At 44.7% G+C, this 60,948-nt stretch overlaps 1 protein-coding gene across 1 annotated transcript; it reads right to left on the bottom strand.

The window, feature by feature from the left end:
• Positions 1-22,582: 22,582 nt before the first annotated feature.
• LOC311141086 (NLR family CARD domain-containing protein 3-like) lies at positions 22,583-34,431 on the bottom strand (the record flags this gene model as incomplete). The annotated part of the gene is made up of 7 exons (XM_084176360.1): positions 22,583-23,391; positions 23,837-23,873; positions 25,783-25,951; positions 28,918-29,091; positions 30,667-30,680; positions 31,587-31,746; positions 32,618-34,431. Coding segments are annotated over 7 exons (2,895 nt in total), but the record flags the coding sequence as incomplete, so codon positions are not given.
• Positions 34,432-60,948: the final 26,517 nt, after the last annotated feature.

Below are 60,948 nucleotides of genomic sequence, written 5' to 3'. Positions count from 1 at the left end.
TACCATTTGTTTTACAGGACACTGACCCAACACATCCCCCGGCTGTGTAGGGCTATTTGACCAAGAAGGAGAGTGATGGAGTGCTGCATCAGATGACCTGGCCTCCACAATCACCCGACCTCAACCCGTTTGAGATTGTTTGGGATGAGTTGGACCGCAGAGCGAAGGAAAAGCAGCCAACAAGTGCTCAGCATATGTGAGAACTGCTTCAAGACTGTTGGAAAAGCATTCCAGGTGAAGCTGGTTGAGAGAATGCCAAGAGTGTGTAAAGCTGTTATGAAGGCAAAGGGTTGCTAAAAACACTTTTTTCATTACTACATGATTCCATATGTGTTATTTCATAGTTTTGATGTCTTCACTATTATTCTACATTATGTCCATCAACTGTAAACATGGAATGCAACAGAACCAGTTACAACTGAAGTATCTGATCATCAATGAATTAGAGAAAAAGTTATTCATTTTTCAACACAGCAGCCGCAAATCATCAGGTGGGCAAATGTGCACTTGTAAATTATTTTTTGGGAAACTATCATTTTCTAATTTATTCTATTTCATTCCATGATATTGTTGTTACAAAATATATTTGTGTTGACTGTGATTAGGGCATGGGAATACACTAGCCTCTGCTAGGCTAAATTAACAAACTAGGCATTTATAACTCACCACATGATCCTCAAACCAAAGACTGGCCAAACTCGTGTTTCTAAAAAGTAAATTCAAAGGCACTGTATAGCTTAATAAGGCATGCATTTTATACAGCCTAAATGCTCAATGTATAGGCATGTTGTTGAAGTGCTGTTGTTCATGTGTTGTTGAAATGCTGAATGCTCCTGCCAGCATGCAGCCTGTGACCAATGCTACATGCCATGACTAGGAGGCTACCAGCCGGTTCCTCAACCCTGCACCTTAGAGGCTGCCGCCCGATATACACAGACATGGAATCACTGGCCACATTAATAATGGAACACTACCAGCCGGTTCCTCAACCCTGCACCTTAGAGGCTGCCGCCCGATATACACAGACATGGAATCACTGGCCACATTAATAATGGAACACTACCACCCGGTTCCTCAACCCTGCACCTTAGAGGCTGCCGCCCGATATACACAGACATGGAATCACTGGCCACATTAATAATGGAACACTACCACCCGGTTCCTCAACCCTGCACCTTAGAGGCTGCCGCCCGATATACACAGACATGGAATCACTGGCCACATTAATAATGGAACACTACCAGCCGGTTCCTCAACCCTGCACCTTAGAGGCTGCCGCCCGATATACACAGACATGGAATCACTGGCCACATTAATAATGGAACACTACCAGCCGGTTCCTCAACCCTGCACCTTAGAGGCTGCCGCCCGATATACACAGACATGGAATCACTGGCCACATTAATAATGGAACACTACCACCCGGTTCCTCAACCCTGCACCTTAGAGGCTGCCGCCCGATATACACAGACATGGAATCACTGGCCACATTAATAATGGAACACTACCAGCCGGTTCCTCAACCCTGCACCTTAGAGGCTGCCGCCCGATATACACAGACATGGAATCACTGGCCACATTAATAATGGAACACTACCACCCGGTTCCTCAACCCTGCACCTTAGAGGCTGCCGCCCGATATACACAGACATGGAATCACTGGCCACATTAATAATGGAACACTACCAGCCGGTTCCTCAACCCTGCACCTTAGAGGCTGCCGCCCGATATACACAGACATGGAATCACTGGCCACATTAATAATGGAACACTACCACCCGGTTCCTCAACCCTGCACCTTAGAGGCTGCCGCCCGATATACACAGACATGGAATCACTGGCCACATTAATAATGGAACACTACCACCCGGTTCCTCAACCCTGCACCTTAGAGGCTGCCGCCCGATATACACAGACATGGAATCACTGGCCACATTAATAATGGAACACTAACCGGTTCCTCAACCCTGCACCTTAGAGGCTGCCGCCCGATATACACAGACATGGAATCACTGGCCACATTAATAATGGAACACTACCACCCGGTTCCTCAACCCTGCACCTTAGAGGCTGCCGCCCGATATACACAGACATGGAATCACTGGCCACATTAATAATGGAACACTACCAGCCGGTTCCTCAACCCTGCACCTTAGAGGCTGCTGCCCGATATACACAGACATGGAATCACTGGCCACATTAATAATGGAACACTAACCGGTTCCTCAACCCTGCACCTTAGAGGCTGCCGCCCGATATACACAGACATGGAATCACTGGCCACATTAATAATGGAACACTACCACCCGGTTCCTCAACCCTGCACCTTAGAGGCTGCCGCCCGATATACACAGACATGGAATCACTGGCCACATTAATAATGGAACACTACCACCCGGTTCCTCAACCCTGCACCTTAGAGGCTGCCGCCCGATATACACAGACATGGAATCACTGGCCACATTAATAATGGAACACTAACCGGTTCCTCAACCCTGCACCTTAGAGGCTGCCGCCCGATATACACAGACATGGAATCACTGGCGACATTAATAATGGAACACTAACCACTTTAATAATGTTTACAATCTGCTTTACTCATCTCATATGTATATACTGTATTCTATTCTATTCTACTGTATCTTAGTCTATGCCACTCCGACATTGCTCGTCCTAATATTTATGTATTTCTTAATTCCATTCTTCTACTTTTAGATTTGTGTGTATTGTTGTGAATTGTTAAATACTACTGCACTGTTGGAGCAGTGAAGTGGTTTAGCTCGTCTGGAAGTCTTGTGTCACTGGGCAGCTCGCGGCTGTGCTTCCCTTTGTAGTCACCAATTACTCAGCTGTCAGAAACTCCAACCAGACCCAGAGAGTAGAGTCTCCAGTACCCAGCTGTCAGAGACTCCAACCAGACCCAGAGAGTAGAGTCTCCAGTACCCAGCTGTCAGAGACTCCAACCAGACCCAGAGAGTAGAGTCTCCAGTACCCAGCTGTCAGAGACTCCAACCAGACCCAGAGAGTAGAGTCTCCAGTACCCAGCTGTCAGAGACTCCAACCAGACCCAGAGAGTAGAGTCTCCAGTACCCAGCTGTCAGAGACTCCAACCAGACCCAGAGAGTAGAGTCTCCAGTACCCAGCTGTCAGAGACTCCAACCAGACCCAGAGAGTAGAGTCTCCAGTACCCAGCTGTCAGAGACTCCAACCAGACCCAGAGAGTAGAGTCTCCAGTACCCAGCTGTCAGAGACTCCAACCAGACCCATAGAGTAGAGTCTCCAGTACCCAGCTGTCAGAGACTCCAACCAGACCCAGAGAGTAGAGTCTCCAGTACCCAGCTGTCAGAGACTCCAACCAGACCCAGAGAGTAGAGTCTACAGTACCCAGCTGTCAGAGACTCCAACCAGACCCAGAGAGTAGAGTCTCCAGTACCCAGCTGTCAGAGACTCCAACCAGACCCAGAGAGTAGAGTCTCCAGTACCCAGCTGTCAGAGACTCCAACCAGACCCAGAGAGTAGAGTCTCCAGTACCCAGCTGTCAGAGACTCCAACCAGACCCAGAGAGTAGAGTCTCCAGTACCCAGCTGTCAGAGACTCCAACCAGACCCAGAGAGTAGAGTCTCCAGTACCCAGCTGTCAGAGACTCCAACCAGACCCAGAGAGTAGAGTCTCCAGTACCCAGCTGTCAGAGACTCCAACCAGACCCAGAGAGTAGAGTCTCCAGTACCCAGCTGTCAGAGACTCCAACCAGACCCAGAGAGTAGAGTCTCCAGTACCCAGCTGTCAGAGACTCCAACCAGACCCAGAGAGTAGAGTCTCCAGTACCCAGCTGTCAGAGACTCCAACCAGACCCAGAGAGTAGAGTCTCCAGTACCCAGCTGTCAGAGACTCCAACCAGACCCAGAGAGTAGAGTCTCCAGTACCCAGCTGTCAGAGACTCCAACCAGACCCAGAGAGTAGAGTCTCCAGTACCCAGCTGTCAGAGACTCCAACCAGACCCAGAGAGTAGAGTCTCCAGTACCCAGCTGTCAGAGACTCCAACCAGACCCAGAGAGTAGAGTCTCCAGTACCCAGCTGTCAGAGACACCAACCAGACCCAGAGAGTAGAGTCTCCAGTACCCAGCTGTCAGAGACTCCAACCAGACCCAGAGAGTAGAGTCTCCAGTATCCAGCTGTCAGAGACTCCAACCAGACCCAGAGAGTAGAGTCTCCAGTACCCAGCTGTCAGAGACTCCAACCAGACCCAGAGAGTAGAGTCTCCAGTACCCAGCTGTCAGAGACTCCAACCAGACCCAGAGAGTAGAGTCTCCAGTACCCAGCTGTCAGAGACTCCAACCAGACCCAGAGAGTAGAGTCTCCAGTACCCAGCTGTCAGAGACTCCAACCAGACCCAGAGAGTAGAGTCTCCAGTACCCAGCTGTCAGAGACTCCAACCAGACCCAGAGAGTAGAGTCTCCAGTACCCAGCTGTCAGAGACTCCAAACAGACCCAGAGAGTAGAGTATCCAGTACCCAGCTGTCAGAGACTCCAACCAGACCCAGAGAGTAGAGTCTCCAGTACCCAGCTGTCAGAGACTCCAACCAGACCCAGAGAGTAGAGTCTCCAGTACCCAGCTGTCAGAGACTCCAACCAGACCCAGAGAGTAGAGTCTCCAGTACCCAGCTGTCAGAGACTCCAACCAGACCCAGAGAGTAGAGTCTCCAGTACCCAGCTGTCAGAGACTCCAACCAGACCCAGAGAGTAGAGTCTCCAGTACCCAGCTGTCAGAGACTCCAACCAGACCCAGAGAGTAGAGTCTCCAGTACCCAGCTGTCAGAGACTCCAACCAGACCCAGAGAGTGGAGTCTCCAGTACCCAGCTGTCAGAGACTCCAACCAGACCCAGAGAGTAGAGTCTCCAGTACCCAGCTGTCAGAGACTCCAACCAGACCCAGAGAGTAGAGTCTCCATTACCCAGCTGTCAGAGACTCCAACCAGACCCAGAGAGTAGAGTCTCCAGTACCCAGCTGTCAGAGACTCCAACCAGACCCAGAGAGTAGAGTCTCCAGTACCCAGCTGTCAGAGACTCCAACCAGACCCAGAGAGTAGAGTCTCCAGTACCCAGCTGTCAGAGACTCCAACCAGACCCAGAGAGTAGAGTCTCCAGTACCCAGCTGTCAGAGACTCCAACCAGACCCAGAGAGTAGAGTCTCCAGTACCCAGCTGTCAGAGACTCCAACCAGACCCAGAGAGTAGAGTCTCCAGTACCCAGCTGTCAGAGACTCCAACCAGACCCAGAGAGTGGAGTCTCCAGTACCCAGCTGTCAGAGACTCCAACCAGACCCAGAGAGTAGAGTCTCCATTACCCAGCTGTCAGAGACTCCAACCAGACCCAGAGAGTAGAGTCTCCAGTACCCAGCTGTCAGAGACTCCAACCAGACCCAGAGAGTAGAGTCTCCAGTACCCAGCTGTCAGAGACTCCAACCAGACCCATAGAGTAGAGTCTCTAGTACCCAGCTGTCAGAGACTCCAACCAGACCCAGAAAGTAGAGTCTCCAGTACCCAGCTGTCAGAGACTCCAACCAGACCCAGAGAGTAGAGTCTCCAGTACCCAGCTGTCAGAGACTCCAACCAGACCCAGAGAGTAGAGTCTCCAGTACCCAGCTGTCAGAGACTCCAACCAGACCCAGAGAGTAGAGTCTCCAGTACCCAGCTGTCAGAGACTCCAACCAGACCCAGAGAGTAGAGTCTCCAGTACCCAGCTGTCAGAGACTCCAACCAGACCCAGAGAGTAGAGTCTCCAGTACCCAGCTGTCAGAGACTCCAACCAGACCCAGAGAGTAGAGTCTCCAGTACCCAGCTGTCAGAGACTCCAACCAGACCCAGAGAGTAGAGTCTCCAGTACCCAGCTGTCAGAGACTCCAACCAGACCCAGAGAGTAGAGTCTCCAGTACCCAGCTGTCAGAGACTCCAACCAGACCCAGAGAGTGGGGTCTCCAGTACCCAGCTGTCAGAGACTCCAACCAGACCCAGAGAGTAGAGTCTCCAGTACCCAGCTGTCAGAGACTCCAACCAGACCCAGAGAGTAGAGTCTCCAGTACCCAGCTGTCAGAGACTCCAACCAGACCCAGAGAGTAGAGTCTCCAGTACCCAGCTGTCAGAGACTCCAACCAGACCCAGAGAGTAGAGTCTCCAGTACCCAGCTGTCAGAGACTCCAACCAGACCCAGAGAGTAGAGTCTCCAGTACCCAGCTGTCAGAGACTCCAACCAGACCCAGAGAGTAGAGTCTCCAGTACCCAGCTTTCAGAGACTCCAACCAGACCCAGAGAGTAGAGTCTCCAGTACCCAGCTGTCAGAGACTCCAACCAGACCCAGAGAGTAGAGTCTCCAGTACCCAGCTGTCAGAGACTCCAACCAGACCCAGAGAGTAGAGTCTCCAGTACCCAGCTGTCAGAGTCTCCAACCAGACCCAGAGAGTAGAGTCTCCAGTACCCAGCTGTCAGAGACTCCAACCAGACCCAGAGAGTAGAGTCTCCAGTACCCAGCTGTCAAAGACTCCGACCATACCCAGAGAGTAGAGTCTCCAGTACCCAGCTGTCAGAGACTCCAACCAGACCCAGAGAGTAGAGTCTCCAGTACCCAGCTGTCAGAGACTCCAACCAGACCCAGAGAGTAGAGTCTCCAGTACCCAGCTGTCAGAGACTCCAACCAGACCCAGAGAGTAGAGTCTCCAGTACCCAGCTGTCAGAGACTCCAACCAGACCCAGAGAGTAGAGTCTCCAGTACCCAGCTGTCAGAGACTCCAACCAGACCCAGAGAGTAGAGTCTCCAGTACCCAGCTGTCAGAGACTCCAACCAGACCCAGAGAGTAGAGTCTCCAGTACCCAGCTGTCAGAGACTCCAACCAGACCCAGAGAGTAGAGTCTCCAGTACCCAGCTGTCAGAGACTCCAACCAGACCCAGAGAGTAGAGTCTCCAGTACCCAGCTGTCAGAGACTCCAACCAGACCCAGAGAGTAGAGTCTCCAGTACCCAGCTTTCAGAGACTCCAACCAGACCCAGAGAGTAGAGTCTCCAGTACCCAGCTGTCAGAGACTCCAACCAGACCCAGAGAGTAGAGTCTCCAGTACCCAGCTGTCAGAGACTCCAACCAGACCCAGAGAGTAGAGTCTCCAGTACCCAGCTGTCAGAGTCTCCAACCAGACCCAGAGAGTAGAGTCTCCAGTACCCAGCTGTCAGAGACTCCAACCAGACCCAGAGAGTAGAGTCTCCAGTACCCAGCTGTCAAAGACTCCGACCATACCCAGAGAGTAGAGTCTCCAGTACCCAGCTGTCAGAGACTCCAACCAGACCCAGAGAGTAGAGTCTCCAGTACCCAGCTGTCAGAGACTCCAACCAGACCCAGAGAGTAGAGTCTCCAGTACCCAGCTGTCAGAGACTCCAACCAGACCCAGAGAGTAGAGTCTCCAGTACCCAGCTGTCAGAGACTCCAACCAGACCCAGAGAGTAGAGTCTCCAGTACCCAGCTGTCAGAGACTCCAACCAGACCCAGAGAGTAGAGTCTCCAGTACCCAGCTGTCAGAGACTCCAACCAGACCCAGAGAGTAGAGTCTCCAGTACCCAGCTGTCAGAGACTCCAACCAGACCCAGAGAGTAGAGTCTCCAGTACCCAGCTGTCAGAGACTCCAACCAGACCCAGAGAGTGGAGTCTCCAGTACCCAGCTGTCAGAGACTCCAACCAGACCCAGAGAGTAGAGTCTCCAGTACCCAGCTGTCTCTATGAAGAGTAACTGGTCCATTGTCAGTCTCCACATTTTATCAGCAGAACGACGCCCTTTGATTAAAGGTTAGTATGAGTGAGACGGTACTTTCAACAGTACTTTTATTGTTCAGAGGGTTTGAGTTCACTTCCTGGGTCGGGGAGAAAGGGACAGAACTCACTCTGTTATATCAGTACCTGTTGCTTACTCTGCTCTGTTAAAAAGTTCATCATGACATCACATTCATTGAGAAATAGCAGTGAACAATCTCAATGTCCTTATGTTTTTATAATGTTCCTTCAGCTCTCTGCCAGAGGATCAGTCCGGTTGTGCAGTGTGTCAGCAGGTGCTGGGGGATCCAGTCTCTATCACCTGTGGACACGGGTTCTGCAGACAGTGCATCACCAGATACTGGGAGAAACCTGCTCCTTCAGGAGACTATGACTGTCCTCAGTGTAGAAAGAGATCCAGAACACGTCCTGTACTACAGCACCTGAGGGAACCCAGTGATGCAAACCCTCAACCATATTTGTTGATATGATACGGCAGGTGGAGAGGGATCCCCATATATAACTCTGTGGGGACACCACTAGGTGGAGACAGAGTGCCACTGTCACACCACAATTTATTCTTACCACAACTACGAGTTATTGTTTAAATGGAATGGAATAGTCCCAAAGGTGCAAAGATCAGTGGAAATCAAGTTCATCTAAAATACAGTACCTAACATTATGAATCCCTTTACCCAAGTCTAGTATGAAGCTATGATTTCAGGATGTTCAGAACATTCCATTTCCAGACAGAAAGGTAGAACTGACCTGAAACAGGATACTGGGCCTCATAGTAGGAGTGCTGATCTAGGATCTGTCCATATAATCTTATTCATTATGATCTAAAAGGCTAAACTGATCCCAGATCAGTACTCCTACTCTGAGATTATTTGAGGATACGGCCCCTGACCTGAAACAGGAAACTTTTCTCTTCATTTAAGCTTTTGTGTTAAAATTCTAAATCCCTGTAGCTCGTCAACATGGGCTCCTACTGTAACTATGGCAACCAGGACCAGATATACTGAATTACTGTGTTGATGTGTCTCTACAGCTGAACAACTCTTTCCATAATGGAGGACCAGATATACTGAATTACTGTGTTGATGTGTCTCTACAGCTGAACAACTCTTTCCATAATGGAGGACCAGATATACTGAATTACTGTGTTGTTGTGTCTCTACAGCTGAACAACTCTTTCCATAATGGGGGACCAGATATACTGAATTACTGTGTTGTTGTGTCTATATAGCTGAACAACTCTTTCCATAATGGAGGACCAGATATACTGAATTACTGTGTTGATGTGTCTCTACAGCTGAACAACTCTTTCCATAATGGAGGACCAGATATACTGAATTACTGTGTTGATGTGTCTCTACAGCTGAACAACTCTTTCCATAATGGAGGACCAGATATACTGAATTACTGTGTTGATGTGTCTATACAGCTGAACAACTCTTTCCATAATGGAGGACCAGATATACTGAATTACTGTGTTGATGTGTCTCTACAGCTGAACAACTCTTTCCATAATGGAGGACCAGATATACTGAATTACTGTGTTGATGTGTCTCTACAGCTGAACAACTCTTTCCATAATGGAGGACCAGATATACTGAATTACTGTGTTGTTGTGTCTCTACAGCTGAACAACTCTTTCCATAATGGAGGACCAGATATACTGAATTACTGTGTTGTTGAAGTGAGTCAGGTGTTCTCTGAACCTGGTCCTGGAGAGCCACTGGGTGTGAGCTCTGTGGGCTACGGACTGAAGGTACACAAAAGAGACTGTTGACTGAAAGTCATCTGACCTTGGCAAAGGACATTGGAATCAGTGTGTCCATGGAACTAGCTGCTAAAGAGGCTCACCAGTTGAGTTCATCAGGAACTTAGTGGGTTCATCTAACAATCCTAATTATCAGCTGATACATTTTAATCTCATACACAGGGTAAACCTTCCACCTAGAAAACATCATTTAATAGAATCACAACCGCTCCTCTGTGTGATCTATGTAATCAAGGTGCCTTGGGCTCCTTTAATCATATGTAGTGGGAGTGACCAGGGGACATGTTTTGGAAAGAGGTATCCTCATACCTTGTTCCCCCAGACTGTTATCACTTAATGATAATTCACCACTGTCATTACAGCAAAGCAATGATCTCCTCCCTAAACTCCCATACTCTCTAGAGAGAATTAGGCCTACCCTTACTTAGCTACCCAACCTCATTATGTAAAAGTATATCATGATGCTCAGCAGACCACGAAACATCAATGTTGAAGGATAAATGTTGATCGGATAAAGTTTATGATAGCCATAACTGAGTCCATTGTTTTTTAAGTCAATGCTGAGTTTAGCCAAAGCACGCTCTGGCAGTGTAGTCTTATCAGTGACGAAAGAGCCAGTAGGCGGGCAGACAGTCCCTGTACCCCTGTTAGCAGCTCTGATTGGCTGTAACTGGTATGTTACTTATATTGATTGACAGCACTTAATGGGCAAGACTATAGGAAAACAGATTCTCCCATTGGAGAATATTGAACGAGGGCTCATTTTGGCCCTAGACATTCCATTTTTACTGGGATTGTTTTGCAGATTCTTTTTAATTAATGTTCAGCATTTATCAAAGGGCCATTCTAAATTGATAAATGGTATGGATCTTGGCTGTGGGCTGCCAGTTGAATAGCCCTGACCTAGATGTTTAGACATGTGTTTGCTAGAACTTTGCTTCCTTCTGTTTTTATTTTGGAAGCCAGTCAATTCAACCTCTCATAAGATCCAAGTCACTGACATGAGGATTGTCATTTCATTACTTGAAATGGTTCTTATTTGATTTATTTTTCAGTCGAGCCCAAAAATTGACAATACATCTGTTTCAACCAGAGAAGTGGTTCCGCAACTGGAAAGAACAGAGAGTGTATTTGTAAATATCAATGCACAGTATATCACACAGGGTTGGGGTCAATTCCATTTCAATTCCAGTCGATTCAAGAAGTACACTGAAATTCCAATTCTCTTCAATAGTTTTCAATTAGGAAAATGTGGAATTGGAATTTGGTTAACTTTTTTAATTGAATGGAATTTAAATGGAATTGACCCCAACCCCTTATATCTCAACACAAAATGGCTGTGATTATTTCATTCTTGCACAGGTACTAACCACTTGTGTTAGGGAAATGTGTTTGGGATACTTGTGCAGTAGCCATTTTGGGGCTTGTTTTCACTTGTTTCACTTCCAAAGTGTAGTATGTATCCCATGTTCCTAGCACGCAATGGATACATCAAGCTTGGGACTCTTCAAACTCGATGGATGCATTTGCAGTTTGTAAAATGGTTCTTTGGCTGTCCCTGTCACGTTGCTGTGTATAGGTGTGGTGTAGAATCAGGCGCAGGCAGCAGAGGATAAGTCCAACAAGACTTTACTTGAGCACACAAAATAAATCCAAAACAGCCCGGAGGCAAAAGGACGCACACAGGCGTAATTAGCGAGCGCACACACAGGTGCGTAAAACTCTCCTAACACACAAGGAGGAAGCTATGGAAAATAGCGTACCGACACGGGTAGCGCAACCACGACATGAACAATTACACACAACACTAACCTAACAACAAGGAAACTAAATAGGGTGCTAAATGAGACATAACACAAAACAGGTGTGACTAACAGACAAAACCAAACAAACAAGAAACATAGAGCGGTGGCAGCTAGAACTCCAGAGACGACGACCGGCGAAACCTGCCCGAACAAGGAGGAGGAGCCACCTCGGCCGAAACCGTGACAGTACCCCCCCCCCTGACGCGCGGGGACGACCAGGAGGACGCGGAGCAGGGCGCGTAGGATGACCACGATGGAATTCGGTCATCAGGGACGGATCCAGAATGTCCCTCCTCGGCACCCAGCACCGCTCCTCCGGACCGTACCCCTCCCACTCCACGAGATATTGGAGACCCCCCATCCGGCGTCTCGAATCCAGGATGGTCCGAACAGTGTACGCCGGTGCCCCCTCGATGTCCAACGGGGGCGGAGGAGTCTCCTCAATCTCAAAGTCCTGGAGTGGACCAGCTACCACTGGCCTGAGGAGAGACACATGGAACGAGGGGTTAATATTCTTGTAATCAATAGGTAGTTCTAACCTGTAACTCACCTCGTTCAATCTCCTCAGGACTTTAAAAGGCCCCACAAACCGCCGACCCAGCTTCCGGCAGGGCAGGCGGAGGGGCAGGTTTCTGGTTGAGAGCCAGACTCGATCTCCAGGTGCGTACACTGGCCCCTCACTGCGGTGTAGGTCGGCGCTCGTCTTCTGTCGACGTATGGCACGCTGCAGATGGACGTGTGCAGCGTCCCACGTCTCCTCCGAGCGCCGCACCCACTCATCCACAGCGGGGGCCTCGATCTGGCTCTCATGCCACGGTGCCAGAACCGGCTGGTACCCTAATACACACTGAAAAGGGGTTAGTTGGGTGGAGGAGTGGCGGAGAGAGTTCTGTGCCATCTCGGCCCAGGGCACATATCTCGCCCACTCCTCCGGCCGGCCCTGACAATATGACCTCAGAAACCTACCCACATCCTGGTTGACTCGTTCAACCTGCCCATTACTCTCCGGGTGGTAACCCGAGGTAAGGCTCACCGAGACCCCCAAACGTTCCATAAATGCTCTCCAGACTCTGGAGGTAAACTGGGGGCCTCGGTCGGACACTATATCCTCGGGCACCCCGTAATGCCGGAAGACGTGAGTAAATAGAGCCTCAGCGGTCTGTAGGGCCGTAGGAAGACCCGGCATGGGAAGGAGACGACAGGCCTTCGAGAACCGATCCACAACGACCAGGATGGTGGTATTCCCCTGTGAGGAGGGAAGATCGGTAACAAAATCCACCGAGAGGTGAGACCAGGGTCGTTGTGGAACGGGCAGGGGCTGTAATTTACCCCTGGGCAAGTGTCTGGGCGCCTTACACTGGGCACACACTGAGCAGGAGGAGACATAAACCCTCACATCCCTGGCTAACGTTGGCCACCAGTACTTCGTACTAAGGCAGTGCACTGTCCGGCCAATACCCGGATGTCCAGAGGAGGGGGACGTGTGAGCCCAATAAATCAGCCGATCCCGGACCTCGAGCGGGACGTACACCCGGCCCACCGGACACTGTGGAGGACTAGGCTCGGTGCGTAACGCCCGCTCGATCTCCGCATCGACCTCCCACACCACCGGTGCCACCAGACAAGACTCCGGTAGTATGGGAATGGACTCCACGCACCTCTCCTCCGTGTCATACCGACGGGACAGAGCATCTGCCTTCCCGTTCTGGGACCCAGGGATGTAAGTGATCTTGAACACAAACCGGGCGAGAAACATAGTCCATCGAGCCTGGCGAGGATTCAGTCTCCTAGCTGCCCGAATGTATTCCAGGTTACAATGGTCGGTCAGAATGAGGAAAGGGTGCTGAGCCCCCTCAAGCCAATGCCTCCACACCTTTAGGGCCTGTACTACGGCTAACAGCTCCCTGTCCCCTACGTCATAATTCCGCTCCGCCGGACTGAGCTTCTTAGAATAAAAAGCACAGGGGCGGAGCTTAGGTGGTGTACCGGATCGTTGAGAAAGAACTGCCCCGATACCGGCCTCAGACGCGTCCACCTCAACTTGGAAGGGTAAAGTGGGATCCGGGTGCGCCAACACCGGAGCCGAGGTAAACAGGTCCTTCAGTCTCCCAAAGGCCCTGTCCGCCTCAGCTGACCACTGCAAGCGCACCGGACCCCCCTTCAGAAGAGACGTTATGGGAGCTGCCACCTGTCCAAAACCCCGGATAAACCTCCGGTAGTATTTCGCAAAACCCAAGAACCGCTGCACCTCTTTAACCGTAGTTGGGGTTTGCCAATTACGCACGGCGGACACTCGGTCCACCTCCATTCTCACCCCTGACGCAGACAACTGGTAACCCAAAAAGGAAACTGACTCCTGGAAGAACAGACATTTCTCAGCTTTGACATACAGGTCATGCTCCAACAGTCTCCTCAATACCCTGCGCACCAGGGCTACATGCTCGGCCCGAGTAGCACTGTACACAAGAATATCATCTATGTACACCACTACTCCCTGCGCCTGCATGTCCCGGAAAAGTTCGTCTACAAACGATTGGAAGACTGATGGAGCATTCATTAACCCATATGGCATGACGAGATACTCGTAATGGCCGGATGTAGTACTAAATGCTGTCTTCCACTCATCGCCCTCCCTAATGCGCACCAAGTTATATGCGCTCCTGAGATCCAATTTTGTGAAGAACCTTGCCCCGCGTAAGGACTCCGTCATGGTCCCAATCAGAGGAAGTGGATAGCTGTACTTCACCGTCACCTGATTGAGACCGCGGTAATCAATACACGGACGCAAACCTCCATCCTTTTTCTTCACAAAAAAGAAGCTCGAGGACGCGGGAGAAGTGGAGGCCCGTATGTATCCCTGTCTCAGAGACTCGGCAATGTAAGTCTCCATTGCCCTTTTCTCCTCCTGTGACAAAGGATACACATGGCTCCGCGGAAGCGCTGCTCCTGTCTGGAGGTCTATCGTACAATCCCCTTGTCTATGAGGTGGCAACTGTGCCGCTCTGGTCTTACTGAACACGAGCGCCAAATCCTCATACTCAGGAGGAATGTGCAGTGCTGGCATCTGGTTCGGACTCTCCACCGAGGTCGCCCCTACGGAAACACCCAGACATAACCCCTCACATTGAGCAGACCACCCTTTAAGAGCTTTCTCTCGCCACGAAATAGTAGGATCATGGGTCATCAACCAGGGAAGCCCCAGTACCACCGGATACGCAGGAGAGTCGATAAGATAGAGTTGAATCGTCTCCTCATGACCCCCCTGCGTCATCATCCTAAGTGGCGCTGTGACCTCCCCAATCAACCCAGATCCTAACGGACGACTATCTAGGGCATGTACAGGAAAGGGTTTTTCGACTGGAAGGAGGGGAATCCCTAACTTAACACAGAATCTCCGGTCTACAAAATTCCCAGCTGCGCCTGAATCGACTAGCGCCTTATGCTGGGACCGAGGTGCAACCTGTGGGAAACAAACAGGTAAGGTAATGTGAACGACAGAAAGCTCTGGGTAAGTAGGGCGCCTACTCACCTGGGTGGACTCCCCACTGTATGACCTGCTCTCTCCCTCACCAGGGGACCCTCCCCAGCACCTAGCCGCGGTGTGCCCTCCGCGCCCACACTTGGTGCAGGAGACTGCCCCCCTCGGGCTCCTACCTCTTCTCCCTCTAGCGCCAGCACCTCCAAGCTCCATCGGACACTGCTCGGAGGCGCTGGAGGGTGGAATGGGGGGCCCCCACCTGGGACGTCCGCGGGTCGCCAGCAGGTTGTCCAGTCGAATGGCCATGTCCACCAGCTGGTCAAATGTTAGAGTAGTGTCCCTGCAGGCTAACTCCCTGCGGACGTCCTCCCGAAGGCTACATCTGAAGTGGTCTATGAGGGCCCTCTCATTCCACCCCGCATCAGCCGCTAGAGTCCGGAACTCCAGCGCAAACGCCTGAGCGCTCCTCATCCCCTGTCGGAGGTGGAATAGACGTTCCCCCGCCGCTCTCCCCTCTGGTGGATGGTCGAAGACCGCACGGAAGCGACGGGAGAACTCCACATAGGTGACTGTGGCGGCGTCTATTCCCCTCCACTCGGAGTTGGCCCACTCCAACGCCTTGCCGGTGAGACAGGAGATGAGGGCGGAAACGCTCTCGTATCCCGAGGGCGCCGGGTGTATGGTGGCAATGTAGAGCTCCACTTGTAGAAGGAACCCCTGACACCCGGCAGCGGTGCCGTCGTACGCCCTCGGGAGCGAGAGCCGAATCCCACTGGGTTCCGGTCGATGGACGGGCTGGTTGTCCGGTGGTGAAGGTGATGGTGTGATAGGTGGGGCTATGGGAACCCCGCTGGTCTCCCATCGACGAAGGGTGTCCATGACGCCCTCCAAGGCGTGCCCGATACGGTTGATCCGGTGCTCGTGTCCAAGGAAACACTCCTCCATGGGGTCGACGGGTGCTCCTGCTGATTCCATATTATGGTGTGGTGTAGAATCAGGCGCAGGCAGCAAAGGGTAAGTCCAACAAGACTTTACTTAGCACGAAAAGTAATCCAAAACAGCCCGGAGGCAAAAGACGCACACAGGCGTAAATACAAGCGCACACACAGGTGCGTAAATCTCTCCTCACACAACAAGAGGAAGCTCAGGAAAAATAGCGTACCGACACGGGTAGCGCAACCACGACACGAACAATCACACACAAACCTAACAACAAGGAAACTAAATAGGGTGCTAAATGAGACCTAACACAAAACAGGTGTGACTAACAGACAAAACCAAACAAACAAGAAACATCGAGCGGTGGCAGCTAGAACTCCGGAGACGACGACCGGCGAAACCTGCCCGAACAAGGAGGAGGAGCCGCCTCGGCCGAAACCGTGACGAGCAGGAATGGTTATACAGCTAGAGACACAATACTGTTAAAATATATATCAGTATATTATGGAAACGAGTTATTGCAGATAAATACAATTATAATAAACCACATATACAATCACCCACCTCAGCTGCATCAACCCAACCTCCAACCCCTCCTGGGACCACCCCAACCCACCCTCCAACCCCTCCTGGGACCACCCCAACCCACCCTCCAACCCCTCCTGGGACCACCACAACCCACCCTCCAACCCCTCCTGGGACCACCCCAACACACCCAACCTGATCTCCATTAAATGAAATACTAAATCAAGGTACACATTTGCACAAATATGATAATTACCGGTCAATCTGTTGGGTAAAACCCACTACAGGAGTTATTTTATGGTTTCAGCTGCAATTGTTGTTTGGCTAGACCCATGGATCCTAGCAGTGGATAGTTCTAAATAAATTATATCTATAAAAGTGCTGATCCAATGAGGTGTGGTGGTTGCCATCTTAGTTCCAACATCTTTTTAGCTGCTGTCCAACCTGACAACATTATACGTCTTTGCTGTAATGACAGTGGTGAATTATCATTCAGTAATAACAGTTTGGGGGAACAAGGTATGAGGATACCTATTTCCAAAACATGCCCCTGATCACTCCCAGTAAATATGATTAAAGGAGCCCAAGGCACCTTGATTACATAGATCACACAGAGGAGCAGTTGTGATTTCTATTAAATGATATTTTCTAGGTGCAAGGTATACCCTGTGTATGAGATTAAAATGTATCAGCTAATGATTAGGATTGTTAGATGAACCCACTAAGTTCCTGATGAACTCAACTGGTGAGCCTCTTTAGCAGCTAGTTCCATGGACACACTGATTTCAATGTCCTTTGCCAAATTCAGATGACTTTCAGTCAACAGTCTCTTTTGTGTAGCTTCACTCCGTAGCCCACATACTACTCTGTCTCTAATGATGTCATTTAGAACAGCATTAAACTCAGTGTTCTGGTAGTTTCTTTAATGCAGCAGCAAACATTGTTACTGATTCTCCCTCTTCCTGATGTCTCCTGTGGAACCTGAACCTTTCAGCATTAACTAGTGGTTCTGGTGAAAAATGTCCTTTAAGTATCTCCACAATATCCCTATACGTCTTATTACCTGTTCTGTCTGGCTGTAGCAGGCTGCCTAGTAAATTAAATGTCTTTGGCCCCATTACACTAAAACATGGAGGCACAATGTTGTCCTCATCCACGTCATTTACAAGAACAAAATATTCAAACCGTTCTGTATATGAGCTCCACTGCTCAATACTTTCATCAAACTGATTGTCACTCACTTCAATATTGTCCTTAACCACAGCAATATTTTCCTCAGTCACGTGATCTTCATTCACTTCACTCACTGACGTTTCCTCCTAAGTTCGCTCATTTAGCAGATTTAATTAAAAGGTTTGTCTTCACAGTTGAATAAATCTCCTTTCCTGTAATCACTGTATGCTCCTCCCCTTTAATCACGTTGTTTTCCCGCTCCGATGTCCGTCTCCAGTCCTTTTCTGCCGTCCATGACGATGTTAACTCCAGTGGTGGAAAAAGTACCCAATTGTCATACTTGAGTAAAAGTAAAGATACCTTAATAGAAAATGAATCAACTAAAAGTGAAAGTCACCCAGTAAAATACTACTTTAGTAAAAGTCTAAAAGTATTTGGATTTAAATATACTTAAGTATCAAAAGTAAATGTAATTGCTAAAATATACTTAAGTATCAAAAGTAAAAGTACAAGTTTAAATAATTTCAAATTCCTTACATAAAGCAAACCAGACGATTTTCTTGTTTTTAAAATGTACGTTCAGCCAGAGGCACACTCCAACACTCAGACAATTTACAAACAAAGCATTTGTGTTTAGTGAGTCTGCCAGATCAGAGGCAGTAGGGATGTTCTCTTGATAAGTGCGTGAATTGGACCATTTTCTGTCCTGCTAAGCATTCACAATGTAACGAGTACTTTTGGGTGTCAGGGAAAATGCATGGAGTAAAAAGTACATTATTGTCTTTAGGAATGTAGTGAAGTAAAAGTAAAAGTTGTCAAAAATATAAATAGTAAAGTCAAGTACAGATACCCCCAAAAAACTACTTAAGTAGTACTTTAAAGTATTTTTACTTAAGTACTTTACACCACTGGTTAACTCTCTTTCTTAGCTAGCTAGACTATGCACGTGCCTCTGCTATCAATACACTGTGCTAACATTAGCCTATTCTGTACTACAGAAAATAACAGTTTTAAACAGTTGTAAAAACCCACTTCTTCCAGACAGAATAGTTCCTGTAGATTCAGACTTACTCATCGCCAATCTGTTGTTATGTCTCGTTGATTTCATAGCCACATCTGTATAACAATTCAATAATGATGAGACAGGAGACAGGAATCAGTTCAACCATTTATCTGGAACGTGATCATCTCAATACATACAAACCCCCATGATGCTCTGCAGCACAACCCCAATATACAACAAATATATAGATAAGTAAATGGACACTAAACAAAACTCATAGAGGAATTTAAATGTTCAGTTGTAGAAAGTAGGGCCATGGGATAGGGTCAGAAAGGTCAGTATGTTTGATAACTGGTTACAGAGGTGACATAACAAGCATAAGGTCCATTATAACACAGTGAAGTAGAGGTGAGAGCTAAAAGCAGACATGGACAGTGAGACGGTGTGAGGAGGTCAGGGGTGAAACACTAGATCAGGACAGGTAGAAATGGCAGGGCTGGAAATAGACACAGAGACACATTCTGATCATGGCTCAGACCTGAACTGAGACACACAAACAGAAGATGCCATAGCAAAGTCCTGTCCAGCACATGGAAATGTGTCCAGTGTATGTGTGTCCAGTGTGTGTTTGTCAAGTGTGTGTGTGTGTGTGTCCTGTGTATGTGTGTGTTCAATGTGTGTGTGTCCAGTATGTGTGTGTGTACAGTGTCAGTGTATGTGTGTGTTCAGTGTGTGAGTGTGTGTGTGTCCAGTGTGTGTCTGTCCAGTGTGTGTGTGTGTCCAGTGTGTGTGTGTGTTCAGTGTGTGTTCTGTGTGTGTGGATGCGTGTTCAGTGTGTGTGTGTGTCCAGTGTGTGATGTGTGTGTCCAGTGTGTGTGTGTGTGTGTGTTCAGTGTGTGTGTGTGTGTGTGTGTGTTCAGCGTGTGTGTGTTCAGTGTGTGTGTGTATCCAGCGTGTATGTCTAGTGAGTGTGTGTCCAGTGTGTGTGTGTCCATTGTGTTTGTGTATCCAGTGTGTGTGTCCAGTGTGTGTGTGTGTGTGTGTGTGTGTGTGTGTGTGTGTTTGTTCAGTGTGTGTGTGTGTCCAGTGTGTGTGTGTGTGTCCAGTGTGTGTGTGTGTGTGTGTTCAGTGTGTGTGTGTGTGTGTGTTCAGCGCGTGTGTTTGTTCAGTGTGTGTGTGTGTATCCAGCTTGTATGTTTAGGGAGTGTGTGTCCAGTGTGTGTGTGTCCATTGTGTTTGTGTATCCAGTGTGTGTGTCCAGTGTGTGTGTGTGTGTGTGTGTGTGTGTGTGTGTGTGTGTGTGTGTGTTCAGTGTGTGTGTGTGTGTTCAGTGTGTGTGTGTCCCCAGTGTGTGTGTGTCCAGTGTGTGTGTGTGTGTGTGTGTGTGTGTGTCCAGTGTGTGTATGTGTGTGTGTGTGTGTCCAGTGTGTGTGTGTCCAGTGTGTGTGTGTGTGTTCAGTGTGTGTGTGTGTGTTCAGCGTGTGTGTGTTCAGTGTGTGTGTGTATCTAGCGTGTATGTTTAGTGTGTGTGTGTCCAGTGTGTGTGTGTTCAGTGTGTGTGTGTGTCCAGTGTGTGTGTGTCCAGTGTGTGTGTGTCCAGTGTGTGTGTGTGTCCAATGTGTGTGTGTGTGTGTGTCCAGTGTGTGTGTGTGTCAGGTGTGTATGTGTGTGTGTGTCCAGTGTGTGTGTGTGTGTGTGTCCAGTATGTGTGTGTGTGTTCAGTGTCAGTATATGTGTGTGTTCAGTGTGTGAGTGTGTGTGTGTCCAGTGTGTGTCTGTCCAGTGTGTGTGTGTGTCCAGTGTGTGTGTGTGTTCAGTGTGTGTTCTGTGTGTGTGGATGCGTGTCCAGTGTGTGTGTGTGTCCAGTGTGTGTGTGTGTGTCCAGTGTGTGTGTGTGTGTTCAGTGTGTGTGTGTGTGTGTTCAGCGTGTGTGTGTTCAGTGTGTGTGTGTGTATCCAGCGTGTATGTTTAGTGAGTGTGTGTCCAGTGTGTGTGTGTCCATTGTGTTTGTGTATCCGGTGTGTGTGTCCAGTGTGTGTGTGTGTGTGTGTGTTCAGTGTGTGTGTGTGTCCAGTGTGTGTGTGTGTGTCCAGTGTGTGTGTGTGTGTGTGATCAGTGTGTGTGTGTGTGTGTGTTCAGCGTGTGTGTGTGTTCAGTGTGTGTTTGTGTATCCAGCTTGTATGTTTAGTGAGTGTGTGTCCAGTGTGTGTGTGTCCATTGTGTTTGTGTATCCAGTGTGTGTGTCCAGTGTGTGTGTGTGTGTTCAGTGTGTGTGTGTGTGTTCAGTGTGTGTGTGTCCCCAGTATGTGTGTGTCCAGTGTGTGTGTGTGTGTGTGTGTGTGTGTCCAGTGTGTGTATGTGTGTGTGTGTGTGTCCAGTGTGTGTGTGTCCAGTGTGTGTGTGTGTGTTCAGTGTGTGTGTTCAGCGTGTGTGTGTTCAGTGTGTGTGTGTATCTAGCGTGTATGTTTAGTGTGTGTGTGTCCAGTGTGTGTGTGTTAAGTGTGTGTGTGTGTCCAGTGTGTGTGTCCAGTGTGTGTGTGTCCAGTGTGTGTGTGTGTGTGTCCAGTGTTTGTGTGTGTCCAGTGTGTGTGTGTGTGTGTGTCCAGTGTGTGTGTGTGTGTGTCAGGTGTGTATGTGTGTGTGTGTCCAGTGTGTGTGTGTGTCCAGTGTGTGTGTCCTGTGTGTGTGTGTCAGGTGTGTGTGTCCTGTGTGTATGTGTGTGTGTGTGTCCAGTGTGAGTGTGTGTGTGTGTGTGTGTCCAGTGTGTGTGTGTCCAGCGTATGTGTGTGTGTCCAGTGTGTGTGAGTGTGTGTGTAAGTGTGTGTGTGTCCAGTGTCTGTGTGTGTGTCCAGTGTGTGTGAGTGCGTGTGTCCAGTGTGTATGTGTAAGCGTGTATGTGTGTGTGTCCAGTGTCTGTGTGTGTGTGTCCAATGTGTGTGAGTGTGTGTGTAAGTGTGTATGTGTGTGTGTCCAGTGTCTGTGTGTGTGTCCAGTGTGTGTGAGTGTGTGTGTCCAGTGTGTGTGTGTGTGTGTGTCCAGTGTCTGTGTGTGTGTGTCCAGTGTGTGTGAGTGTGTGTGTCCAGTGTGTGTGAGTCCTGTGTGTGTGTGTGTCCAGTGTGTGTGTGTGTCAGGTGTGTGTGTGTCCAGTGTGTGTGTCCAGCGTATGTGTGTGTGTCCAGTATGTGTGTGTCCAGTGTGTGTCTGTGTTTGTGTGTGTCCAGTGTGTGTGTGTCCAGTGTGTATGTGTGTGGGTCCAGTGTGGGTGTGTGTGTGTGTCCAGCGTATGTGTGTGTGTCCAGTGTGTGTGTGTGTTTGTGTGTGTCCAGTGTGTGTGTGTGTGTGTGTGTCCAGTGTGTGTGTGTGTGTGTGTGTCCAGTGTGTGTGTGTGTCCTGTGTGTGTCCAGTGTGTGTGAGTGTGTGTGTGTGTCCAGTGTGTGTGTGTGTCCTGTGTGTGTGTGTGTGTCAGGTGTGTGTGTGTGTGTCCAGTGTGTGTGTGTCCTGTGTGTGTTTCCTGTGTGTGTGTGTGTGTGTGTGTCCAGTGTGTGTGAGTGTGTGTGTCCAGTGTGTGTGTGTGTGTGTGTGTGATCAGTGTGTGTGTGTCCATTGTGTTTGTGTATCCAGTGTGTGTGTCCAGTGTGTGTGTGTGTGTGTGTGTGTGTGTGTCCAGTGTGTGTGTGTGTCCTGTGTGTATGTGTGTGTGTGTTTGTCCAGTGTGTGTGTGTGTGTGTGTGACCAGTGTGTGTGTCCAGTGTGTGTGTGTCCTCTGTGTGTGTGTGTGTGTCCAGTGTGTGTGTTCAGTGTGTGTGTGTACAGTGTGTGTGTGTGTCCAGAGTGTGTGTGTCCAGTGTCCAGTGTGTGGGTGTGTTTGTCCAGTGTGTTTCCAGTGTGTGTGTGATCAATGTATGTGTGTCCTGTGTGTGTGTGTGTGTGTGTGTGGGTGTGTGTGTACAGTGTGTGTGTATCAAGTGTGTTTGTGTGTCCAGTGTGTGTCAGTGTGTGTGTCCAGTATGTGTGTGTGTGTGTCCAGTGTGTGTGTGTGTCCAGTGTGTGTGTGTGTCCAGTTTGTGTATCCAGTGTGTGTGTGTGTGCCCAGTGTGTGTGTGTGTGTGTGTGTGTGTGTGTGTGTGTGTGTGTGTCCAGTGTGTGTGTATCCAGTGTGCGTGTGTATGTCCAGTGTGTGTGTGTGTGTGTGTGTGTTTGTGTGTGTCCAGTGTGTGTGTTCAGTGTGTGTTTGTGTGTACAGTGTGTGTGTGTGTACAGTGTGTGTGTGTGTGTGTGTTTAATGTGTTTGTGTGTGTGTGTTCCCAGTGTGTCCAGTGTGTGTGTGTGTGTGTGTGTGTGTGTGTCAGTGTTACCATGGTTATTATTTACAGGGACACTGAGGAGTCAACATCATCAACCCTAAACCCTGGATAGAGGGGCTCAGTGAATGTGGAGTGGAATGTGTTCAGGTGGGTCAGTGTGTCAGAGGAGACTCTGTAGAAGGACAGAGTGCCGGCTGGCCAGTCCAGATACACTCCTACTCTGTGGGGGCTGGAGGAGGGGACGTCTATGGCAGTGGGGTTATCATTGTGCCAGGCATAGTAATGGTTGTCAGAGCAGACCAGACTCCAGGACTTGTCATTGTGTCCAATCATACAGTCATCACCCCTTCCTCTCCTGCTGATTCCTTTATATGCCACTCCTATGACAGCCTCTCTCCCACTCCACTCTACCTCCCAGTAACAGCGCCCAGTCAGACCCTCTCTACACAGCACCTGAGGCCAGATCTCAAATATCTCTGGGTGATCAGGATACGGCTGCTCCTCTCCCCTCCATGTCACCTTTCTGTTCTCCTCAGACAGAGAGAGGAGTCTGTTTACTGTGTTTGGGTCCAGTGTGAGATCACAGACATCTGATGGATGAAACCAGACACAATATTAGAAATCATCATCATTCACATTAGAATGTTAACTCACTTTTCACTAATTCATTTAATGTAGATGTTTCTAGGTATCAAAAGGAGAAGTTAAGGTAACTTGAGATTTGTTCAATGATCATATGTTATACTGTATGGTAATATAAAAAACACTTATTCCCATTAATTACACACACACACACACACACACACACACACACACACACACACATCCTGAACAAACACAAACACACACACACACACACACACACATTGTCAAAGCAACTCTTAGTAAACTTTGGTGTCCCTGATTTGTGCTTCTGTAGAACTACAGCTGATATTTAATATGACCAAGTAAGTAATGATGGTGGTCTTTGACTTTGACTTCACTTGAATTAAAGACTTATTCATAGTCATATTCTTCACAGCAGTCAACACTCACATTTTCTAAGTCCAGGTTTCATTGTGTTCTCTCCACCATGTTCCACACTGTAGCGGCAAGCAGAAGAACAGACAGTCATTGAGGGATACACCTGAACTCACACACACACACATTGGACACACACACACACACACACAGTCATTATATAACTTTGTCCAAGCTGTGGTAAGAATGCTTGTCCAGTGTGTGTGTCCAGTGTGTGTAACTTGTGTGTGTGTGTGTCCAGTGTGTGTGTGTGTGTGTCCAGTGTGTGTGTCTGTCCAGTGTGTGTGTGTATCCAGTGTGTGTGTGTGTCCAGTGTGTGTGTCTAGTGTGTGTGTGTTTCTAGTGTGTGCGTGAGTGTGTGTGTGTGTGTGTGTGTGTGTGTCTAGTGTGTGTGTGTGTCTAGTGTGTGTGTCCAATGTGTTTGTGTATATCTAGTGTGTCTATTGTGTGTGTTTGTGTCCTGTGTGTGTGTTTGTGTCCAGTGTGTGTGTGTGTGTGTGTGTATGTGTCCAGTGTTTGAGTGTATGTGTGTGTGTGTGTGTTCAGTGTGTCTGTGTGTGTTTCCAGTGTGTGTGTGTGTGTTTGTGTGTGTGTGTGTCCAGTGTGTGTGTGTGTGTGTGTGTGTCCAGTGTGTGTGTGTGTGTGTCCAGTGTACGTGTCTATGTGTGTGTGTGCGTGTGTGTATGTGTGTGTGTCTGGTGTGTGTGTGTGTGTGTGTGTGTGTGTGTGTGTGTGTATGTGTGTGTGTAGCGTGTGTGTCCAGTGTGTGTGTGTGTGTGTCCAGTGTGTGTGTGTGTGTGTGTGTGTGTGTGTGTGTGTGTGTGTGTGTGTTTGTGTCCAGGGTAAGTTTCTCTGTGTGTGTGTCTAGTGTGTGTGTCCAGTGTGTGTGTGTGTTCAGTGTGTGTGTGTGTGTCCAGTGAGTGTGTGTATGTGTGTGTGTGTCTAGTGTGTATGTGTCCAGTGTGTGAGTATATGTGTGTGTGTGTGTGTGTTCAGTGTGTCTCTGTGTTTCCAGTGTGTGTGTGTGTGTGCGTGTGTGTGTCCAGTGTGTGTGTGTGTCCAGTGTGTGTGTGTCCAGTGTGTGTGTGTCCAGTGTGTGTGTGTGTGTGTGTGTGTGTGTGTCCAGTGTACGTTTCTATGTGTGTGTGTGTGTGTGTGTGTGTGTGTGTGTGTGTGTGTCTGGTGTGTGTGTGTGTGTGTGTATGTGTGTGTGTAGCGTGTGTGTCCAGTGTGTGTGTGTGTGTGTCCAGTGTGTGTTTGTGTGTGTGTGTGTGTGTGTGTGTGTGTGTGTGTGTTTGTGTCCAGGGTAAGTTTCTCTGTGTGTGTGTCTAGTGTGTGTGTCCAGTGTGTGTGTGTTTTCAGTGTGTGTGTGTGTGTGTCCAGTGAGTGTGTGTATGTGTGTGTGTGTCTAGTGTGTATGTGTCCAGTGTGTGAGTATATGTGTGTGTGTGTGTGTGTTCAGTGTGTCTGTGTGTTTCCAGTGTGTGTGTGTGTGTGCGTGTGTGTGTCCAGTGTGTGTGTTTGTGTGTGTGTGTGTCCAGTGTGTGTGTGTGTGTGTGTGTGTGTGTGTGTGTCCAGTGTACGTTTCTATGTGTGTGTGTGTGTGTGTGTGTGTGTGTGTTTGTGTGTGTGTGTGTTTGTGTGTACAGCGTGTGTTTGTGTGTGAGTGTGTCCAGTGTACGTGTCTGTTTGTGCGTCTAGTATGTGTGTTTGTGTGCGTCCAGTGTTTGTGTGTGTCCAGTGTGTGTGTGTGTGTGTGTTTGTGTGTGTGGGTCCAGTGTGTGTGTCCAGTGTGTGTGCGTGTATCCACACTAGACACACACACACACACACACACACACACACACACACAGTCTTTATATAACTTAGTCCAAGTGGTGGTCAGAATGTTTGTCTTAACTAGCCTGATAACTCCAACATGTCTGATATGAACATTGACATAAACCCTCTACATACTTGAGTTTCTCCAGTCTGCAGTGTGGATCCTCCAGTCCAGCAGAGAGCAGTCTGACTCCTGAGTCTCCTGGGTGATTGTAGCTCAGGTCCAGCTCTCTCAGGTGTGAGGGGTTTGACCTCAGAGCTGAGACCAGAGAAGCACAGCCTTCCTCTGTGACTAGACAGCCTGACAGCCTGCAAAGAGTCAAATCATATTAAAACCACACTGCTATTCTTTGGTGGTGAAAATAGTGGCAATATATTTTTTCAACATATTCAGATATATCAGTGTCCTGAAACCTGACATATCTATTCATAAATTAATGTATCATTATTTGAAATTATCAAATTATTGCTTGTAGATAGAAACATGTATTGTACAAATATTTGAGTAGACTGACCAGACCATTTTAAAAAGCAGTATCAGTCAAAAGACAGACAGTGAGGTATCAGATTTAGATTTAATTTATGTATTTACTCCAGAATTTTGGATTTTAGATCAAATGTTTCATATGAAGTGACAGTATATAATGTCACCTTTTATTTGAGGGTATTTTAATACATATCTGTTTCACCGTTTAGAAATGAAAGCACTTTATGTATCTAGTCCCCCTATTTGAAGAAGTCATAAGTATTCTGACCAATTCACTTATAATGCATTAAAGTAGTCAAAAGTTTAGTATTTGGTCCCAAACTCGTTGGTTGCATTTGCAGTTTGTTTTGGTTGTGTTTTGGGTTATGTTTTGCCCGATAGTAACTGAATGGTGGATGATGACTGGAGTAATTTTCTGTCTAAGTGAGTAGATAACATGTTTCTAAACACTACTAAATTAATCCTGATGATGCCATGATTAAGAAAAATCATGAATGAATCATGAATAATAATGAGTGAGAGAGTTACAGAGGCTACAACAAAACATGCTAACCTCTCACCATTACCAATAACAGAGGGGGTATGATCCTTGTTCCTCTGTAACTTTCTCATTCATCATCATTCACGATTCATTCATGATTATTCATAATCATGGTAGCATCCACATGAATGTAGAAGTGTTCAGAAACATCTTCTATTCTTACTGACAATAGAAGTGAAGTGACTCCAAAATGACAGGACATTATTCACCATTCAGTTTCTATTGGGAAAAACATCATCCAAAACACAACCAAGACAAACTGCAAATGTATTCAACAAGTTTGCAGAATCACAAGCTTGATGTAATCACTGCAGGTAAGGAATATGGGACCAAATACTAAACTTATGACTACTTTAAAACAATATAAGTGAATATGTCCAAATTATTACAACTTTTTCAAATGGGAGAAATAGATACATAAAGTGATTTCATTTCTAAACAGTAACACAGATATGTATGAAAATACCCTCAAATAAAAGGTGACATTATATACTGTCACCTCATATGAAACATTCTATCTCAAATCCAAATTGCTGGAGCATAGCACCACATTTAAAACTGTAAGCTTCACTGTCCAAACACATATGGTGTGGACTATGTGTGCCTGGTAAACACATGTGGATCTGGTGAACAGTTATCACTTGTTGACCAACTACAGGAATACTGACCTCAGAGTCTCCAGTTTACAGTGGGGTTTCCCCAGTCCAGCAGAGAGCAACTTCACTCCTGAATCGTTCAGGTCATTGTTACTCAGATCCAGCTCTCTCAGGTGTGAGGGGTTTGACTTCAGAGCTGAGACCAGAGAAGCACAGCCTTCCTCTGTGACTAGACAGCCTGACAGCCTGCAAAGAATCATATTAAAACCACACTGCAATTCTTTGGTGGTGAAAATAGTGGCAGTATATTTTTTCAACATTTTCATTTATACCAGTGTCCTGAAACCTGCCATATATATATCATTATTAGAAAAAATCATAATATTGTGTGTAGAGAGAAAAATGTATAGTATGAATATTTGAGTAGACTGACCAGACCAGTTTAAAAAGCAGTATCAGTCAAAAGACAGACAGTGAGGTATCAGATTTAGATTGTATTGAGTAAACAGTCCACACCATATCTATTTTGACAGTGAAGATAACATTTTAAATGTGGCTCTATACATTTAGGATTTGAGATCAAATGTTTCATATGAGGTGACAGTATATAATGTCACCTTTAATTTGAGGGTATTTTCATACATATCTGTTTCACCGTTTAGAAATGAAAGCACTTTATGTATCTAGTCCCCCTATTTGAAGAAGTCATAAGTATGTTGACAAATTCACTTATAGTTTATTAAAGTTTAGTATGTGGTCCCAAACTCGTTGGTTGCATTTGCAGTTTGTTTTGGTAGTGTTTTTGGTTATGTTTTGCCCGATAGTAACTGAATGGTGGATGATGACTGGATTAATCGTCTGTCTAAGTGAGTAGATAACATGTTTCTAAACATTACTAAATGAATCCTGATGATGCCATGATTAAGAAAATCATGAATGAATCATGAACAATAATGAGTGCGAAAGTTACAGAGGCTACAACAAAACATGCTAACCTCTCACCATTACCAATAACAGTGGGGGTATGATCTTTGTGCCTCTGTAACTTTCTCATTCATCATCATTCATGATTCATTCATGACTATTCATAATCATGGTAGCATCCACATGAATGTAGAAGTGTTCAGAAACATCTTCTATTCTTACTGACAATACAAGTGAAGTGACTCCAAAATGACAGGACATTATTCACCATTCAGTTTCTATTGGGAAAAACATCATCCAAAACACAACCAAAACAAACTGCAAATGCATTCAACAAGTTTGTAGAATCACAAGCTTGATGTAATCACTGCAGGTAAGGAATATGGGACCAAATACTAAACTTATGACTACTTTAATACAATATAAGTTAAAATGTCCAAATTATTACGACTTTTTCAAATGGGAGAACTAGACACATAAAGTGCTTTCATTTCTAAACAGTAACACAGATATGTATGAAAATATCCTCAAATAAAAGGTGACATTATATACTGTTGCCTAATATGAAACATTCTATCTCAAATCCAAATTGCTGGAGCATAGCACCAAATTTTAAACTGTAAGCTTCACTGTCCAAACACATATGGTGTGGACTATGTGTGCCTGGTAAACACATGTGGATCTGGTGAGCAGTTATCACTTGTTGACCAACTACAGGAATACTGACCTCAGAGTCTCCAGTTTACAGTGGGGATTCCCCAGTCCAGCAGAGAGCAGCTTCACTCCTGAATCCTTCAGGTCATTGTTACTCAGATCCAGCTCTCTCAGGTGTGAGGGGTTTGACTCCAGAGCTGAGACCAGAGAAGCACAGCCTTCCTCTGTGACTAGACAGCATGACAGCCTGCAAAAGTAAAATCATATTAAAATCACACTGCTATTCTTTGGTGGTGAAAATATATTCTTTCAACAATTTCAGATACATCAGTGTCCTGAAACCTGCCATATCTATTCATATATGTATATATACAGTACCAGTCAAAAGTTTGGACACACCTACACATTCAAGGGTTTTTCTTTATTTTTACTATTTTTTACATTGTAGAATAATAGTGAAGACATCAAAACTATGAAATAACACATATGGAATCATGTAGTAACCAAAAAAGTGTTAAATTAATCCAACTATATTTTATATTTGAGATTCTTCAAATAGCCACCCTTTGCCTTAATGACAGCTTTGCACACTCTTGGCATTCTCTCAACCAGCTTCATGAGGTAGTCACCTGGAATGCATTTCAATTAACAGGTGTGCCTTCTTAAAAGTTAATTTGTGGAATTTCTTTCCTTCTTAATGTGTTTGAGCCAATCAGTTGTGTTGTGACAAGGTAGGGGGTTATACAGAAGATAGCCCTATTTGGTAAAAGACCAAGTCCATATTATGGCAAGAACAGCTCAAATAAGCAAAGAGAAATGACAGTCCATCATTACTTTAAGACATGACGGCCAGTCAATACGGAACATTTCAACAACTTTGAAAGTTTCTTCAAGTGCAGTCGCAAAAAACATCAAGCGCTATGATGAAACTGGCTCTCATGAGGACCGCCAAAGGAAATGTCACGATTCCCGCCGAAGTTGGTGCCTCTTCTTTTTTTTTCTTTTTTTTTTGTCATTTAGCAGACGCTCTTATACAGAGCGACTTACAGGAGCAATTAGGATTAAGTGCCTTGCTCAAGTGCACATCAACAGATTTTGACCTAGTTGGCTTGGGGATTAGAACCAGCAACCTTTCGGTTACTGGAGCAACGCTCTTAACCACTAAGCTACCTACCGCATATGCGGGCGGCTATCGGCGGTCGTCGTCACCGGCTTTCTAGCTGCCACCGATCTACGTTTATTTTTCTATTGGTTTTGTCTTGATTGTACACACCTGGTTTCCATCGAATTATGACTATTTCCCTATTTAACCCTCTGCTTCCCTCATGGTTTTGTGCGTGATTGTTCTTTGTTTGGTTTTGTATACTGCTGTGAGCTGTTATGTTTCCCTGCGTGGAAATTAGATTTGTTGTTTTTCAGAGTAAAGTTCGTTATTTACTCAGTTCTGTGTCCTGCGCCTGACTCCGTCCTACCGCTGCACACTGACACCTGACATCAAATAAGCAAAGAGAAACGACAGTCCATCATTACTTTAAGACATGAAGGTCAGTCAATACGGAACATTTCAAGAACTTTGAAAGTTTCTTCTGCTGCAGAGGATAAGTTCATTAGAGTTACCAGCCTCAGAAATTGCAGCCCAAATAAATGCTTCACAGAGTTCAAGTCACAGACACATCTCAACATCAACTGTTCAGAGGGGACTGTGTGAATCAGGCCTTCATGGTCGAATTGCTGTAAAGAAATCACTACAAAAGGACACCAATAAGAAGAAGAGACCTGCTTGAGCCAAGAAACATGAGCAATGGACAATACACCAGTGAACATTTGTCCTTTGGTCTAAAGTCCAAATTTGAGATTGTTGGTTCCAACCGCTGTGTCTTTGTGAGAAGCGGTGTGGGTGAACGGATGATCTCCTCATGTGTATTTCCCACCGTAAAGCATGGAGGAGGAGGTGTTATGGTGTGGGGGTGCTTTGCTGGTGACACTGTCTGTGATTTATTTAGAATTTAACCACACTTAACCAGCATGGCTACCACAGCATTCTGCAGCTGTACGCCATCCCATCTGGTTTAAGCTTAGTGGGACTATCATTTGTTTTTTAACAGGACAATGTTAACTCAACACACCTCTATTTGACCAAGAAGGAGAGTGATTGAGTGCTGCATCAGATGACCTGGCCTCCACAATCCCCCGACCTCAACCCTATTGATATGGTTTGGGATGAGTCGGACGGCAGAGTGAAGGAAAAGCAGCCAACAAGTGCTCAGCATATGTGGGAACTCCTTCAAGACTGTTGGAAAAGCATTCCAGGTGAAGCTGGTTGAGAGAATGACAAGAGTGTGCAAAGCTGTCATCAAGACAAAGGGTGGCTATTTGAAGTATTTCAAATATCAAATATATTTTCATTTGTTTAACACTTTTTTGGTTACTACATAATTCCATATGTGTTATTTCATAGTTTTGATGTCTTCACTATTATTTTACAATGTAAAAAATTTTAAAAATAAAGAAAAAACATTGAATGAGTAGGTGTGTCCAAACTTTTGACTGGTACTGTATATAAATGAATGAATGTATCATTATTAACAGTAGATAACATATTTCTAAACACTACTAAATGAATCTTTGTGTGTGTGTGTGTGTGTCCAGTGTGTGTGTATGTCCAGTGTGTGTGTGTGTGTGTGTGTGTCCAGGGTGTGTGTTCATTGAGTGATACAGGAATACTGACCTCAGAGTCTCCAGTTTACAGTGGGGATTCCCCAGTCCAGCAGAGACCAGCTTCACTCCTGAATCCTTCAGGTCATTGTTACTCAGATCCAGCTCTCTCAGGTGTGAGGGGTTTGACTTCAGAGCTGAGACCAGAGAAGCACAGCCTTCCTCTGTGACTAGACAGCCTGACAGCCTGCAAAGAGTCAAATCATATTAAAACCACACTGCTATTCTTTGGTGTTGAGTCATTTTCTGTCTAAGTGAATAGATAACATGTTTCTAAACACTACTAAAGTAATCCTGATGATGCCAAGATTGAGCAATATCATGAATGAGTCATGAATAATAATGAGTGAGAATGTTACAGAGGCTACAACAAAACATGCTAACCTCTCACCATTAACATCAAATAAACAGTGACATTCTGTATTGTTGCCTAATATGAAACATTTCATCTCAAATCCAAAATGCTGGAGCATAGCGCAAATGTAAAACTGTAAGCTTCACTGTCCAAACACATATGGTGTGGACTATGTGTGCCTGGTAAACACATGTGGATCTGGTGAACAGTTATCACTTGTTGACCAACTACAGGAATACTGACCTCAGAGTCTCCAGTTTACAGTGGGGATTCCCCAGTCCAGCAGAGAGCAGCTTCACTCCTGAATCCTTCAGGACATTGTTACTCAGATCCAGCTCTCTCAGGTGTGAGGGGTTTGACATCAGAGCTGAGACCAGAGAAGCACAGCCTTCCTCTGTGAGTCCACAGCCTGACAGCCTGACAAAGAGATCATCATGATTTCACAAACACACTGTTAATTTAACACCAGTAGTGTAGAAGGACAATGGCAGATGCATTTGGTTTATTCTCTCAAACAACATATAGATTCATCTTCCGTCTCCTAGAATTGCATGGTCATATTGTTATACTAATGTGAAAATCAATGCATTTATTCAATATGTTTTTCAATATAATATTATAGACATATTATAATACATATTTTACTCTAAACCTAATATTTCTTCCTGATGATTAGTACTTAAATGTCATTTTATGTACTCACAGAGCAGCTCTGGAGGCTTTGACCACTGGCAGCAGCCTCAGAAGACCTTCCTCTGATCTGGAGTATTTCTTCAGGTCAAACACATCCAGCTCCTTTTCTGAAGTAAGCAACACAAAGACCAGAGCTGACCACTGTGCAGGTGACAGTTCTTCTTCTGAGAGACTTCCTGATCTCAGGTAGCTTTGGATCTCCTCCACTAGAGAATGGTCATTCAGTTCATTCAGACAGTGGAACAGATTGATGCACCTCTCTGGAGAGGGATTCTCCCTGATCTTCTCCTTGATGTACTTGACTGTTTCTTCATGGCTCTGTGAGCTGCTTCTTGTCTTTGTCAGTAGACCTCGTAAGTGCTTCTGATTGGACTCCAGTGAGAGGCCCAGAAGGAAGCGGAGGAAAAGGTCCAGGTTTCCTCTCTCACTTTGTAAGGCTTTATCCACAGCACTCTTGTAGACAGTAACTTTACGCTTGTGTCTGAACCTCACAGAAAAGTTCCTGGACGTTGATTGAGATTCATCCATTAGATTCTCATTGTTGTTGATGAATGAGAGGAACACATATACAGCAGCCAGAAACTCCTGAATGCTCAGATGCACGAAGCAGTACACCTTGTCCTGGTACAGCACACATTCCTCTTTAAAGAGCTGTGTGCACAATCCTGAGTACACTGAGGCTTCAGTGACATCAATGCCAGCCTTTTTCAGGTCTTTTTCATAGAAAATCTGATTGCCGTCAACAAGCTGTTGAAAAGCCAGTTTTCCCAGTGACAGAATGCTCTCTTTATTCCAGTGTGGACCTGTCTCTTCTTTCCCGAGATACTTTTCATTCTTCTGTTTGGTATGAAACTCCACAAGGTGTGAGTACATCTCAGTCAGAGTCTTGGGCATCTCTTCTCTCTTATGTTTCAACATGGGTTCAAGGACTGTTGCAGAAATCCAACAGAAGACTGGAATGTGGCACATGATGTGGAGGCTCCTTGATGTTTTTATGTGTGAGATGATTATGTTGGCCAGATCCTCATCACTGAATCTCTTCCTGAAGTACTCCTCCTTCTGTGGGTCATTGAACCCTCGTACCTCTGTCACCTGGTCAACACACCCTGAAGGGATCTTATTGGCTGCTGCAGGTCGGGTAGTTATCCAGAGGAGAGCAGAGGGAAGCAGATTTCCCTTGATGAGATTTGTCAGCAGAACATCCACTGAGGTTGACTCTGTAACGTCACAACAGATCTTGTTCTTCTGGAAGTCTAGGGGCAGTCGGCACTCATCCAGACCATCAAAGATGAACAAAACGTTGTACTTGTCGTAGTTGGAGATTCTTGATTCTTTGGTTTCCTTTGAGAAGTGATTGAGAAGTTCGATCAAAGTGTGTTTATCCCTGTTCATCAAATTCAGCTCCCGAAAAGGGAATGAAAATACAAATTGGACATCCTGATTTGCTTTTCCTTCAGCCCAGTCCAGAATGAACTTCTGCACAGAGACTGTTTTTCCAATGCCAGCGACTCCCTTTGTCAGCACAGTTCTGATAAGTTTGTCTTGTCCAGTTAAGGGTTTGAAGATGTCGTTACATTTGATTGCAGTCTCTGGTCTTGCTTGTTTCCTGGTTGTTGTCTCAATCTGTCTCAGCTCATGTTCATTATTGACCTCTCCTGTTCCACCCTCTGTGATGTAGAGCTCTGTGTAGATCTTATTGAGAAGTGTTGGGTTTCCTTGTTTAGCGATCCCCTCAAATACACATTGAAACTTCTTCTTTAGATTAGATTTGAGTTCACGTTGGCAAATCACAGCAAGCTCTTCTGAATGAAGAAATAACACAGAGGATATTAATATTACGTCTGTTTTAATGCCTACAGTATTGTATAATGACTGTTACAAAGTTTTAAATAAAAATAATCTATTCTCTTAACTGACTGTATAAATGTGTAAATGTTTTCATAATGCATTACAGACTGGATTATATTATTATTGGTATTCTCTCTCTCTCTCTCTCTCTCTCTCTCTCTCTCTCTCTCTCTCTCTCTCTCTCTCTCTCTCTCTCTCTCTCTCTCTCTCAACACAACACATCCCTGCTGCTACTTGATGAGGTCACTAGGTGTTGTGTTATGGCTGCTACAATATAATTGAGTTACACAGCTACTTTAGCTGTACTTTAGCTACAGCTTTTAAATGTTCTAAAACAGCATTCAACATGAGGCAGACAGCTCTTACTTTTCTCCAGTGTGTCAGCAAGCTCCTTCTGGTTCATTTTCCTCAGGACGTGCAGAGTGATCTTCAGAGCCCCCTCTCTGGCACTGCTCTCCTGCTTCTCATCTTCAGCATCCACCACTTCCTTATCCTGCTTCTGACTCTCAAAGCCTTCTGGGAGTTCTGGACTAAGAATCCTCTTGAACATCTTCAGCTCGTTCTTCACAAATGTCATAATATTCTCTTCAAGCAACTGAAATAAATCAAGTAAATCAGTTAAGCAAGAGACTAAATGCTTTCTCATTAACACATTAATGAATGATTGACAGATCAACTTTACTTGAGGTAAACAAAAACAAATGTACATAACAGGACCACATACACTGAATATGGAGGCCAGGTCTGTTTGATGACTCTGGGAAGACTGACCACTGAGAATCTCTGACTCTGATCTCTCCTGTTGGTTTCTGTGGACAAAACATGAGATAACATTTCCTCATCTAGGGAGTACACACACACACACACACACACACACACACACACACACACACACACACACACACACACACACACACACACACACACACACAGGGAACGTTGTGTTAGTTTAACACACACATACACACACACACACACACACACACACACACACACACACACACACACACACACACACACAGGGAGGGAATGTTGTGTTTGTTTAATATTGTTTCAGGACTATGAAAATGGAAAAAAGGTTTAGTCTATGGATTATGAAAACAACAGAAATAAATGGTAAAATGGGAGAGGAGAAATGACTAGAGACAGTGTTGTTTAACTCACTGACCATGACCCATGAGTTCTTCTTACCTTTGTTCACTAGAAAAGTCTCCCTCTCTAAAGTTTAGAGGTTGTTCCATAGACCGGTCACTCTTCATGGACACACAGCTGGGGACAGGGGAGGCTGGTCTCTCCTGCTTGATTGGACTTCAACACAACAGAGTCAAACATTACGTCTCTCATCTACTCTGAGCTCAGATGGGGAAACAAGAGTTTCATTTCAAAACGCTATATATCCATTTTCAGAAATGTTTGTAAATTAGCTTTTATAGTTTAAAGAAATTGTGAAAGAGATTGGTGTATTTTTTCACCATCTAATCATGGCATGGGATTGTTCAATAACAGACATGTATTTGTTTAAAATCTATCACTTGATGGTTTCATTTCAGAGAGACAAATAATCATGTTTTTGTGTAAAATGTTATATATCTGCCTCACTCTCAGAGAAATAAGTAGTACTGCTAGGTTTTACACAGTAATAATATATATCTGTCTCACTCTCAGAGAAATAAGTAGTACTGCTAGGTTTTACACAGTAATAATATATCTGCCTCACTCTCAGAGAAATAAGTAGTACTGCTAGGTTTTACACAGTAATAATATATCTGCCTCACTCTGAGAGAAATAAGTAGTACTGCTAGGTTTTACACAGTAATAATATATATCTGTCTCACTCTCAGAGAAATAAGTAGTACTGCTAGGTTTTACACAGTAATAATATATCTACCTCACTCTCAGAGAAATAAGTAGTACTGCTAGGTTTTACACAGTAATAATATATCTGCCTCACTCTCAGAGAAATAAGTAGTACTGCTAGGTTTTACACAGTAATAATATATATCTGTCTCACTCTCAGAGAAATAAGTAGTACTGATATGTTTTACATAGTAATAATATATATCTGCCTCACTCTTAGAGAAATAAGTAGTACTGCTAGGTTTTACACAGTAATAATACATATATGCCTCACTCTCAGAGAAATATGTAGTACTACTAGGTTTTACACAGTAATAATATATATCTGCCTCACTCAGAGAAATAAGTAGTACTGCTAGGTTTTACACAGTCAAATGTGGCCGACCGGCTCGATTCGGTCTTATGTAGCAAAATTTGAAATTGTGTTTTTTACATTGGATAAAAGTAGAGACTCAGCTAGAAAAAGGTATATCATACACTACAGTTGAGGAACAATGGGAAAGTAATTTTGCTTTGAAAGATGATAAACTTGTAACCTCATGTTTGAGAAAATGGTCTTTGAATGTTTTGGTTCACCTACTGGAGAGCTCTTCTTTATCTACAGTGGTATTACTTTGGCAGATAATGTCACCCATCTAAATAAATAGTATATATATATATATATATATATATATATATATATATATATATATAGTTAACTAAATGTATGGTGTTTTTGGTTTATGTCAGTTTCATTGTTTGTTATGCTATAAATTGTTATTTTATGGTTGTAAGTGGTACAATGAACTAGAAAATGTCATATTTTGTAATTCTGAGTAATTACTACTTTAGTAAGGATACGCTTTATTAAGTACTACTGCAGTTGCTAAAGAATTCCAATAGATGGCAGCATAAGACCACGAATGACATTTCAGAAGATTCGTTTAGTTTTCTCCCTGGATACACCACCACTCCCCCTCACAGGAAAACTCCTGGACACACGTTTTACTGTCCCTTTCCACACTGCTAACGCAAGAGGAACGACTGAAAAAGCATTTAACAGATTACTGTGAAATAATATAATGATGATTCATGTTTATTATTAGCTGTTTTTATGCTCATGTTTTGAAATTATACTTCATTACTATAACGATTATCAATAAGCCTGAACATTAATTTAGTCACCTCTGGTTGAGAAAAACGTATTTTCCTAGTACATTCATTGTCAGATTCATCAACCAGCAGCGAGCACTCTGCCTTCTAGCACAAGTGAGGGGCATGTTGAGGCACATTTGCTAACCGGGAGGGTTGCATGATCTAATTTATTGGCGGGCTGGAAGACGCACTCTTGTCTTATCTATTCCGAGGTTGTTTAATTACAATATTAGATATTAAAAAATGCATGTATACTAGGGTTGAGGTTGGAGCATCTGACTAGTGATTATTTACCCGGGGTTCAACACCTGCTATAGTCACTATTTAATTGCTCTTCCAAAAGCATCACAGGCCTAATACGAGATATATAGCTAGCTAAAGTAATGAGTGACCATTTTAGAAAATCATGGGACATATAGTATTTGGTTGCAGGCTATTTCATGTCAATCATATTGCTGCTTGTAGCCTATAACTGATGCTTCGTGGTCTTATGCTGCCATCTATTGGAAATATTTAGCAATTAAAAGTTATTAATTCACGTACAGACGTTGGTGAGGCAGCTGAGAAATAAAGTGTATTAGATCAGTCTCAAACCTGCCCCACGCCAATTGCTGGACCTTCACACAGAGGTTACTAGGTCACCCAATTCAAACCACATTTGAAAAATAAAACAAATGTGTCTTATTTATCAAGTGTTCTGTTTTGCAATTATACATATAATAAAATAACAACAAAATAATCAAAACGCTATTTAATACTATAATTGTATTTACTAAGATAATATTATTACTAAAATAGTTTCTAAAAGTGTTCTAGGCTACCCTACCCTAGAATTAGGGGTTAGGGTTATGGCTAAAATAGGTTATAAGTAGGGTAAGAGTTTCTGTATAGCACTTTGTGACATCTGCTGGTGTAAAAAGAGCTTTATGAATACATATGATTTGATTGTTAGATTCAGGGTTTATATGGCAAAAAACAGTATGGGTTTATGGCACTCTTGCTCCTCCTTGTGGCCGTATGTGGGTACTACATAACTCATTCATGACACTTGCTAGGCTCAAAATCTGAGGTAGCAACTGCGTCAGATCTACAAATCCATTAGCTAGACCACCCGATTAGACAACATTCACCCCATATACCCATTTGGTTTGCAACTCAGTGAACCTGCGCAGCATTCGCTCAATTTGATGCCTACTGATGCCTAGGAACGAAGAATTCGATGCATATCAAATTACCCAGCAGCCACTTAGAAACAACAAGTCGTCAAAACAAATGGTTATTTCTTAATTAAAAAATGTCTTCTGGATGTTTAAATCGGCCACATCTTGAAAAAGAGGACAGGGACATGCGTTTTGTTTAGATTGTACACTTTTTTCTGAAAACAAATATGGTTAACCATGATCAGAAAATCTTTAATGTTTGATGGCTATCTGCCAGCCATCGCCTCTTAAACTGTGTCTCACCTCACTATAGGTGACCACAACATGTACTCAGGTGAACAGTGCGCGCGCTCACCAAGTAGCCGTAACCCTACATGAGGTTAACCTACAGGGTTAACGCTCACCAAGTAGCCGTAACCTTGGTAATAATAAGTTACCTGAGGTAAACCTACAGGGTTAACGCAGGCAGGTCTCATTCATAACAATAGTGAAGCTGGTATTGTGACGCAGAACAATGGGCTGGGAATAGAACGTTCTGAAGGCGAGTCGGTGTCACGGAGCTCAATAGAACTAATAGGAGCTGGTAGGGTGAAAAATGCCCAAACATAAGGCCTGTTTTTTCGCGATTACTTCATAACCAGGGACATAAGGTAATATTATGAAACTGGGCTCCATGGCGGATGCAATGAATTAATTTTATCAGAAATAAACGTTGTAAAAAATGTCACTTGAGGTGCCCCGAAAATAATATTCAAATGTTCAGTCCTTGGACACAGAGGGGTTAAACACAAAAGTTACCGTCCATCTAGTGAAGAGAGGAGAACCGGACAGAGGGAGCGTAGGCCAGCATCCGTCAACGAGAGAGGGAGAAGCCCTCCACGGTATTTAACAGGTGGAAGAAACAACCCGGGAGCTCCATCGGTCCACAAGAAATGCAGGCAGCCGGTGATGATGTAGTGGTAGCCAGGATAACTAGGATGCTGCTGGTAGAGTAGCTAGCTTAGCTAGCTGTACCGACTAGCTTGGCTAACTAGCAGGTCATTCGTCTGTCCCTCGAGGATGATGACGAATCCGGTGAACCACACAAGATGAAACAAGGATAGCGAGTGAAAAGGATCTGGCTACGCTCATACTGTCCCTGACCAAAAAGAAAATTGAACAATAAACTTCGGTGTCTCAACACTGTAACAAACTCCATCGTTGTTCCCCAACATCACCTCAGTCCACTCAGCGCGTAACTGGACAATATGCTTGGCGCCAAACCGTACGTGGACGTGGACAGTTCCAGAACGCGGACATGAGCAGAGCAACACATTACATTTACATTTTAATCACTTAGCAGACGCTCTTATCCAGAGCGACTTACAGTTAGTGAGTGCATACAAAACCCAGTCTTTACACTGGCTTACATTAGTAATATTCATTTATTTATTTTTATATGTAAAACAAACATTCAAAGTTTTTTTATAACAATATTTTGAGATCTGGGCCCATATCCACAAAGTGTCTCAGAGTAGAACATTGGTCGTATAAGTGCCGAGAATAAAGACATTTTACACTTATGGGTATAAATTAAAGCTATGCATGAAGCCTCTAGTCCCACCTAGTCGGTAGATATTTAGAACACCTCATGAGCTGTCCTAACCAGTTAAGAGTTAACAGCAGGTGTCTTGATAATACTATAGAATAATGCAGTGAGTCAGTGGTTCCTGCACCACATGTAATTGCTTTGGAGTAGTTAAAAATAATATTTTTATATTTCTATACGATAAATCCATAAATAATATAGACCTACATGCAACCGTATGTCTTGTGCTTTTGGCAATGATTTCTGTATAATAATTATGTATAAGTGATACCATTAATGTCTGCATAGCATGTTGTCTTCATTTTGGCATATTAACTCATGCTTATTTCTGAAGAGTAACTCAGGTTTTCGCCCAGCGGCTAAGGAGTTGGAGCTGTGGCAGGAGTTGGACCTATGGCAGAAAGGTGGCTGGTTCGAATCCCGGGCCGGGCGCTGGAATAAACGGGCGGGCTTGATCTGACCATTGGAGGGCTGCTGGGTTCACATCCTCAAAACAATCACCTTTCGTTGATCAGAACTCTAGAGGTTCTTCTTCACTGAACCCAAAAATATATCTAACTTTTAGTGGTTCCATATATTAAGGAAGTGATAGAAGCCTTTTTGGTTCTATAAGGAACCTTCTTTTCTAAGTGTATAATAAACACGCTTTTCTTTTGATGATTTAATTACCTACATCATGTTTTTTCAAGTTATCCCTTTGGAGCGCAACATCACGTTGTTAAAAAAGAATCCTAAATTGGCCATGGCTATAAATTGGGCAATTGAAGGCGTCTAGGGCGAAATATGTGTTCGATGAAAATGAACATTGTATGCAACGTAGTAGGCAACATTATTGGCAAGGGACTTGATGCCTACGATGTCAAACCTATTTAGAGTTGTTAAACGGGTGTGAAGAGTGTGTTGGTATAACAGTAATATTGTCAAAATTCCGCTTGTAACAACCATCAGAATTGGTTAAAGAAATATGCATTCCATTATATTAGGCAATAATGAAGAGTAGGCAAAGTGGTCGTGTCGTGAAAATTTGATCAAATGTTTTACATTGCAACGAGTCCAGTAAGGGTGCTGCAGAACCCCTGCAGTACCTCCACTGACCCCGGATTGAGAACTCCTGATTTAGCAGATACTCTAATCCAGAGTGATTTACAGGAAGTGCATTCATCTTAAGATAGCTATTTATTTTAGAAATAAACATAATAAATTCTTCATAAAATTGTAATCTCACCTCTTAGCGTTGGTGTCATGTTCCCCAGAGAGACTCATTTTAGAGGCAGGGCCCCCCTCCTCTCTCTCTCCAGAGAGACTCATTTTAGAGGCAGGGCCCCCCTCCTCTCTCTCCCCAGAGAGACTCCTTTTAGAGCACTGACCCCTAAACAGAGATGCAGCATGTTGGTTGTGGTGAACACAGTGACAACTCATTCTAGAATGTCCATTGTTCTCTTTTACTCATGATCTCTTAGAAATAAAACATTTACTAACAGACATATCCAAACAGTCGGGTGATTTAATTTAATCACATGAACATTGTTACGTTCCTCGACAAGAAATAAAACATTGTCTCTCAAACAGAAGAAGGAACTAACAAAGAGTCATTAACAACAACCAAAACGAAACAGGTGGTTTTAGGAGGGGTTCTGAAAGACACTCATGGGGGTGTCCACTAGTGATGGGAATCAGAGGCTTTCTGAACGCTTTGGGGCTTTCACCAAATTGTGCCGAAAATGCCCTTGATAGATTTGAGTGCTAATAAACAACATTTAGTTAGAATGTGGGGTTCGCTTTTTGCCTCCAGGTTCACTATGTTTTCAAAAACGATGCATATGTGGTATTATTTAGGATACTAAAGACCCAAAAAATTTTTTTTCAACTATAGCAGGGATTCAATCTTGTGCCGATGTTGATGTCTGATCCAAATCCCTGTCTCTACCTGCTGAGCTCCCATTCAGGGGCTACAAACTGGAAGACATCAAACTAAATGTGTAAATAAGGTGTCCAGTAGAGGTCAGTGTTTGAAAAATACTTTGCTTCGAAAAAAGCACCGGCACCAGGGCGAAATCAGTGAGATCTCTCGCATTTTGCAACACATGGTTCAAAAAAAGTACGAGATTAAACAAAGCTTCGGACGTCATTGATCATGTGGTAATGTTACTTCAAAACTATCCATGGCAGCGTTTCAAACACTTAAAAGACTCCCTCTCCCCTCAGCCCTCAAGTTAAGTGGACACTTCTGATGACGTATCATGACGTATGATGAGTTGACACTTCTGATGACGTATCATGACATATGATGAGTGGACACTTCTGATGATGTATCATGACATATGATGAGTGGACACTTGCAGGGCAAAGGGTGTGGGAAGAATGAATGAATTTTAAATGGACCGTTCTCTCTGCGTGGTGTGTGGGAAATGCATTTTAAATGGACCGTTCTCTCTGCGTGGTGCGTGGGAACTGCATGTTACATCTTCAGAAAGGTGTCACTCGTTTGTCCCACGGTTGTTTTCAGTCACCATAGCGACCGTTAAAACACTCGTAAACCTAAATTCCATCCCTATCGGGAAACCGGGCCCAGAGTGACTTACAATACAGTTGCTGTATTGTAGTGTATTTTAGCTTTTAAAAGACTTGATTTGCCTTAACAAAAAATGTTTATGAATTATAATCCACATAATAATTCACATTTCCTGTTGCTCCAGGATAATCTTTCTGCTATGAGAAACTGGGTCAAATTATTATGTGGATTAAGTGCATTTATCTTAAGATAGCTAAGTGAGACAACCAAATATCACAGTCAAATATACAGGATACGAACATCCCATTCCAGCTAAACATTGGATATATAGCGTTTTGCGAAAAAACACATTTTCATATACATCTAAAATCTATTAATTAAAAATCTGAGATCAGTAACGTTTTGAACACACCGACTGCGTCATTGCATTTTGGTACCAGAAGTCCATCCATTTCCAATGGAACGCTGCCTTTGCCTTGAAGCATTGCGTTGCAGAGGCAGTTGCAGTGCGTTCTGTGTGGTGCATAAATTGGATTAATCGAACGTATGCGTCAAACTGTATGCGTAAACGGCTTGACAGAAATGGTAGCAGAAGGTGAATGTTTAACTTTTGTTGCACAAATATTTAGATGATGCTGCATACTATTTTATCAATGACGCAGTCGGTGTGTTCAAATACTAATATTGAACGTGCCCATAAACAATAATTTCTGATGAAAAAACTAATGTGAAAATGTTTTGGACATAGAGTTTGGGAAATGTACAAAACTGTAATCTCACCTCTTAGCTTTGGTGTCATGTCCCCCAGAGAGACTCATTTTAGAGGCAGGGCCCCCCTCCTCTCTCTCCCCAGAGAGACTCCTTTTAGAGGCAGGGCCCCCCTCCTCTCTCTCCCCAGAGAGACTCATTTTAGACCACTGACCCCTAAACAGAGATGCAGCATGTTGGTTGTGGTGAACACAGTGACAACTCATTCTAGAATGTCAATTTTTCTCTTTTACTCATGATCTCTTAGAAATAAAACATTTACTAACAGACACATCCAAACAGTCAGGTTATTTAACGCAATCACATGAACATCTGGTTGTGACATCTCTTCTCCATGTTAACTGTCAATAATAATAATAAGTCACTGTTTGTTAAGGTAGTTATAGACAGTGCAGCAACACAAGGCCATGTCTCACACTTATTTGTATTCATTAAAAGTTGGCTATTTGTTGTCTTTCAATCTGTTCTTTTCTAAACGTATCTGAGAATGTAGACAGAAGGGCTAAAACGGGCATGATTGATCTGAGGGGAAATCATTGATACATTCAGAAAGTATTTTTGCAACAAGTAGGAGATTTATTTTATGTAAAGTAGGCTAGGTTATAATATATAATAGCGGTTTGTTAGTGATATGCAGATGGAGGTCTATACCTCAGCTATAGCCTACATGTCCTAGATGACCAGCCTAAACCTGTTCAGATCAGTTCCCATAACGTTATAACAGTAACAGTAGCAGGAGCCTAGTCCTGATACAGATGGAGGTCTATACCTCAGCTATAGCCTACATATCCTAGATGACCAGCCTAAACCTGTTCAGATCAGTTCCCATAACGTTACAGGCCTACCAGTAGCAGGACAGAGCATGTAGCCTAGGCATGACATGTTTCACATTTCCAAAATAGTATAGTATATAGTATACCCACTGTACTGTATATTTGTATATCAACTGTATTCCCACTGTACTGTATATCTGTATATCAACTGTATTCCCACTGTACTGTATATCTGTATACCAACTGTATTCCCACTGTACTGTATATCTGTATATCAACTGTATTCCCACTGTACTGTATATCTGTATATCCACTGTTCATTATCTTATAGCTCTATGCTCACTCTTCCTAGTTGTGTATAATGTTGTACATACATTTGTGTAAACTCTTCTGTCTGTATTCTGTCTCTAAATGTTGTCTGTCACTATCACCATGTAGAATTATGTGTACAGATGTAGGATCTTAATTTGATCACCCTCCACCGCAGAATATCTTTCCAGCAATGCAGGAAATGTAAAACTTGTAGTGTATTTGAGGTTTTAAAAGGCTTCTGAAGTTTGTAATTTCCACTTAGAAATGGCAGACTTGAGTTTCGCTTAATAGAAATGTATCAACCGCTACAAAAATGTCCATTAATTATAATTCACATTTCCTGTTGCTGTAGGAATATTTTCCTGCTGTAGCAAACTGGCTCAAATTAAGATCCTACATATGTACATGCAAATGTCCTTGGCGAATAAAGGTGATTCTGATTCTGCAAAGGTTGAGTCTCTAGATTCCCTTGCTGCTCTGGGGAAATAATGAAATGGTTGTCATAGTGATTTAAACTGGGACTGGTTATCTCCAAACTCTGAGACCATGTCATTTGTTATATTTCACCCTATTGATAAAGGAAGCTAGAAGGCTGAACCCAGAAGACAACTCTAAATAAACACTAACTGATATTATCCTAAAATCCTAAAATCCTTTCACTCATATTGTTGTGTCTCTTTGTTCAACGGACGTCGGGTAGCCTGTGATATTAATATTGTAGAAAACAGTGGGGCAGGGCAGTGAACCCAGGTCGCTGGCGTAAAAGGCAAACACCCTAAGCATCGCAGCAATAGGGTTAAACCTAATTATAACCTGTCTATAGGGTTAAACCTATTGCTGCGATGGGAATTGTAACCTGACTCACACTGCCCCCTATAAAAGCAAGTCTCGTGCTTCGACTACTCAGACCCCTCACACATCCGGGCCGTGCATTCTGATGGCCTCACAGACACCATACTACTTCTGACACCAATGTAGCAAACAGCGGGGCAGGGAAGCGAACCCAGGTTGCATGTGTAAAAGGCAAACAACCTACGCATCGCACCAATAGGGTTAACCCACATGGTAGGAATTGGAATGTGGCTCACACTGCCCCCTCCGACCAGGAAGTCGACTACTCACACGTCCGGGCCGTGCGTTCTGATGGCCTCACAGCCGCCATTCCACTTCTGACACCAATGTAATTCTCTGGCAACAGCTCTGGTGGACATTCCTGCAGTCAGCATGCCAATGGCACGCTCCCTCAAAAACTGAGACATCTGTGGCATTGTGTTTTGTGACAAAACTGCAAATTTTCGAGTGGCCTTTTATTGTCCCCAGCACAAGGTGTACCTGTGTAATGATCATGCTGTTTAATCAGCTTCTTGATATTCCACCCCTGTCAGGTGGATGGATTATCTTGGCAATGGATACATGCTCACTAACAGGGATGTTAACAAATTTGTGCACAAAATCGGAGAGAAATATGCTTTTTGTGCAAATGGAACATTTCTGGGATATTTTATTTCAGCTCATGAAACATGGGACCAACACTTTACATGTTGCGTTTATACACTGCTCAAAAAAATAAAGGGAACACTAAAATAACACATCCTAGATCTGAATGAATGAAATAATCTTATTAAATACTTTTTTCTTTACATAGTTGAATGGAAATCAAATGTATCAACCCATGGAGGTCTGGATTTGGTTTCAAATAAAAGTGGAAAACCACACTGCAGGCTGATCCAACTTTGATGTAATGTCCTTAAAACAAGTCAAAATGAGCCTCAGTAGTGTGTGTGGCCTCCACGTGCCTGTATGACCTCCCTACAATGCCTAGGCATGCTCCTGATGAGGTAGCGGATGGTCTCCTGAGGGATCTCCTCCCAGACCTGGACTAAAGCATCCGCCAACTCCTGGACAGTCTGTGGTGCAATGTGGCGTTGGTGGATGGAGCGAGACATGATATCCCAGATGTGCTCAATTGGATTCAGGTCTGGGGAACGGGTAGGCCAGTCCATAGCATCAATGCCTTCCTCTTGCAGGAACTGCTGACACACTCCAGCCACATGAGGTCTAGCATTGTCTTGCATTAGGAGGAACCCAGGGCCAACTGCACCAGCATATGGTCTCACAAGGGGTCTGAGGATCTCATCTCGGTACCTAACGGCAGTCAGGCTACCTCTGGCGAGCACATGGAGGGCTGTGCGGCCCCCCAAAGAAATGCCACCCCACACCATGACTGACCAACCGCCAAACCGGTCATGCTGGAGGATGTTGCAGGCAGCAGAACGTTCTCCACAGCGTCTCCAGACTCTGTCACGTCTGTCACATGTGCTCAGTGTTAACCTGCTTTCATCTGTGAAGAGCACAGGGCGCCAGTGGCGAATTTGCCAATCTTGGTGTTCTCTGGCAAATGCCAAACGTCCTGCACGGTGTTGGGCTGTAAGCACAACCCCCACCTGTGGATGTCGGGCCCTCATACCACCCTCATGGAGTCTGTTTCTGACCGTTTGAGTAGACACATGCACATTTGTGGCCTGCTGGAGGTCATTTTGCAGGGCTCTGGCAGTGCTCCTCCTGCTCCTCCTTGCACAAAGGCGGAGGAAGCAGTCCTTCTGCTGGGTTGTTGCCCTCCTACGGCCTCCTCCACGTCTCCTGATGTACTGGCCTGTCTCCTGGTAGCGCCTCCATGCTCTGGACACTACGCTGACAGACACATCAAACCTTCTTGCCACAGCTCGCATTGATGTGCCATCCTGGATGAGCTGCACTACCTGAGCCACTTGTGTGGGTTGTAGACTCCGTCTCATGCTACCACTAGAGTGAAAGCACCGCCAGCATTCAAAAGTGACCAAAACATCAGCCAGGAAGCATAGGAACTGAGAAGTGGTCTGTGGTCACCACCTGCAAAACCAGTCCTTTATTGGGGGTGTCTTGCTAATTGCCTATAATTTCCACCTGTTGTCTATTCCATTTGCACAACAGCATGTGAAATGTATTGTCAATCAGTGTTGCTTCCTAAGTGGACAGTTTGATTTCACAGAAGTGTGATTGACTTGGAGTTACATTGTGTTGTTTAAGTGTTCCCTTTATTTTTTTGAGCAGTGTATTTTTGTTCAGTAACGATAAAAACACAAAGCTTCCAGCAGAGGTCAGTGCTCTTCTGACAGCTGTCAGATGGTAGTGTGATGTCCGAAGCTTCGACAGTCATCATCACGTAGTATTGTTACTTTGATACAAGCATTGATACGTTGTGTCGAATCAGTAGTGCTTTGAAAACTGCAACGGCGCATCAGACCACCGGTTTTAATCGTCCAATCCCTAGTGTCCACTGAATGTTGACTAGCAACAAGAAAGTGGTACCTAAAAGACTCCCACCATGAGTGCCCATTGAAGTGGCTCCAGACGAGGACATCTGAAATAAAAACCCTCCAACTTACAATATGGAGTAAAAAAACAAGTGGAGCAAACCAAACCAAACCAGACCAAACCAGACCAAACCAGACCAGACCAAACCAGACCAAACCAGACCAAACCAAACCAAACCAAACCAAACCAGACCAAACCAGACCACACCAAACCAGACCAAACCAAACCAAACCAGACCAGACCAACATCTCTAAGGCCAACCAGAACACTGGACCAGCTGCTCTTCAATATCACATAACAGATGGAACCCTTCTGACTAAAGAGATGACAAGCCAGCACAGGCATAAGCAGACTGTCTAATGAGGTGACGCCAAGAGGTGCGGCCAACGTGCTAACGTCCAACCTCAAAATATAAATGGAAATACCAAAGCCTGTAACAACATGTAGTCGTGACTGATATTTTTCACCTCATCTCCCTGTTACTGTTTGTTAAGGTAGTTATAGACAGTGCAGCAACACAAGGCCACATTCCTCTCACCCCTTCCACTCTCTCAGGCTAATGTGTATTTATTAAAAGTAGACTATTTCTTTCAATCTGTTCTTTTCTAAACGTATCTGAGAATGTAGACTGAAGGGCTAAAATGGACATGATTGATCTGAGGGGGATCAGTGATCCGTACAGAAAGGTTTTTTGCAACACCCTACGCATAGCAGCAGTAGGGTTAACCCTATTGCTGTGATGGGAATTGTAACCTGACTCACACTGTCCCCAATAAAAGTCCCGTGTTTCGACTACTCAGACCCCTCACACGTCCGGACCATCAATTCTGATGGCCTAACAGACACCATACCACTTCTGAAACCAATGTAGCGAACAGCGGGGCAAGGAAGCGAACCCAGGTTGCATGTGTAAAAGGCAAACATCCTACGCATCGCACCGTTGGCGCCAATTGGGTTACTTGGTTGGAATTGTGACGTGGCTCATTTAGCGAGGATCACTACACTATAGTGGAACTATGATACAATTACATTTATCAAATCAAATGTTAAATGTAGAACTATAATATTTGAATATATTGAATTTGACTTGCCCACATTCAGTTAGCGCCATTTTGTATGATTAAACTGACACGTACCTGTCTCAGTAAAAGTTGACTGTTAGGTCTGAGTGTTTTACTTCCATTCACTGTACTAAAATTGCACCATACATTACATTTCTCTACCACTTTATAATAATCCCTGGAAAGATTCTCACCTTGTAGCCTGAATTCACAAACAGAACATGTCAAGTCATTGAGATATCTACAGTTCTGCTGAAAGAGCACCTTCCTGATGACTAGCACTCTGTGTATTCTTATGGGTGAAGTCTGATCTGGAATGTGAAGCTAACTGAAATCTAGATAAGCTTTGAAAAAACAGTATATCTAGCTGGCATCATAGTCCACCCCTCAGGCTACATACAGGTTACAGCATGAGGCAGACATCAACAGCCGAGTTGTAGGCTACTACCTGGGTTGTATTCATTAGTTTACACCGCAGCCAACAGGTTTAAAATGTTCCATAAACAGTTTACTCCAAACGCTGTACAACGTGACCTAAACGATTTCTGTTGCCAAACGTTTTGCTACGGTGGGCACTAATGAACACACAGTCTTTCCACAATATTTATTTGTCTCTCTTTCACACAAAATACCTTCCTGAGTGAAAAGAGTTAACAGTAGATTAGAAAGAGAAAATGTTGTTGCTTGTTGTGTTTTAAGCCTGTTTTGAGAAGACAAGTCTATAGACCTATGATACAGAACACTCTTAGAAAAAAGAGTTCCAAAAGGGTCCTCTGGCTTTCCCCATAGGAGAACGCTTTTGGGTTCCAGGTAAAACCCTTCTGGCTTCCATGTAGAACCCTCGGTGGAAAGGATTCTTCATGGAACTCAAAAGGGTTCTACCTAGGACCAAAAAGGGTTCTACAAAGGGTTCTCCTATGGGGACAGCCAAAGAACCCTTTTAGATTCTAGATACCGTAGGAGTGATCACCCTGGGGCACACAGATGGAAACAGAATGAATTCACCCCACGCATCTAATTTATATCCAAAACATTTTAAGGAGAGTAGGCCTATTATAACACTGTCCACAAAACATATCATCAACTATATGAATACACATAACAATATCATCAACTATATTAATACACATAACAATATCATCAACTATATTAATACACATAACAATATAATCAACTATATTAATACACATAACAATATCATAAACTATATTAATATCATAACAATATCATCAACTATATTAATACACATAACAATATCATCAACTATATTAATACACATAACAATATCATCAACTATATTAATATACATAACAATATCATCAACTATATTAATACACATAACAATATCATCAACTATATTAATACACATAACAATATCATCAACTATATTAATACACATAACAATATCATCAACTATATTAATATCATAACAATATCATCAACTATATTAATACACATAACAATATCATCAACTATATTAATACACATAACAATATCATCAACTATATTAATACACATAACAATATCATCAACTATATTAATACACATAACAATATCATCAACTATATTAATACACATAACAATATCATCAACTATATTAATATACATAACAATATCATCAACTATATTAATACACATAACAATATCATCAACTATATTAATACACATAACAATATCATCAACTATATTAATACACATAACAATATCATCAACTATATTAATATCATAACAATATCATCAACTATATTAATACACATAACAATATCATCAACTATATTAATACACATAACAATATCATCAACTATATTAATACACATAACAATATCATCAACTATATTAATACACATAACAATATCATCAACTATATTAATACACATAACAATATCATCAACTATATTAATATCATAACAATATCATCAACTATATTAATACACATAACAATATCATCAACTATATTAATACACATAACAATATCATCAACTATATTAATACACATAACAATATCATCAACTATATTAATACACATAACAATATCATCAACTATATTAATACACATAACAATATCATCAACTATATTAATACACATAACAATATCATCAACTATATTAATACACATAACAATCGTCGTCTTACCTTCTGAACAGAAGCAGAGTCTGGAATAATAATTTGGTCATCGAAAGTTACTTTTGTTTGCTCAACTCATTTACATGTCAGGCTCTTTCTCTCTCTGTCTCTGTCTCTCTGTCTCTCTGTCTCTCTCTCTCTCTCTCTCTCTCTCTCTCTCTCTCTCTCTCTCTCTCTCTCTCTCTCTCCCCCCCCCCCCCCTCTCTCTCTCTCTCTCTCTCTCTCTCTCTCTCTCTCTTCTCTCTCTCTCTCTCTCTCTCTCTCTCTCTCTCTCTCTCTCTCTCTCACACACACACACACACGCGCAGATACACACACAGCAAACCAATGGAACAAATAAACAATTAACTGAATAAAACAGACATGTACAGAAACATTTCCTTGACTCATAAGTTCCAAGAAATATTATTTTACAGTACTAACTAATTAATTTGAGTCATTAGAATGTATGTAAGAGACATGATTGTGTGAAATCTATGTCAATGTAGAGCAGCATAAAGTACAAGAACAGATGGATTGCAGTGATGAGTGACATACACCTACAGGAAACTGGCAAAATAAAGGAGACACCAACATAGTGTCTTAACAGGGCGTTTTGTCTCCAGGTAACTGCCAAAATAAAGGAGACACCAACATAGTGTCATAACAGGGCGTTTTGCCTCCATGAGCCACCAGAACAATGCTCCTTGGTGTAGATGTGTTGTCATACATTCTACAAGTGTCTGGAACTCTATTGGAGGGATGTGACATCATTCTTCCACGAGAAATTCCATCATTTGGTGTTTTGTTGATGGTGGTGGAAAACTCTGTCTCAGGCGCCGCTCCAGAATCGACCATAAGTGTTCAATGGGGTTGAGACCTGGTTACTGAGACGGCCATGGCATATCGTGAAACATCGGCAAGTTGAGCAGTCTTCATAACTGAAGTTGAGCAGTCTTCATCACAGAAGCTCCTGCCAAACATGCCCCAACAATCACCAATCGTTAAGCTCTTCCCAAGCAGGGTCGCAGTCTCTCCTGGTTGCAGCTCCTCTCTCCCCAGGGGTAGCAGCTCCTCTCTCCCCAGGGGTAACAGCTCCTCTCTCCCCAGGGGTAGCAGCTCCTCTCTCCCCAGGGGTAACAGCTCCTCTCTCCCCAGGGGTATCAGCTCCTCTCTCCCCAGGGGTAACAGCTCCTCTCTCCCCAGGGGTAACAGCTCCTCTCTCCCCAGGGGTAACAGCTCCTCTCTCCCCAGGGGTAACAGCTCCTCTCTCCCCAGGGGTATCAGCTCCTCTCTCTCCAGGGGTAACAGCTCCTCTCTCCCCAGGGGTAGCAACTTCTCTCTCCCCAGGGGTAGCAGCTCCTCTCTCTCCAGGGGTAGAAGTTCCTCTCTCCCAGAGGTAGCAGTAGTGGTAGTCGGTGGTGGTGGTTGTAGCTGTGACTGGAGTGAGGCCTGTCCAGGGACTTTTCTAGGATTTGAAGACAAAGCCAGTATGGGGGTTCAGGGCATTTCAACAGATAAATGCATGAATTTGGTGCACTTTGAGATGAACATTGAGAGATTAGAACATTAAGAGATTAGATATTTCTCAGGTAATTTGCACCTTCTCACCTGCCACAGCAGACACTGTCAGTACTCAATTACAGTTGCTACTCTGGAACACTCTCTACTCTGGAACACTCTCTACTCTGGAACACTCTCTACTCTGGAACACTCTCTACTCTGGAACACTCTCTACCCTGGAACACTCTCTACTCTGGAACCCTCTCTACCCTGGAACACTCTCTACTCTGGAACACTCTCTACTCTGGAACACTCTCTACTCTGGAACACTCTCTACTCTGGAACACTCTCTACCATGGAACACTCTCTCACTCTGGAACACTCTCTCACTCTGGAACACTCTCTACTCTGGAACACTCTCTACTCTGGAACACTCTCCACCATGGAACACTCTCTACTCTGGAACACTCTCTACTCTGGAACACTCTCTACTGTGGAACACACTCTACTCTGGAACACTCTCTACCATGGAACACTCTCTCACTCTGGAACGCTCTCTACTCTGGAACACTCTCTACTCTGGAACACTCTCTACTCTCACTCTGGAACACTGTCTACTCTGGAACACTGTCTACTCTGGAACACTCTCTACTCTGGAACACTCTCTACTCTGGAACACTCTCTACTCTGGAACACTCTCTACCCTGGAAAACTCTCTACCCTGGAACACTCTCTACTCTGGAACACTCGCTACTCTGGAACACTCTCTACTCTGGAACACTCTCTACTCTGGAACACTCTCTACTCTGGAACACTCTCTATTCTGGAACACTCTCTACTCTGGAACACTCTCTACTCTGGAACACTCTCTACTCTGGAACACTCTCTACTCTGGAACACTCTCTCACTCAGGAACACTGTCTACTCTGGAACACTGTCTACTCTGGAACACTCTCTACTCTGGAACACTCTCTACCATGGAACACTCTCTACTCTGGAACACTCTCTACTCTGGAACACTCTCTACTCTGGAACACTCTCTACCATGGAACACTCTCTCACTCTGGAACACTCTCTACTCTGGAACACTCTCTACCATGGAACACTCTCTACTCTGGAACACTCTCTACCATGGAACACTCTCTCACTCTGGAACACTCTCTACTCTGGAACACTCTCTACCATGGAACACATACATCTACAGTGTATTGCCAAAAATCACTCAAGAACTTTAAAACATAGACTCTGACCTGTCCAATGAGCCAAACTGATTAAAGAATCCGACAGTACACAAACTCTCTCTCTCTCTCTCTCTCTCTCTCTCTCTCTCTCTCTCTCTCTCTCTCTCTCTCTCTCTCTCTCTCTCTCTCTCTCTCTCACACACACACCAACAACTAAAAAAAGCACATCAAACAAAACAGTATCGTGCTTTTAAAACTCACATCACTGTGATTGATCCATTTGAAGAAAGATATTCAACAGGTTGAAACAGTGAAAAACATGGTTGTTGTGGATGTTGTATATTACAGTTTATGTATACACATAGGCTATATATGAGACCAAGCCCGAAAAAAAAAAAACTAATGATAAAATAATGATTTTGCCATTATACAATACATAGCCTACTGCATATTACACACGGCAGAAAAACATTAAAAACTGAAAAAAGGATTGAAGATGTCTTCGGTACATAATTGGTCTAGCCTTGACTCCACAATTAAACAAATTCTAGTAATGTCCTTTGAGTGATGACTGTATTATTATACATACTGGATGGACTGGTTACCTTATGTTACACTCCACACTTCCTATCCATGAGTCTGGGAGAGAACGTATTGGCCTCGGCCATGCTGTTGGTTCATTGATTGTGCAGGGCAGCTTACAGAGTTAGCCTTCCGGTTTACAGAATTAGATTTTAATATAGTCTAGTGTGGGGGATTTATTATTCTCATAATTGATGGGATGACTAACTTAGAAAGAATGCATTCTAGACTGGGCTGATGTAGGTTGTTTTACCTGGCAAGCTGTGATTGATGTGAAGAGCTGTTTTAGGGGGTAAGATAAGATAATAATTTGTGTCTCCAAATACTAGACTATACTGTTTCTTTGTGATCTGTGAACCATCCTTGGACGTAGGAATGGTGTCTAGGGGAGCTGGCTCTTCTCACCATGACAGGTTGTTATGATAAACGTATGCCTGGTAACAGAGATGCGCCAAGGGGCTGGGACTAGCCTGTGCGCCAACGGATTGGCTGAGTAAGTCTAAACCACGCTCAGCGTCTACTCTGATTGGCCAGCAGAGAGCAGGAACTGAGAACTGTCAAGAGTATTTGAAGAACAATCTGAAACAATGGATTAGTTCTCTGAATGCCCTGCGAGGTATTTCAGGGAGCCCGTATATACGAACATCATATTTACCATTGAAGGTTTTGCATTAATTAAAATATTAGTCTATTTAGAAGACGTGTATTGACCTCTTTTGTTCCTAATACCAGATTTGAATTGATGCAACTTAACACTAGTAATAGGAAGAAAACAAATATGTTCATAATTAATAGGCAGACATTACCGTTAGCTACAGAATATCTCACCACCGTGCGTTTCCATCTCCTCCCCTCTATCCTTCATTCATTTTTCGAGCGCGCAGAGAGAAGGGCTGTCAACAGTTTAGTGAAATATGTTACTATTGATGATCCAAAACAGATCTCTCTCTCTCTCTCTCTCTCTCTTTCTCTCTTTCACACACACAACATTTTTAAAAAATCACATCAAACACTTATTATCAAAACAGCATTGTGCTTTTAAATCTCACATCACTGTGATTGATCCATTTGAAGAAAGAAGTTCAACAGGTTGTAACTGAGTGAAAAACATGGTTGTTGTGGATGTTGTATATTATGTATACACACAGGCTATATATGAGCCCAAACCAGAAAAAAACTAATGATAAAATAATGATTTTGCCATTATACAATAAATGGCCTACTGCATATTACACACGGCAGAAAAACATTAAAAACTGAAAAAAGATTGAAGATGTCTTCTGTACATAATTGGTCAAGCCTTGACTCCACAATTAAACAAATTCTAGTAATGGCCTTTGAGTGATGACTGTATTATTATACATACTGGATGGACTGGTTACCTTATGTTACACTCCACACTTCCTATCCATGAGTCTGGGAGAGAACGTATAGGCCTAGGCCATGCTGTTGGTTCATTGATTGTGCAGGGCAGCTTACAGAGTTAGCCTTCCGGTTTACAGAATAAGATTTGAATATAGTCTAGTAATAGGAAGAAAACAAATATGTTCATAATTGATAGGCAGACATATTACCGTTAGCTACAGAATATCTCACCACCGTGCGTTTCCATCTCCTCCCCTCTATCCTTCATTCATTTTTCGAGCGTGCAGAGAGAAGGGCTGTCAACAGTTTAGTGAAATATGTTTCCTTGTGAAAACATGTTACTATTGATGATCAAAACAGATTCCACCTGGTTTCCCAAATGAAGCACTGGGTAGCTGCAGGAACAGGGTTGGAGAGCCCATGGCATACAGAGTTTGGGCGGAATATCACCTGTCGCAGCAGCGAGAGGCTGCATGCTCCTCAAACAGTGGTGGATTTTTGGAGTGAAATAACCAGAGTATACACAGCATATGATTGAAAAACTAAAAATGAACAGGCAGGAAAGCAGCCTCCATTCACTAGTCGAGCTGTTCCCCTGACCCTGTTCATGCCCATTTGATAATCGGACATTATAAATCGAAACCAATTGTAAAATATTAAGGCCAGGCACCATAGGCAAAAATTATGATTTTGCTTCCATCTGTCAATGTTCCGATTTTGGGATATTTTGGACTATAACTTCCATACTTTCATAAAATGTACAATACATCGGCAATAATGTATATAAATACTTGATTTGTATCATTTTATCCCAACTCCGTCAACTACACCTAGCATAAATGTCGTTTTTGTTAGCATGTTTCATGTAGAACGATTAGTTACCGGAGTGTAACTCCAGTTCTATGAGTGGAGCGGAGCCCCATAGGGGAGCTCTGCTCCTATTGGTTTACCCACTGCCCTAAGGCAGTATCAGCCTGAGACAAAATTATGCACACACCTGCAGCCAATAGGAGTACAGGTGTCCCTATAAGAGGGGATGCCTCCCCTCAATCAGCCTCCCGAGATATTTATCTTCAGCGAGACTAGAGAGGGTCGGCAGGGCCTTAAGTCCTATGGGGCTCCGCTCCACTCATAGAACTGGAGTTACACTCCGGTAACTAATCGTTCTATATCGTGGAGCTCCGCCCCATAGGGGAGCTCTGCTCCTATTGGTTTAAGGCGGAGCGTAGCGCTCCAAAATGTACTCCCTGCCGAGCCCAACACTTCCCATCAAAAATGAAAAGGTCAGGCCTAGCAATGGCTGCAACCAATTCCCGCAGTACTGCAACTAAAAACCCATACGGGCGTCACAATATACCGCGTCATCGGTTAAAGACCCGCCCCACCTAGTCCAATGGCAATGCCAATGACTAGTGGGCAGATCACCAGAATAGAAGCCATACTAATCTGTACTAGCAGATAGATGTGCCTCAATATCCTGTAAAAACACTACCGACCACTAATGGAATGACACCAAGTGTCACTCTACATTGTGTACACGGTAGACCGCCTCACTCACTCAATGGAACCCCAGAGATTAGTGGGCAGAAAACAGAACATGATTCATACTAATCTGAACAAGCAGAAGATGACCTCACATCCCATTACCTTGTTATGACAAGTCTAATAGCACGTAACCAAGTTACTACTATTATCACCCATCATTCCGCCACACTCCAGTGAATCACTGGTGGGCAGATCAATACATGCCCTCTACTGTACTGAACCTGTCAGTCAGGAGTCATGCCAAAAAACATGTCTTCCTATCCAAAGCGGACCTGATGGAAACCTGTGTCCACAGTCCTGCTTTTCCTCTCCTTCTAGCTCAAAATCTCCCTTCAGCTACACTGAGTACAGATCGAGCCAAAGAGTTAGAAGACATATCTAAAAAACATGTCTTCCTATCCAAAGCGGACCTGATGGAAACCTATGTCCACAGTCCTGCTTTTCCTCTCCTTCTAGCTCAAGATCTCCCTTCAGCCACGCTGAGTACAGATCGAGCCAAAGAGTTAGAAGACATATCTAAGAGATAGAAACGGATAAATGGAGACGGCGTCGACCATGACGCTGCTCTACAAATATCCTCTACCCCTGTTCCTCTGAAAAGGGCAGTAGAAGCTGCCACTCCACGAGTGGAGTGAGCTCTGATACCCTGAGGCAATTGTCGCCCCGCTGCCTCGTAAGCTGTCTCAATGCCTTCACAAAGCCAATGAGACAATCGCTGTTTTGAAAGTGGTCTACCAACTGCAGCCGCACCGTGACACACAAACAGCTGAGGCGATGACCTAATCGCTGCTGTGCGCTCAACGTAGCACGCCAAAGCGCGCACTGGGCACAAGCAATGAAGCTTTTCCTCACTCCTCTCCCTATGAGGAGGGGGAAAAAAAGCCCACAGCTCCACGGTCTGTGACCTATATGAGCTCCTAATAACCTTCGGCACAAATGCCGGGTTAGGACGTAACACTGCTCTGCTCAGATCGCCATGAATGGCAAGGCAGTCGGGTCTCGTCGACAGAGCACACAAATCACTGACACGCTTAGCGGTAGTCAAAGCGAGCAACAGTGCCATCTTCATAGACAGCATCTTAAGGGGTATTTGATTCAATGGCTCGAACGGCGACTTACATAGCGCTTCGAGTACCAAAGCCAAATCCCACTGGGGCAGCGTGGCTCTAGGCATTGGCCTAAGCCGCCGTGTTCCCAATAAGAAACATTTCACTAGAGGGTGGCTGAACACATTCGTTCTGCCAAACCCCTCATGACCAGCTGAAATCGCCGCTCTAAACACTCTAATGGTGGCGGGCGATCTCTGCCTATCAAACATAAACTGCAGAAAAGAGAGCACACTCTCAACCTGACAGTTCATGGGGTCCACACCTTGTGTGTCACACCATCGTGAAAAAACGTTCCATCTGCTGGCATACATCCTAGAAGTGGAACTGGCTCATGCACCCTGTATGGTTCTGATCACTGCATCAGATAACCCACGGCGCCTCAACCTGTCCCTTTCAGGAACCAAGCCTTCAGTGGTTGGCCGATTATGGGCAACTGCCCTATCGAGCCTCCCGCCTGAGTCAACGCGTCCCGTCGATGTGGAATTGGCCAAGGTGGCGCAATCAACATCTGACTCATCTCCGCAAACCATGGAGCCCCTGGGCGATCGGGGGCTATCAATATTATTGACAGCCCTCCTGATCTCACCCTGGCTAGCAGTGGGAGAATGCAGGACAGCGGAGGGAATGCATACAGAAGAACATTCGGCCACGGGTGGTGCGCGAATGCGTCTCTGCCCAGTGGTGGTTTGTCCTGTTCCCTCAGAGAGAACCATAGGGGACATTGCGCGTTCACGCGTGACGCGAATAGATCCACCTCGGCTCTCCCGAACTGTTCCCAAATTTGGAGAACAATGTCCGGATGCAGACACCACTCGTCGTCTCGAGGACCCCCTCTTGACATGAGGTCTGCTCCTACGTTCAAGTAGCCCGGAATGTGTGCTGCTCTCAACGAGCGAAGGTGCTTGTGAGCCCACAGCCACAATTCCTCTGCCGCCCGGTGGAGAGCAGGAGACCTGACTCCTCCCTGGCGATTTATGTGAGCTACTGTGGTCTGGTTGTCTGACCAGACCAACACATTGCGACCCCGAAGGGTGGACGCGAAGTGGGTCAGAACCAGTCGAACCGTTTCCAACTCCAAGAGGTTTATGTGGCGGCTCGAATGAGGCCACACACCTCCTATCGCTTGAGTCTGACATGTCCCTCCCCATCCAGTCAGAGAGGCATCTGTGAATACTGGAATGTAGGATGACACCTTGCCTATCGGGACTCCGTGCGTGAGAACGCTCGGATTCATCCAATAGTCCAGGTCTGCTCTTAGCGAGAGAGGAACCACCACCAACCGATGACGTTGATGCAATGGGTCTAGTCTTAGTTGGGCGAACCATCGCTGCGTCCTGCGCATGTGCAGGAGTCCCAGCGGAACCACAGAGTGGGCTGACGACATGAGACCCAAGAGTGACCTGATCGACAGCGCCGTCACCGTGTGATTCGGACGACACTTCCTCAGGGCTAGCAACAAGGCTACCCTTCGGGGGTCCGAAATTCGAGCCCTCATCATTACAGTGTCTAGCTGTATCCCCAGGTAGACAATCTGATGACTGGGCCAGGGCGCGCTCTTTTTCCAATTCACAGCGAACCCCAGACGTGTGAGATGAATCACTGTCTGTGTCGTGTGAGTGAACGCCAGCTCTGCTGACGGGGCGAGAACCAGTAGGTCGTCTAGGTAGGCTAATATCCGTATTCCCTGATGACGCAACGGTTCCAATGCCGCCTCCACACACTTGGAAAACGTTCGAGGTGCCAGGGCGTACCCAAATGGCATCCTCGTGAATTCGTACGCCACCCCTTGAAAGGCGAACCGCAGAAACTTCCTGTGGTGCGATTGTATCGGCACATGAAAGTACGCGTCCTTTAGGTCTATGCTTGTACAAAAGTCCCCTTCCTGGACACATTCCAGTAGACGTTTTGTCGTCAGCATTCGGAAGGGCCGTTTGGTTACGCTCTCGTTGAGAATGCGTAAATCCAATATCGGCCTCACTCCCCCCGTCTTTTTGGGCACTAGGAAATAGGGCGAATATAGTCCCTTGTTCCTTTGCTCCCGGGAATTACTGTGACCGCCTTCTTCGCCAAAGGTTCCGTAATCTCTGACATCAGAGCGGCCACTTTTTCTGGCGTTTTCATCACCGTCTCCACCACTCCCCTGAACGGGGGTGGGGTTCGGTGGAATTGGAGGGCATAACCCTTCTGCAACGTCTGTTCTAGCCAGCGTGAGAGGGTACAGCTTCGTTGCCACTGCCAGCAATGCAGAGAAAGCGGGCGCGCACGAAGCTGTGGTGCACTCAGTAGGAAGGACCTGTATTCCTCTATGGCCCTTGCCGCCGCCATTCCCCAACACTGAGGTGGTGGAACAGCCCAAGGCGGGCCCCCCTCGAAAGGGAGAGGAAATATCAGCACGTTCTGAGAGAATCGGAGGCCCTAATACGTTGGTTACGTCTGTAACTCTAGTATTCCGGCCCTCCGTGAACGTAGCACGGGTTTGAACTGCACTGACTAAGGTGTCAATCTGAGACAGAGCGCCTTCCCCGGATAGCAATTGCGTCATCATGCCATTGTCTGGCCGAGACTGTTGCCTGTCATGAGAACCAT

This window comes from Coregonus lavaretus (assembly GCF_964263955.1).
Source record: "Coregonus lavaretus genome assembly, chromosome: 2".
Classification (NCBI taxonomy): Eukaryota; Metazoa; Chordata; class Actinopteri; order Salmoniformes; family Salmonidae; genus Coregonus; species Coregonus lavaretus.
The sequence above is the reverse complement of the archived record's forward strand: the minus strand, read 5'-3'. Positions and strand labels throughout refer to the sequence as shown.